This window comes from Phytophthora ramorum (genome assembly GCF_020800215.1).
Source record: "Phytophthora ramorum isolate Pr-102 chromosome Unknown Phyram_PR-102_s0020, whole genome shotgun sequence".
Lineage (NCBI taxonomy): Eukaryota > Oomycota > Peronosporomycetes > Peronosporales > Peronosporaceae > Phytophthora > Phytophthora ramorum.
Genome location: NW_027150666.1, coordinates 306,069 through 370,513, shown reverse-complemented (window position 1 = coordinate 370,513; position 64,445 = coordinate 306,069). Strand labels below are relative to the sequence as shown.

General features: G+C 51.4%; 4 protein-coding genes across 4 annotated transcripts; all 4 read right to left on the bottom strand.

Moving 5' to 3' along the window:
- Positions 1 to 36,016: 36,016 nt before the first annotated feature.
- On the bottom strand, positions 36,017 to 37,156 carry KRP23_14137 (Crinkler effector protein 5; the record flags this gene model as incomplete). The annotated part of the gene is made up of 1 exon (XM_067895809.1): positions 36,017 to 37,156. The coding sequence occupies one exon, from the start codon at positions 37,154 to 37,156 to the stop codon at positions 36,017 to 36,019; it is 1,140 nt and encodes a 379-aa protein (XP_067737691.1).
- A 278-nt stretch (positions 37,157 to 37,434) lies between these two features.
- KRP23_14136 (Crinkler effector protein 63) lies at positions 37,435 to 38,715 on the bottom strand (the record flags this gene model as incomplete). Its single annotated transcript, XM_067895808.1, has 1 exon — positions 37,435 to 38,715. One exon carries the CDS (start codon positions 38,713 to 38,715, stop codon positions 37,435 to 37,437), a length of 1,281 nt encoding a protein of 426 aa, XP_067737690.1.
- A 278-nt stretch (positions 38,716 to 38,993) lies between these two features.
- On the bottom strand, positions 38,994 to 40,274 carry KRP23_14135 (Crinkler effector protein 63; the record flags this gene model as incomplete). The annotated part of the gene is made up of 1 exon (XM_067895807.1): positions 38,994 to 40,274. The coding sequence occupies one exon, from the start codon at positions 40,272 to 40,274 to the stop codon at positions 38,994 to 38,996; it is 1,281 nt and encodes a 426-aa protein (XP_067737689.1).
- Positions 40,275 to 40,552: 278 nt separating this feature from the next.
- Positions 40,553 to 41,833, bottom strand: KRP23_14134 (Crinkler effector protein 63; the record flags this gene model as incomplete). Its single annotated transcript, XM_067895806.1, has 1 exon — positions 40,553 to 41,833. One exon carries the CDS (start codon positions 41,831 to 41,833, stop codon positions 40,553 to 40,555), a length of 1,281 nt encoding a protein of 426 aa, XP_067737688.1.
- Between the last annotated feature and the right edge of the window lie 22,612 nt (positions 41,834 to 64,445).

The window sequence follows — 64,445 nt, the reverse complement described above, 5'->3', positions numbered from 1 at the left end:
GTCGAGCGACAGCAACCAGGCTATGGATGCCCTGCGTCAGCTCCGCCAAGATCACGTGGCCCTCACTCGGCACCACAACGCCGCTAATGCCGCCCTCGGGCACCACGCTGACATCGTCGCAGGCTTGTCGGCTCGCGCTAAAGCTGCCGAGGCTTCAGCGGCAGCTTCCCAGCGGCTGATCCAGAAGGATCGGGAGCGGTTTAAAGCCGGCCTCGTCGCGTACACGGCACAGCTTGCCAAGCTTCGGAGCGACCTCGCCGCGTCTGCTCAAGCTTCTGTGGGTACGGTTCCGGCTCAGCTTCAGGCTCTGCAAGCAGAAAATGCGAGCCTGAAGCGAGCCAACTCCATCTTGCGCCGTCACTCGGCCGCCCACGGCTTGGACGTGGACACTTTGGTCCTTGCTGCTGCTGGTAAGTCTTCGCTCTCCACTTATTCGGTCGTCTCTCATCTTCTAACTCTTCATGCTTCCTCTGTCAGGTATCACTTCAGAGGATATCGACTGGGGGCTGCTCGGGCTGTCGCCTCCGAGCATTTGCTCCAAGCGCAGCAGGAGTTCGTCCTCCGAGAGTTCGGAGGACAGCCCCGATGCTGCCATGGACTCTGGCGGCGAGGCCAAGGCTCCAGCCGAGGTGTCTGCCGGCGCCGGGGATGACAGCGATGAGTCGGATGACTTGCCGCTCATCCCCTCGGTCTCCAAGCGTCGGCGTGACCGGCGCAAGCGTCTCCGACAGCGCAGCTCTTCTCCGAGCTCACTGTCGAAGTCGGCTCTCCCTGCTGGCAAGCGGTTGGGCCGACCGTCGGTCAACCTTCGGGCTCGCGCTCAAGGTGGACCCTCGGACGCTCCTGGGTCGACCCCAGTGTCATCTCCCGTACCTGGGTCGACCCCTACGCCCTCACCGAGTCTATCGGCGGGGCTATCACCTGGTTCTCCGGCGCATAGGCATACGCCTGCCCCGGATTCTTCGGTGCCTCCATCTTCGGCCGAAGTCGTTGACTTGTCGGGGGAGGATGTCGTCACCGAAGCTCCGGTGGCTGCGGTTCCTGCGTCCGGGCCATTTTCGTCGCCGGTGATTACTCCACCGCGGCATGATGGTCGCCCGTCGCGCAGTGCCTCGGTGCTGGCCAATTTGCGTTCGATGAAGGCTCTGGAGACTCTGGAGGCTTCGGACGATTTCATTCTTGGCTCTGGCCAGTCGTCCGAGGCCTCCCAAGCTCCTAAGACCACGGTGGTCTCTACCAGTGGTGGTGTCATTGCCCCGGGTCCGGTTAGTGGAGCTGTGTCGTCGCCTGCCGTTCTGGTGGCCTCGGTCGGCCCACCAGTTTCGGTGCCACTCTCGGTCTCGTCGGTTCCAACACCGACGACTCCGGTTGGGTCGGCTGCGGGTGCCCCAGAGACTTCTGCAGCGTCGGCTAGCCAGCCACGCGCACGTCTGTCGGCGGCTCGGTCTACGACGCGTCGCGCGCACACCGAGGTCACGGCCACGCTGTCGACCGCACCAGGCACGGACCCGAACTCGTTCGCTCCGGCCGTACCGACGGTCCCTGGGAGCGTGGATTCCCAGCGTCTGTCGATGCTGGCGAACCCGTTCTTGACCCCTGGGTTCTCGGCACCAGGCGCACAAACTGCCTGGTGCCAAATCCAGAACCAGAGCGTGACTCCACCCATCGCGAAGGGTGTCGAGTCCCCATGCTCGGTCGCTGGGATCCGGGCTCTGGCTGATTGGACCGACCCGGCCCATCCCTGGCAGCAAGTGCGCCAGAGGATGCCGGAAGTCCCTTGCTTGTTCGGTCTGGATCAAAATCCGCCAGGGTCCAAGATCTCAATTCGCGCCAGCGGCCTTGCACGCACAGTGAAGATGTGGCGCCAGTTCCAAGGTACCTCCACCGATCGGACGGAGAAAGCAGACCTCGGTCTCGCCTTGTGGGAACGGCGCCACTGGGACCAGGTAGCTGCCGTTGAGAATTATCTCCGGGGCGAGGCACAGAGACTTGGGGTGACCGATCCATCGGTCGTTGCTCTTCGTGCCGCCTGGACCGAGTACAACAAGGCTCGAAATCTCCGTGCCGACCGCATCCGCCAACCGATGCTGTACCGCTGTTGGGAGTGGTGCATCGAGCGCACCGGCAAGCCTCGGGAGTCGATCACCGAGTTCTTGCTGGAGCCCACATACCTCCAATACTCGTTCGAGGTAATTGAGTGGGCTCCGGCGTCAGAAGATTGGCTCGGAGAGCTCGCTACCCTGGATGACCGGCAGCCGTGGCGAAATGGTTGGGTTGATGCGCCGGCTAGCCACCCTTTCAACACCACGTTCGCTCCGTGTAACCCCCAAGTGCCTTTGTTCGTGCCGCGGGGAATGACGCAAGCGGAGGTGGTGTCCGGGTTGATCCGTCTTTGTCGTCGGCTGTGGTGACGGCTCCATGGGTTGTCCAAGCTTCTGTCAGTGGTGTCACTGGTTAGCCGAGCGTGGGGGAGGAAGATGATGACGTCTCCGAGTCTTCACCAAGTTCTCCGGCTCCGGCCCCAACCAACGAGCCGGCGGCTTCCCAAGGGTCAGACCTGGATGTTTTGGCCAACCTCGCGTCGACCACTGAGGTCTAGGCTTCGGTCAGGCCCCCTCCAATTTTCACGTTCGTTTCTCAAGCTGCCAGTGTGCCGTCCGAAGCCCGTAGTCCTCCGTAGCGGCAGTTCTTGAGCTCCAAGTAATTCCATTTAATCCAATTCCATTCGAAAATCGTTCACGTCACATGTAAATATGCAAATTCGATGCAGTAGCAGTTTTCGTCTGTCACTGCGGGCTGCATCATCCCCGCAGGCAGTTCATTCGTCAACCGACGTCGCAACCGGGCCTCGTCAGAGGCTCGGTAGCAATCAATAGTCGGTCACTCGCAATTTTGATACAGTAGCAAATTTCATCTGTCGCTACGGGCTGTATCAACCCCGTAGGCAGTTCAACTCTCGGTAGCTCTCCAGATTAGTTCTCGTCAGCGACTTGAACCATCTGGAATCGTCGTTCACTGCGCCGGGTCCGCAGATAATCATACAGTAGCCCGCCACATGATAAATTTGAGGCAGGTTCCCACGTGGGTTCATCATACCCAATCCACTTCACCTTGAACTCTCGGACAGCGCGGCTAGTGCCCGTCGACAGCGGGGATCGGTCATCGAGGATGGCTTCTACCTCATATTCGCCAGCGAGCTGGTCTGGCTCCCAGCTATCTTCAGGCAACAACTCCTCGTCGAAATCCAGTCTCGTATCCTCGGTCACTTCAGGTGCTAACCGACTCTTCGGTCGGTCTCCAAATTCGTCGACGGCCTTGAGTCGGGACACGTGTACCACCGGGTAGAACCTATACCCACTTCGGTCTGGCAATTCCAACTCGTACGCAAACTCTTCGATCTTTCTCTTGATCCTGAATGGTCCATGCCATCGGTGGGCGAGCTTCTTGGTCAACCCTGGCTTGACTCGTTCCATATACAACCACACTCTGCTTCCGGGTTGGAACAGAGACCTCGGTCCTTCGACAGTGGGATCAGATGTTGTCCCCGTCTCCACCTGTGACTCGCCAGAAGTCTCGTTTTCATCGACATTCGGTACTGCAGCTCTCTCACGTCGCTCCAGCGACTCATTGTGTTCTCTCGCCCTCCGAGCTTTCTCGACACTTTGGTACTCCATTGCCATTTTCCACGAGATTTCCTGTTGCCGGTTCACTTCTCGGCGCCATGCCAATGCGTCAGTCTGGCCTCCGAATCCTCGTTTGAGTGACGACGACATCGCTCGCAGCGTGGATTGTGCGTCCCACCCATGGACTAGGTAAAACGGAGTGTCCTTCCGGGTGCCATCTTGAGAGTTGTTGATAGCGAAGATCAATCGCTCCGCGATCTCGTCCCAGTCTTGCTGCAGTGGGTCTTCTGCGTACACCCGCACCGATTGCATGACCGTCTTCACCGACCTTTCTTGCTGTCCGTTCGCCTGCGGCCGATAGCTCAGGGTCGCTCTTGACCGAGACTGCATCATTTCTGCAAAGGCCTGGAACACCTCGCTCATGAAGCGAGGGTCTCGGTCATGTCGGATCAGAGTTGGTGCTCCAAATCTTCGGTACACGCATTCCTCGAAAGCCTGCGCGACCCTCAGAGCGGTAGTGTCTGACATAGCTTTACCCATGACGAATCCTGTGAACGCGCACTGGAACAGTAGTAGGGCTGAGTTGCCCCGACGAGACTTCGGTAACGGTATGACGAAATCCATCGACACCATCTGGAACGGTCGCTCTGCTAAGACATTTCCTGGCGAATAGCCTCGGAACTGTGGTCGGCTTTTGCTCGAACTACAGTCGGGGCAGGACTTGACGTGTCGTTCGGCGTCTGCATATAGTCCAATCCAAAAATAGTCTGATTTTACTCGGTGGTACGTTCGACCGATACCTTGGTGGCCACCTTCCAACGAGTCGTGGCAGCTCCGTAGTACTTCCTGAATCATCGTTGTGGGCACCACTAGACGCATCGTTGTCTCCTCTCGGCGTTCGTTGCCCCACCGACGGTTCGTTCCAAGAAAATACAGTACACCATCCTCGCTAAGCACGAACTTGTCGGCCATCTTCCAAGCGTCTCTGGCTGCTCTGTAGCTGAGGTCTGTTTCCTTGCCTCGGAGGACCGTTTTTAGGTTCGACCATCTCAGCTCTTCATCCTGGGCGGCGGAGATTCGTCTCCGGCGCTCTTCCTGTATAACCACAGGGTCAACATCTTCTGCGTTTGGAGCGCCCGGGTCTACCTCGTTGCTCGATTGCTCGACTCTCAGCTCACTCTGAGCTTCGGTGGTCACACCATTCGCTTCGTCTCGCTCAGCCGTACCATTCGGCTCTATCACCGACGTTTCATCTGCAAACTGGACTCGTTTCTTCCTCGCTTTTGCTTGGTGTCTGGTTGTTGCAGTTAGGTAGTCGGGTTCGTCCCGCACAAAGTCGAAAAAAGATCTGTCGCGGGAGATTCCACGGGCTACTTGGGCTCGGGCGAAGCTGACTGTCGGTTTCTCTTCGGCCGTGGTTTGTACTGAGGGTTCATAGATGACCTCTCCGATCCGGTTCAGCTCGACCAATTCTAATTTTCTAGCCTCGGTCGAAGCTACGCTGGATTCTTTGCTGCTGAGGTCCTCGCCTGCCAACGAATCTGCTGCAGCGTTGAACTCTCGGACCACGTGTAAGTATTTCACCGACCGCAGCTTGGTCGTGAGTTCTCGGTGACGATTCAGTTGAACCATCAGAGACTCCTTCCGACATGCCATCACCCCTAGGGACTACTGGATTGCGAGTCTCGAGTCTCCCACGATGACTAAATCCTCGGCTCCGTGTTCGAGCGCAGCTGATACGCCGTTGTTCATTCCAGCATACTCAGCGAGGTTTACCGTGGTGGTCTCGAGATAAGCACTCGCAGCCGTCACTACAGTCCATTCTGGTAATTTCCACAAAATCCACGAGCAACTGCCGTATCCACCGTTCTTTTCGGTCTTGGCCGAACCATCGAACGACATCACAAATCCGGTATACGACCTCGGTAGGCAGGCATAAAGCAAGTGGGGGTCCATACGAGCAGTAGGTGACCCTTTCGTCGGCGGTGTAACCGGGGCTAACGAGTCTTCCAATTCCACGAAGCTCGTGAGGCCAGCTTGGAGAAGCTGAGCAAACGTGCAATCACGTTCCTTGACTCGGTTGACCACCAGGTGCCACGGGGACAACATAACCGCAAAGTGGGTCGCTCGACCGAACAGTGTCTTAGACTTGTGCACCCATTCGAGCGTCGAAAAACGCGTATAGACGTGGATGGTCCGACCCACCAACTGGGAGTAGCACACTTTCAACACCAACAGTAGCGCTAAGACCTCCTTCTCGGCCGGGTGGTAGTTCATCTCGGCGTCCTTGAGGACTCGGCCACAAAATCGAACCGGGTGTAACTTGTCATCATGGTATTGCATCAAAGTGGAGCTCAATGCCCACTCATTCGCGAACAACGTGACATGCGCCTCCTTGTCTCGGTCAAAGTGTCGGAGGATCGGTGCCTCTGCAACCTTCTGTTGGAGCGCGGCGAAACTTCGTTTGGCTGCCGAGAGGCTGCCACCTGGCGTGAAGTCTCCGTCCTTCAACTGGTACAAAGCTGCTCCATACACTGCGAAATCCTGGATGAATCGACTGTAATAATTCAGCGCACCGAGGAAAGACTGCATCCCTTTTTTCGAAGCAGGGAATGGCAACTCGGTCACTGCTTTCATCTTCTTGGTGTCGGCTCGAATACCTTCTGCAGAGACTTCGTGTGACAGAAAATCTACCTTTGGCTGGACGAAGATACTCTTCGTAAAGCTCACACTAATGCGACATTCGGTGAACCGTTGGAGCAGGCGATCTAACGTCTCCAGGCACGCGTCGAAAGTCTCGGACCCAAAACAGATATCATCGACAAACGACCGTCGGTCGAACACTGGCACCAACGAGGAGTCATCCGGTTCTCCGGTGGAGAACATGTCGGCAACAGGGCTGTTCACTAACCCATTCACTGCGTCAAGCGTGATCGAGGACTCGCGGTCAGCCTCGAATTTGGTCAACCGAGTGGGTGACTCCTCGAGTCGTCGCGATGAAGGGTCGGTCACCCCTGTCCGCGCAACCTCGGCGTGGGCTTCGGCCGTTCGCATAAGCTCCGAGAAGTGGAGCCAGCCGCCTTTGGGTTGGACGAAACCCCACAGAGCATTGTCAATCATTCGCTGGTAAATCATCGGTGCATTCTTCAATCCAAACGGCATACGAAGCCATTCGAAATGTCCGAGTGCACAGACGAATGCCGAGACTTTGCGGGCCCGCATCGTCATCATAATAGTTCCCGCTCGCAATCATGATCTTCTCGTGTCGTTTTAGCACCGCCACGAGACTCTCTTGTTGATGGGCTGTCGCGCTCGGGTTCAGAACATTCGGTCCTGAATAATCCAGTACCGTTTCCGAGGCTTCGGTCAGGTCCGGTAAGAACGCCAACTCGTGTGCATAGTCCGTCAACTCGATCTCATTCGCCAAATGTTCGGACGTATTGGTATCGGTGTTCTCACCACCTGAACCGTCCCCCGTGGTAATATCGTGCAGCATTGCTACGAAGGCAGATTCCAATCGGATCTCCGGGTCATCACCGAGGACTGGGATAGAGTCCCCTTCACTCGTATACGAGGTATCAGCACCATCAGAGGTGTCGGTCACCACCGAGTCGTCGTCTCCGTCGACCCAACTACTTCCAACAGGTTCGTCAGAGGATTGCATCGTAGTCGTCAACGGCATTCGGTCTCGTTCTGTCGGTTCCTCAGTACTCCTATCTGCGAACGTTATCTGGCCCTCGTCTAGGTTTCCCACATCGTCGGATGGTCGAGGTAGGATGCCGCGAGGTGTCGGATAGTCTCGTCGTTCTACAGCGGGTGGTTGATCTGCCAGCCATCGTTCGTAGAGTTGGCGTTCCCGCGCGAACAAAGTCTCGTCCCGACACTCCGCGTACGCTAGGACTTGCCACTCCTCATACTTAGCGGAGTTCAACCGAGTGTATCCATCTCCTTGTGGCAAGTCACCCCTTTTCACCCAAAGCAATACCGATTCGTGTCTCGCGCAGTGAGCAATCTTCGGTGACACGTTCGTTAGTCGCACCATCGTCGGCTGCCCCCGTCGAGACCTCGTTACAGTGGGCACCAGGTTCCCAATCCGGCGGGCCCACACGTCATGAGTAGTCAGAGGCGGCCGTCGTCGTGGTAACCGAAATTCTCGCCACTCACGCCCTGGGACCGACAAATCTTCGGTCGGGCGTCCGGTCACTTGCATGCTGTACGGCTCGGCCTCTGCCGGGTTCTGCGACTTCACCAGGGGCACCATTACCTCGTCCGGTAGTCTCGCAGTACCGTGAAACAGATCCAACCGGATCCCGGCTGGAATCATGAAATCCGTTCCCAAGACCACATCAACTCCTGCACTGTGATCCATAATCCATACTTCAAATTCGTACACGCGTTCCCAGCCCAGCGTGACTTTAACGAGTGCTCGTCTGCGGGTCTCCATCACCCCTGGGTTAATTCCTCGCACTTCCAGGCTCCTACCGTGGTCTGGAACTTCGCGCAACCGCAACCGTTTCGCATATGACGCGGAAATCACACTGACATTCGCACCCGTGTCCAGTAGAATCCTCGTTCGTGAGTCGTTTACAGCCCCATTGACGAGGGCTCGCAATCGCTTCCTCTTGTCGTAGCGCTGGGATGACCACCACCCCATTCTCTCGCCAGATAACAGTTTAATCGTCTGGCCGAGGTCTCGGGATGGATGGTCGATTTTGGCCATGCTGAGGATCGAAGCTTCGGTTAGCTCCACTCCGTCTCCATCCACACGTCGTCCATTCACTTCACTCTCACCGAGGCTTACGCCCCTCTCCTTTACATTTTCCGTCGTTTTCACATATTCCATATTCAAGTCATCAGGCCGTTCGCTCACACCTGCGAATGCGAACATATAGTCCGCATCCAGCGCAGGTTTGGCTAACTGTGGCAGCCCGATTGGGACCAACCCAGTTTCAGTTGGCGGGCTGCCTAGTTTAAATGACTCCCATAGACGAGTTCCTGCAATTCCGGCGAGAGGTCCTTCTTCTCGACCTTAGCTCGGAGGAGATTCGTGAGTTCTTGGAAGGCTTCACACTTCCCTGCATCATGAACCTGTTTGCACATCTTGCACCGCTTAAAGCAGTAGTGAGCTGAATGAGTGAGTCCTCCGCAGGCGGCGCACGGACCATATTGGCGTCGACCATCGCGTCCGGTGGAGTTTCGGCGCTGGTCGTCTCGGTCATACGGGCGTTGGCCATTACTTGCCCTCGGCCGACGGTTGTCGGCGCGAGCGAACGTTCCTTCAGCCGCATTGCGACGTTCAGAGTCGTTTGCAGCAGCCATGTGGCCTCGGTCCTCGGTCGACGCGTATCCGTCGTCCGAGTACCCTTCGGAGTATCGGTCGTCATCGCCAGAGTGATACTCCGGCCCATACTCCTCGGTGTCATCATATCCGTCATTGTACGCTTCCGGGTATCCTCCACGCGTGTCCGCCGACCGCCCCGTATTCAGTGCCGTCACTATGTTGGTCAGTGCGTCAGTAAGCGTGACCCTCGGCCGATACTGTTGGTCATCCCGGCGACGGTTATCGTCTCGGTAACGGTCTTCTCGACGACGGTCGTCCTCTCGGTGACGTCGGTCTCGGCGATAGCCGTCCCGCGGATCCTCGGAGCGTCCACCATCGCGTCGGCGTGCTACCTCTTGTCCTCGAGGGCGGCGGACCGAGGACTCGCGTCCGGATTTTCGCTCCCTGCGACGAAGAATATCATTGATCATATCTTCGAGGTCGTGAATGTTCTTAACTCGGACGTGGCACAGACGCTCTTCTAGACCTCGGTCTTCGCACGAATCCAAGAAGTGCTCGACGTGGTCCTTGGCATCACGACCGCCATGCTCGAACTGCACTCCGGCGTTGCGAGCATAGCCGTTGAGTCGGTTGAGGTAGTCGCAGACATGCTCCTTCTCCTCTCGCTTGGCCGAGTAGTACCGAGCCTTCGCAGACTGGTTGAACCTCGAACAGTAGTACTTGATGAACGCATCGCTCAACAATTTCCACGTGCGCCTCGTTTTGCGGGGCAGCTGTCGGTACCAATGCAGAGCACCATCTTGGAGGCTCAATTCGAACGCCATGCACCATTCGTTGGGCGGCGTGTGCGTCCCTTTCATCTCGTATATGAAAGCTCGGAGCCACTGCATGGACTTCTCGCTCTTATCGCGGAGTCCCAAGTACGGCTTGATGTTTCCGAGTGGGAGGTGCGTAGCGATCTCTAGCCTCGGTGCCGCGCTGTCATTCCCAACAGCGCTCAACTCACGAATCTGGCGTGCCCATTCTCCTGTCAAGTCACCCCCGGTGTCTCCGACGTCGAACGAATCCTCGTCGGATGAGTCGTCGCGGAGGTCGTAACGTCGACTGGGCGTCCGACTTGCGCTCCGTCCAGCAGTCGGAGCGGTTCGATATCCCTCGGCCTCTCTCGCCAGTCGTTCTGTACGACTGACCGACCTTGGCGTCACCATGTGAGAGTCTTGGAAATACGTCGACGTCGCACCTTGGGCTGAAAATATTCCGGCCTCGGTCGACTCTCTGGGGCGTCTCCCAGGGGTCGATGGCAGTGGAATCATGGACGGATCGACCGGATCCGAAGCGTGGCGGACGTTCGGTGGACGGCTAACTCCCACCTCGGCCACCCCGAAGGCCGACCGAAGCTTCTGCTTCCATTTGCGAAGCGCCGTAGCGGCGTCCTCGGGTGCCCATGCTCGGAGGTCTGCTTCCGACGGGAACACTTGGGGTTCGCACCCCATAGCGCGTAGGAGTTGCACCGTGTCCTCGGCCACCTGCCGAGTATTCCACGACTCCACGGGCACAGTTAACTCGCCGCCGAGCTCCATCCAGATGGCTTGGCGAACAACCTCCGGAGCGAAGGATCGCATCCAGTTGCTCTTCACCTTCATGAGTTCTAGGTATCGACCCAGAACTCGGTTGGCGGCCGGGGCGTCTCCGTTAAGAGGAGGTCGGTCGCCATTCGGCCGAGAATTCGCACCCTCGGCCATCGTCGACGATCGGTGATCGTCGGACTCATCTTCGTCGTAACCGTTGGCTGGTTTGGGACCAGCCACTTCGTTCAACTCTTCGGTGAGGTTTCGCGCAAGCGACCTCACCCCTCCGCTGCGTCCTGCAGATACTGCAGCGGCTTCCGAAAGCTCGGGCATAGCTGCCTTCTCTTCCAGGTCATCGTCTTCGTCATCTTCCTTGGCGTCAGAATAGTCCATCGGCTCATCAAAACTGTCCGAACGCTCGTTGATCGACGCCAACGTACTCGGCGTCGCGAACGACGAACCGGAACGCCCTGAACCCTCGTTACGCGTTCCGCTTGACCTCACCGGCGTTGCTGGTACCGCTGACTTCGCTTCTTTCGCCATCTTCTTTCTTCTTCTCTTCTTTCTTCTCTCGAATGCTCGTTAAGGTAAGAACCTATATGCAACCAAGACACACAGAAGGTCACACCAATCCCGGGTCACGGCACCAGTTGTCGTGTAGGAACACGCAGAAAATCTCACTACCGAACGGTATGAGTCCCACCAACAACACACGCTTCCCTCGCGAAAGGTCAGCGAACGTTGGATCAACACCTGAAGACCAGGAACGATCCCTTACACCGGGTTGGTTGTAAGCGCCTCTGTATACCAAGGTTGAGTTCGGTCAACCTTAAAACCTGCACTACTAGCCACGAGCGAGGGCTAGAATGCAATATTGCGCTTTCGCGCGAACCCCCGCAGTCCCTCAGAAGTAAGGGTACCGGCAGTCACGCCTAATACGGGTTTGCCGAGGGTAACCTCGGCGGGTAGTGAAATACACTTGGGAACACTCGGGTTCCACCAATATATAGGGACCGACACTCCTTGTCGCCCCTAACTCTCGGCCACTCCTATCTCTTGGACTGACCAGCAACAAACTCTCGGTTCAATGTACCTCAAGCTCGCTGACAGGCATCCCACGCAGCCGAGCGTATCCAGACCCTAAGACAAGCTAGCTAGACTTACCGAAGACGGACTTGACCCTTGGTGGCTTGTGGGGAAGACTGCTGATTTATTTCTCTTATCCTACAGCTCTGGGAGCCTCTGTAGGTCATCATTTGGCTAGTCCTATATCTCTATACAAATATCAAGTGTAAACAGATCTCTGTGGGAAATCGTATAGCCGGCTCTACACAGCCGAGGGTACGATACGAAATGGGTACAAACGAGGCTTTTAACCTCGGCCGGGGTTTTATTAGACCCAGCCGAGACCTCGGTCACTATTGTTCCTAGGTCACTATAGCGCGGGAAATGAGACCCGCCAATCAAGACGTTCTGTCGCCGTTCACTGAAAGGTGCAACGTCAGCCGGACCGTGACAGTTCGGCATCAAAACCCAACGCCACACTTCCGCAATAGTTGACAGTCCTCGCTGGTTGCGTCTGTGTCTGCGTTGTCGCTGGCGATACTCCAGTGAATCCCGTCGCTTTGCTGGGTCAATGCAATCACCTCTTCCTTTCTGGTGTCTGCCCTGCTCTGATGCCCCTCGATCCTGCCGGCTTTCGCGCTTGTCCATATGTATGCTTCTCTTAGCTTCGGCAGATGCCGAAAGCGCTGCTCCGTTCCTAATTTCAATTCTTCCCCGATCTCTATTCTCGGTGAACTCATCAGGATTGCTATGCCCCACTGCCGGAGCTTGGGCTGCGAGTGGTGCTTCGGCCCCTTGGGTGGGATCTCCATGACATACGTCCTTTCGCCTATTCTTTGGATATGGAGGTCTCCTAGCGGACATGGCCGGATTCTGTTGAACTTCTGCGGGTTGAGTGTTTTGCCTTGTTGGTCCCTGATCCACGGGTTGTCAGCCCATTGGTAGACCGGCCAGAAGGCAGTCTCAACCTTTGTCTGTTGCATGACTCGTTGCGTGAGCCTTCTTGGTAATTCCAGTGTCCATTCGTCGGCCCGCATCCAACTTATGGCTCCTGTCATTAGAATGTCGAATTCCTGATCCTGCTGGCGAGCTGCCTCGGTGTTCGGCATTTCGTTGGGCCCGATCCACGAGCCGATGAGCTGCTGTAGCGTGTTTCCTGGTGTTCGAAGTCTGCGCGCCGGACGCCTTACACTAATCGGGTGCGGTGAGATGCCTTGCTCCCAGTCCTGCGCTGCTTCTCTGAATGCCCATGCCCGCCATGCCGACGAGTACCTGTCCCCTCTTTGGGTTAGCCATTGCAGAGCGTGTTTGGCCCTCTGGACCTTGCACGCTATTGCTATCGATGCAAGCCCCAGGCCACCAGCTTGCTTGGGTAAATATACGATCGCCGGATTGAGCTTGTGACGTGCTGATTCCGCTGACGTTGCATGGTGCCACAGGAATTGCTTCTGCAGGTTCTGGAGTTGCTTTTCCGCCCAGTCCGGAGGTTCGAAGGCTGCTGCTGTGAATAGCACGGCTGGAAGCATGATTACATTTAGGATCAGGACCCTGAGTTCGACGCTGGTGGCCAGATTTGTTGCCGTGGCCAATCGCCTCTGCACATTCCTGATTCGAATCGCCCAATTTGGATCCGTTAGCTCGCCCGTCCCGACCGCGAACCCTAGATACCGAACTGTTTCTCCATGCTGAAGCACCGGGATCTCCTGGTACTTTTTCAGCTTCACTGTTGTGTTCAAGAAGATGAGCTTGCTCTTGGTTGGCTGAATCCGGAGGCCTGAGAGTCGGCCAAAGACGTCGACTATTTCCATGACCCTCGTTAGCATACTGGCCTTTTCCAGGAAAACTGTTGAGTCATCTACAAACGCCGAGAACGTGTGCTCGGCTGCCGGTGTTCCTGGAACTCGGAGGCCTTTGATTTGCCTGTCCTGTTGGATTGCTAACGCTAATATTTCTGCCGCGAGTAGAAACAGAAGTGGTGCGAGTGGACACCCTTGCCTGATACCGGATACGATGTCGAGTGGCTCGGACAGGCTGCCGTTAATCAAAAATCGTGCTGTCGTTCCTTGATGTAACTTCCTGATCATTACTCCGAAGGCGTTCGAGAATCCGAACTTTTCCAGTACTAGGAAGAGGAATTCTCTGGCCACTGTATCGTAGGCCTTCTTAAAATCGAGCATCAGGATCACTCTGCTCTCCAGTGCTGCTAGGTCGGGTTCTTGTTTTGCGGTTGTTAGCATTGCGAGCATCATCATGACCGTTTTCATCATTTGTCTGCCATGCACGAAGCCTTGCTGTGACTCTCCAATTGTACGTCCCATCACCTTTTGAACCCGGGATGCTATGATCTTCGTGTAAACCTTATACCCGGTTTGGAGGAGAGAAATTGGTCTGTAGTCCATCGCGTTGTCCGAGTCTCCTTTCTTCCGCAAGGGAATGATGAGTCCTTCGAGGAAAGATTTTGGTGGTTCTCCTCCTTTTAGGAGTTCATTGCCGATAGCCACCATAGCTGGCACGAGAAGCGCCTGGGCGTCTTTGAACAGATCGTTGTTGAGGCCATCCGGGCCCGCTGCTTTATGCCTGTTCAACGCGTCAAATGCTTCAATGACTTCATCCGTCGTGATCGGCCTCATGAGGAGCTGGTTTCCTTGCTCAGTGACCTTTCGCTCTGCCGGTATAGTGACAAACGCATCAAATTCTGCCTCCATCGCTTCCGACTTGATTTCATTGTGCTCCTTTCCTAATATGGGTTTCCATTCCGATCCGAATCGGTCAGCGATTGTCATATCTCGTGTGAACTCCTTTCCATTGAGTCTACTGATCGTTGAGATGGTCTGATCTCGCTCCCAGTTTGAGACTCGTTTGTAGTTCCAGCGAATTTGTTCCATTGAGCGCTCTAACCGCTGCGCTGTTCGCACCAGGTGCTCCTCCCCTCCGTGACCGCGATGAGTTGTGATCTGGTCATTGGCTGTCCTCTATTTTGAGCGGCTATCTTGTGCACTAGTGTGTTGCGCCGTTGATTGTCTCTGCGCTTCACGTGTTTGATGCATTGTACGCAGGTTCTTGCTTGATCATCCCAGTTGGCCACCGTGGTGTTCCTTCCGACTCCCGCCTCCGTTAATTCAGTGAGCAGCTCCTGTTGGACTCGTTCTGGTTGGGCCGTCCTGATCGGGTAGGTTACCTTTTGCCCTTGCCTCCTCCGTTTGCTGCCTACCGGTGCTGCGCTCCAGTGCAAGCTGACTCGTTGATGGTCGGTTGGCAGCGCTGGTTCCTCGACTGATACCCATTGCACGTCGCTGACCCAAGATTGAGGGACGTAGAAGCGGTCTATTCGGCTGGCCGCTTCTGGGCCCCAGAAGGTGTAGAATTCGGTTGGCTCCGGGTCTTCATCCGTGCCTTCCACTGGATCCACCATTATTCGGGCATCCTCTAGGTGTCTACCTGTCACGAAGTCCCGTAGCGCCGCTGATTCCGGTCTCCCCGACCTCTGGCCCCCTAGTCGATCTAGTGTTGGACTCTGGACGCTGTTGAAGTCCCCTGCAAGTACTACGTCGTTATCCGGCCAAGCCCAGTCATTCAGGCTTCTGAAGAATTCCTCGCGGTCTGCGTTCCCATTTGGCGCGTATACGTTTACCACGAGGGCTTCGTCAATGCGCACCGCGATCACCCGACTTGACCAGTGTTGCTGGAGCGCTGGCCGCGCGGTTTTCGCCGTGGCTGGTGTTAGCAATACCGCTACTCCTCCTGATCTGCTGTCATTTGTGCTCCAATACGACATCCTGGGGCAGTCTCTCGAGTTTTGTTGCCCCCATAGTCTCCTCCAGTCCTCCTCCAGTTTGGCCGCTTCGTCCAGTGATCCCACATGCGTCTCTTGTACTAGCCACGCCAGTGGTCTCTCCCTTACTGGGGTCCTCCTCCACGCCGCCATCCACCTTCTTCTACTTTCCTCTTTGAAACCCCGGTCTAGTCGTCGCTGCCCGACTTCAGACTGCCATTGTCTCCTCTGCGGTTCCGTCCTCCGCATTCCCCTTAAAAATCGTAAACGTCCGTAAACGTCTACTGCCTCGCCCCCTACTATGCCATCCGGAGGCGAGACATTGGCCTGCTCCGCGCAGCCCTTAGTACTGGTGATTTTGAGCTTCCTCTCCTCGTTCTATAGTCGAAGAGAAGAATCGCGCCACTGCATACCAATCTAGGGAGTGTTTAGTCGTTGCATAAGCCGCCTTGTAGCCTTCATGGGTTCGTAGCGCTTCGAGGTGTCTCGTCAATCTCGCGAGCGCCCCATTATCGTCCTCGTCCTCCGAGCCCGTTAGGATTCTGATTTCCTGGTCATAGATCACGGCACATAGGAGGTGCTGCGCGAGGCGTAGTTTGTTGCCGATGTCGCATAGTTTGAGAACTTCATCGTTACCGTATCCACACGCCCGCATCCTGACCCAGTCGTCTCGGTTGTCTATCAGCGGCGGTAGCCGAGATTCCCGCGATGGGAATTTACTTCTCCACGCATCGATCCACCGATGCACCTCCGGGTCGTTCGTACGGTCTCTTAAAGCGCCTAATTGTGCATATAGACACCCCCGTCGCCATCCTGCTGTCCATTCCTCTAGAACTTTCTCGCTGAGGGAGGTTAGGAGCTCCTCTGGATATGGAAAGCGCTGAACCATGTAGAGCAGCTTGGACGGCTCCTTTTGTGCGGCTTGTATCCATTCCTGCGTCGGGCTTCGATCGAGTGGTAGTGACACTTGCGCTGTTTCCGGCCATTGTTGGCCTAACTTCTGCCATAAATCTGGCCATGCATCTCGGGTCATAAGCGTCTCCGTTGCTGGCTGCTCGGCGATGTCCTGCATAGAGACTGCGCTGGCAGTGTGCCGCTTCGTTTCCTCCTGGGTCCGCATGATTTGCCGAATTTGTTCTCCTTCAATCGGAGTGGTTGAGTGATTACGCTTCTGCGTCCTGGCCTCCTTGGTTGCCCTTGTCGCGGGGACTGCGACCGATTGCGTGCTCTGGGAGCTTGTAGCACTGGAGGGGTTGTACGACGAGTCATTGTCCGGCGTGGTTTTGGGTTCAAGGTCTTCGTTCATGTCCTGGCCAGCTTCGTATTCCAAGTGGATCATCCTCTGCCATTGTATTAGGACACTCCTAGGGATTTGATACTGTTGGAGCATCTTCCGCGCGGCAGGGTTGTTAGGGTCCATGGTGTCAAGTTTCAATAGCATCTCCCGGTGTTGTTGTGAAAGCTGACTTGCCTTCTTCACCATGAAGGTGAGAAGCTCGCGATATATCTCTGGTTCGGCCTTGTCAAGGATGCATTTGATTTCGAGCTGGAGCTCATGTGCTATTGTTAGTCCTCCCAATCGATTCCGTAGCTCATCCACGTCTCCATTCCAGTCGGCTGGGTCCCACGGGCCCTGTGACTTACCTTGCTGATTGAAATCCTCCTCTGGTTGGTGTACCTCTGGCGAGGTGTGGACGAAGGCTGAGTAGTGTTCACCCCCGTACCTCAGAATCAGCGGAGTAGATCCCGTGTCCGCCTTTTCTCGCCGTATAGCCGTTACGCATTCATCTACCTGCAACGCGAGCTGTTGACCGGTTTCTATGACTTTCCTGCCTCTGGTCAACGTGCTGGGTTGATACATGCTGCAATACCATTGTTTCTTCTTGTCCGTGTCGAATGCCAGTACGAACACTTTGCGTTGTAAGAAATTGGCTGCCTGTGCCATGAATTCGCTACATCCCCAGCTGTAACGTGGAACGTTAGCCAAGCGCTCTGACGACGTCATGGCATATTCGTCCAGATACCATTTGAATTGCTTAGCCGATTCCTTGGGGTCCATCCCCTCCCAGCCTCGTTGGACGTTGATAAGAGTCGTTGTCCGCACGAAATGGTTGAATTGTTCCGCGAAATTCAGGTGCCCTGACCATCGGACGCCACGTTTGATGCTCGCCGTTACTCTCTCTAAAGCGCGGTCATTGCCGGCAAGGTCCTGATCCGCTAGGGCTTGTGCCAGCGCCATCGCCATACAGTTTCCGGAGGAGGGTGTCGCCACTGGACGAATACCCAGTTCCTTTTGAATGCTGGCGAATGTGCGGTCCTTGCCGTTAACCGTTGGTTCCAGTGATTTCCATACTCCTCGTTGACTTGTAGTTGGCTCCAGCGCCGTTGCCAGCGCCATTCGTTCGCGCTGCTTTAAGGCTACTAGCTGTGGAGTTGGGAGTTCCTTGTTCGGTTTGTCTCGTATCAAATGTAACTTGGCTTTGGCTGAAGCAGAGATCGGCGGAGGCTTATGCTCCTCCTGTTCGGAGCCGGATGAAATCTCCTCCACGTCCGGTTGATCGGTCGGTTGCACCTCGGCATCCTTTTCCTCTTCTTCTTCCTCGAAGACCGCAAATCTCGATGATGTGGGTAGTTCGCGTCTTCTTAACGCGTCTGGATGCGCGTATAGCTTCGTACCATTTGGCCGGTTTTTCGTGACCCAATGCTGCTTGGGCTTCGGCTCTACTGCGGGGTTTCCCTGTCCGGATATACCGTCCTTCATTGTCGTTGGCTCTGTTCTCGAGTCGGTTGCTTGCGTCTCATGGGAGTCTCGCTGCTTTGGTGGCTGAAGCGGTTGTACCGCTTCCTTCGCGTGTTTCTCCTTGGCTATCTGGAGCTGCAAACGTTTCTCTGCCGTCTCCTTCACTTCCTTCATACTCGTGAACGGGCGTCCCAAATCTTCCAGCTCCGCTACGTCGGCTTCAGCAGCGATTCGACTTCCTGCACCTCTTAGCTGTTCATCCGTATAGCTACAACGCGCCATAGGATGACCCATATTACCACATTGAATGCATTGCAGGCGCTGTCCAAACCCCGGATGTGTGAGAATCAGCGTTTGCCCGTACCAAAAAATCCTGACTATGCCTCGCAAGAACTCTGGACAGCCCGGCATTTTCACTGTAAGCTTCCACACCGTTGAGGTTCTGGAGTCCGGCGTGCAGATGTCCATGTCCTCAAAGTCGATGTCCGCTTGGATGTGCTGCGCCAGGTACGCCGTTAGCCGCCCAATGTCCGTGAATCTTGTTACGTTCCGGATCTCGATTTCATACTCTTGTTGATTCTGAGTGCGTACGCCATTGCGATCAAATTGCCGAGCCCACACCGAGCGTGTATCCTTGATGTGCGCGTTGGCTAGCCTGTAGATCGTGCGTTTGAACGGCACCGTCGTCAATTCGTGCTTTCGTGCTGTGGCCCGATCGAAGAAGAAGAAGTGAATGCTTCGACGGACGTAATTATAGCTGATTGTTTTGGTAACATTGAGCATGGTCCTGAGCTCATTCTGGTTGACATGCGCCTGTTCAGCTGCTAGGAGAATGTCTTCCTTGATGGAACTGGTGCTCTGTCGTGTTAGGCGAATTCCAGTCCCGTTCCGCAGCTTCATCACCAGTTCCCCTTCCACTTGAGCTTGAATGGTTTTGTACAGCCTAAGGCGCTCTCTCGAGTCCAGTACACTGCGCAGGAATGGTGGAGTCTTTCTGCTAACGATTGTCCCTTCCGCTAGGCCGCTGATGATGCGCCATTCGTCCTTAGTTCCTTCTCTTAGACGTCTCTGGTTTCCTCCACTCTGCTGCTGTAGACAGAGCTCTGACAGCTTGGCCATGTCGTCCTTGCTGTACACCGCGGGGTTGAACATGTAGTCCAGGTACCCGATATCCTCTGCCTGCGGGCTTGAGTGCTCCGTGTCTGGGGACCGTCCAACTTTCACCTTCGCAGCCCATTGATTTAATGGGGTGATCCGCGCCCATTTCGTGCTGCTGGTCATGTTCTGGAGAATGTGCTTAAACGACCACTTCGTGTTGTACAAATCCTGGGTGATTTTGTGCACCAGTCTATCCCATTGCGCGTAGGAATTCTTGCTGAGAATGCACGCTTCGTTGAAGAAGTCATACAACAGGTCTTGTTCCTCCTGCCGCAACTTTGGATACCGTTGTTTGCTGGCCGGGACTAGCTCTTCGTCGATCTTGACGGAGTCGTGCGCTTTTGCGAACAAAAGAGTGATCGTCTCCGTCCATGCTGCGTGGGGTGGTTCATTTGGGGCTGCCTGTATTGCTGCAACTATCGCATCAAAGAGCTCCTGGGGTTGCGCTTCCGATTCCCGGTGCCTAGCTGCCGCGGCCGGTGCGATGGTGTCCGTCCTCGCCGGCTCCTGAGGAGACGGCTTCCCGCCCAGGTCCTCCGTTGGTGGCAGGCCCGAGTGGCTGGTTGCCTCTCCAGCTGGTCCCTCTGCTTGATCTTCCTCTTGTTCTCTCGTCTCCGTGCTTTGGGACTGTTGAGTCTCCTCCACTATCGAATCTTGGCTGAGGTGCTGATTCCCCGCCTCCGTTCGGTTTTCCGCCTTGGGGGCTTGGTCGTCTGCTGCCTCTGGATCCGGCGGCTTAACGCCGGCGTCCACTTGCATGTCGCCGCTGGCTGCGCCCGAGCTCCTCATGGTGCTCGTCGCTAGGGTTGGGGCTCCTATACCTGAGTCCAGTGTAAAGGAGCCAGTTACTTGTACTCTGATTTCCTCCAATCCGGACCGTTGGTACTAGGCGGTCTGGGCTCTGCTGGGTGCGGCGCTTTATTGGAAGTGACTCTAAAAGAAGATGCAGATCGAGCGGAACCAACTCGGGAGCCGCAGCTGAAACGCACTGAACGTAGCTTTGTAGTGGACGGATGCAGAATAAGAGACGTAAGTAGTAATACTTAGAACATTACGCCGGCAGTTTTTTTCCTTACCGTAATTTATCAACAAGAACAATCCTGGAACGTTCTTTCGAGGCAGCTGCTCTTTCAGCGACACGACCTCTCGACCACCTAAGAGCGAAACCAACGCCCTTTAGTTCTGAGGGTGGTTTCAGATCCGCTCAACTGGTGAGATACAAAGCCAGAAAATTTTCAGAATTAATTTATTTTTTACTCAAAAAATTAAAGGGGTATGTATATAGATACCACCAACTGATAACATGACGTTCGAACTAACTTTTGGGAAATACAAGGGCACACCGATCGAAGAAGTATATGCTTCTGATCCTGGTTATTGTCGATGGATGCACAACCAGCCCAGTCTTAATATTACTGAGGATATCAAGATTTTCCTTCACTCCAAGTTTCTAAGCAATGATAATTCGTATATGATGAGTTGGGGCAAGTACAAAGGGAAAACGCTAAAGCAAATTAGTCGCACCGATTCTAATTATATCGATTGGCTTCGTAAGAACCCATTCGTAATTGAGAAATGCCCTAAGCGTGTCGAGGCTTTAGAGCTTAATTAAAAAAATATCATTTTTTTAAATCCAAAACTAAGCAGTGGTAAAATCAAGTACCTCACCCGTTAGACGATCGTAGGAGAGCTCTTGCTCACTCACAACCAACACAAGCATGTTGGTGCCCTGGCATCCTGCGTTAACACCGCTTACCTGAATAGCCTGGGGTACATCACGTTCCGTCAGGCGGCTAACATCAGCAATGAGAACACGGTTAGTTAGCGGCCACGTTTGATAGTCAAGAAGACCATTCACCAGCTCAGGAGTCAGATCACCGTTAATCGAAGCAATCTTAGCGATTTCGTTAGTGAAGTGGTGGAAGTCATAGTCGTGGCTGATGTCAAACGTCTGCTGAGAACCAATACGAACGTTAAAGTTGCGAATGCTCGAACCGGGGTGAAGAGTCCAAGGAGCCGGATCAAACGGACTCTGGAACTCCTGTACAGCAGCAGAAGCAAAACTACCCGTCTGCTCAGCAAATGGAAGGAGGATAATATACTTAGCATTCTTAACAGATGCCGATAGCTGGAGATCAAATGCGGCATTAAGCTGAGTCGACTGCTTACCAGTACCAGCACGCTGGTAGAACCACTGTGCATAGCAATCATTGTATCGAACCTTCTTAACAGGCTTGGAGATAATTGCCTGAGGGTTCTCAAGATGAACGAACGGTACATACAGACGAGAAGTAGTAAATGGCATGTAAGTACCATCGATGGTCGGTTCAAGTGCATTGACTACAGCACCCCAAGAAATGCTGAATGGAGCAGAAGCAGCAAGAACACCAGCCATAGGATTACCGGTCGAAGAAGCTGAAACCATTACCGGACAGGTGTTGCCACTCGCGAGAGTAGTACTGGTTAGCGACATACCCTTCGACGCATCTACAGCAACAGACGAAGTACCCTGGTTGACACGGAAACGGAGACGGATCTGAGGGTTAGCCATCAAGTCGAGCTCCTTGAAAACCGGATGGAGGTCAGTTAGCTTAACCTTACGCATATAGTTCCACGTTCCCATGATGGCGTTAGCGGTAGCAGCACCAGCTACGAAGGCACCACGAGCAGTCTGATTCGAGATAGTGGTAGACGCGGCAGCTCCACCTACCGACGGCCACGACGTAGAGAAATCAGAACCGGCATTAGGAGGGTTCGACAGAAGTCGGCGAACAAAGCCATCGTTAGGAATGGATGCACCACCCGAGGGACCAGTGGTGGCAAACGCAGATGAGAATGCAGTATTGTTTGAGTATCCGTCTCCGGTAGTCGAGCTGGTACCAGAACTGTACAAAGCGGACTGAGCAGCATCCGGGTACAGGAACGACTCTGCTCCATGCTTCTCAACGTACTGTGTGCTGTAGCTTGTCTGCGCGCGGACATTGTTCCAAAAGAGCTTGTAGTCGGCCATTGATACAATGGTCTTACCATTTAGTTCAAGCGACATGCTATCAATGACGTTCCAGTTGCCACACTTTAGAGTGGCACAGAAACGATTGGCAGCAGCGGTCTGAGAAGCACCACCATTCTTCATCGATACCTTGTATGGGAGCATGATGTAAGCATCGCGAAGGCAAGCAAATCCTTCGGAGCCGTTAAGCTGAGCAGTGGCATCGATAGTAATAACGCCATTCTGATACGAACCCTGGTTAAGGTCGATTACAAAGGGTACTCGCTTGCCAGAAGATACCTTGATCTCCGGGTCGCTCTTGAGCGAGCTCTGGTACAAATATTGGTCGGATAGTTGAGTTTCACTCATCGTTGATTGTATATGTTTTCTAATATAGTTTGCACAAAATTAAATATTATGAGCAGCCTTATCAAGCCGATCACATCCGATCATGATCTGATCGAACTCGCCAAAAAATTTGGAGTACATCTGGATGATATCTATGAATCGAATGAAATAACGAAGCCAATATCTAAGAAAGGTTCATACCTGGTTCTACTACGACCGCCTAATCTTGATGTAGGACACTGGACGGCCGTCCATAACGGTGAATAATTCGACAGTATGGGTGAGGCAGCTCCAACAAAGTATGGAATCGGGAAGTACAATCCCAAGCAGTACCAAGGTACGTATGGAGATTACTGTGGTCCATTCTGTTTGCTTTGGCTATATTCCAAGCAATATAATAAACCGCAAGTATTTTCAAAGATGAAAGATTTAAATTTAACTATTATTTAGTTTGGAAAATATAGATTAATCATGTATCGTGAATTAACGATCTCCAGTGATATTCCAGGCCCCAAGCTGACCAAAGCTTTCAAGACTGGTAAGCTAAGTCTTACAGCTGACCAACTCAAAGGAAGTGGTTCCGTTATCCATCTTCACCCAGCTTCATATGAGAAGGCGCTCAAGGCTCGCAAGGCAGGTCGCGGCGTTCGTCTCGACATCACCAGACACGAAATCAAGAAGGGATACAAGCGAGCACAAGGCGGATCAATCTGGTCCAAGGTATGGGGAGGCATTAAATCCGCCTTCAAGTTTGCTAAGGACTCAGGTCTATTGTCTCGCGCAGCCGATGTTGCTGTCCCCGCTCTTGCAACCGCACTCGGTGCTCCAGAGGGTGCTATCCCAGCAAGAGCTGCAGTCCGTTCTATGACTGGCGTCGGTGTTTATGACTCTGACAGTGATAAGGAAGGAGGCCATCTAACTATGACGGATGTTAAGAAAGGTGCAAAACGAGCGCTTTCGTATGCTAAACGCAAAGGTATTCTGACTGATGTCGTCGATTCCGGTGAGAAGTACCTATTATCTAAGGCGACCAAACCTGAGCATGGAGACCTAATCAAGTCTATTCGTGGTGAAGTCCGCCGTCGCTATGGTGTAGGTGTTGAGCGACCCCACCAGAGTGTTGCCAAGCCAAAGCGTAAGAAATTTGCAAAGGGTTCGCAAGAAGCTAAGGATCACATGGCTAAGATTCGTGCTATGCGAAAGTCTGGTGGTTCCTTCCGTTTGTAAAAAAAGTAGCATTAGCCCACCTATTTTTTTGGTCTCAGCAACAACATGATCGAGACTGAAGTATCGCGAAAGATTACCTTCTTATCATTTTGGTTGTAGATACTGATAGTAATTGTAGAGCGAGAGCCATTGTGGCAGTTCATCCACGCATACTGACTGGGTTTGTACGATATCAGCTTTCCAATCTCCGCATCACCTCTATCGAAGGCACTGACAATATCACCTGATGCGACGTACTCATTTTTGATCAGGTCGCAACGAACGATGTATGAGCTGGTGGGGTGAATCTGAGGGATAACGTTAGAGAGTTGAGCACTGGCAACAATCGCTGAGGCAGCAGGGTACGTACCTGACGTTAGACCAACAACCTTTCCAAATTCGGCATTATCAACAATCAGGCGAGGGACGCGAGTGGTAGTAGGCAATCCAGTACCACCAGATGAGTATAGACCAGTAGCTGGTCTTGTCCAAGTACCTCCGTTAGTAGGTAATGTTGTTGGAGTAGGTGAAAAATCTACTTGGCATGCGTAATAGACACTGTTTTCACTTACTTTCAGATGAAATACGTTGTTTCCAGACGGATCGACCAAATACGCTCCAGCATTGACCAGGGCCGTCTGAATGCTGCGATTGATGTCATCATAGGAATAAATTCCGTCAGGAAGTGTAATACTGATAGTACAGGTGGTAGCCGCAGTCGGGACTTCGACTTTGAATGTTGTGTTTTGGAACTGGAATGAATCAATGTTGTACTCACTGTTATACATCGTAATGGATTGAATGGCACAAACTACATCACGGAAGTCAGCTGCTGAACCGGGGAAAGAATACTTCCATGTTGAATTCGTTCCATCTTGAACGAGATTGGTACTGTCGAGTTTCAGAAAGCTTGCCATATTGGTTATATATGATGATAAGCATTTTTTCTGATGGATAATTCGGAATTACTCTTCCATTGAGATAGGTCTGTCAAAGTTGTATCTGATTTGTCCTTTAACAGAGTCTATGAACAACATCTGTCCTTTCCGTTCAGTGGCTTTATTGTAGTAATAGACAATCGACCGATCATCTACGCCCTTGATATTGAAAACTTTCACAACCATCTGCAAATCACGCTTCGAATTAGCCTTTAGGATCGCGACGTACTCTGAATTCAAGCGAATCATCTTATCAGTTGCAAAGTAGCTGTGGCTCAAGAATATGGTTGATAGCTTGAAGTGCCGGCCCCTTGTGAAGTAGTGTGAGAAGATGTTCTTCTGGAGTAGCTTATCGTTGCTGTAGTCATCGATGATAACAAGCTCAGGTTTGTTGGAGCTCATAGGTGTATGGCGCACTTGATCAACTTTTGGGGGCGTATCTGGATCAGCAAAAGTAATGAAATCCTCCAGTTTATCTCGCAGATACTCATATAGCTCTTGGTGTGGATTACGAGCAATGATCGTCAAATGTGCAAATACGTGAGGGGAATGCTTGAGGATATACAAACAGAGGTTGTTCTTCCCACTGAACGATGGACCAAGGACAACCATTCTAAATAACTTTTTAATGTCAAGGGCAGGGGTATCACCCATACCAGCAGACTTGAAGGTTTTTGGCAACGAAGCGCCATAGTTTGGAATACCGCTCATGATCGTGTCTTTAATCACTCGATCTATATAGCTCGAGACAAAAACAACTATGAGTTCAGGTTTCTCTTATCCCCAACCAATATTTTCGTCGCCTATCTATAACCCTGCATTCTATTTAACATTGGATGCCAGTGGATATCTAACCTATGATTATGCGCATACGCTTTATCTCGATAAGAATGATTACCGTCTAACTTACATAACAGGAATTACTCCAGGAACAGCAACACAAGGAGTAGCACTCGTTCCAGGAACTAACAATGATATTAGTGGGATTGGGGCATTATCATGTACCAGTCTGACTGTGAATGGCTCCAGCGTATCATCTGCCCCCACTTACGTCCTCAGTATCACGCCTGGATCGGCAGCAAACAACAAGGCGCTCGTGCTTGATGGATCAGGATCGATAGGGACGATAACATCACTGACAGCGACTTCGATCACGACGGGCACGATCACAAAATCCGGAACGCTGAGTATGACGCCTACTACATTAAACCTCAATCCAACGACGCTACAGATCCAAGGAACTACATTATCCACGACAGCAGCAGAGCTCAATGCTTTAAGTGGATGCATATCAACAGCAACAGAGCTCAACTACAATCATCTCGCTACCTTGGGCACATTTCAAGTATCAAAAACAATGACATTAGATGCATCGGGGAGGGGAATCATGCCACTTGGCACGGCGGATTCAAATTGTCTTCGATTTTACGGAGGAACCACTAATCGTGAAACCATAAACATTTATAGAGTTTCTGATAGCAATGGATTGGTTATAGCATCACGTACAACCTCTACGTCAAATAACAAGACGTATCATCTCCTCTCTCTAATTTCAACGGACAACCCAGCTACGTTCGTTGCCGGAATATCGGCTACTGCTGCAGATTTGTTGCTAATCAATTGGAACGATAAACCAGCTTGTGGCTTCACATCACAGACGCATCGCATGTGCTTCGATATTGGCTTTACAAGGTCGTACAAATCAGGATATCCGCATACATTTAGCCTGGTATCATCGGCTGATGCTATATGCATTGGACCAAGCGCAACGACCGCGACCCCTTCTGGCAATGGATGTCTCTACCTCGTAAGTGATACGATCAACAAAATGCTTTTCAATACTAATACTTCTTATTCCAGCTCGTACGGAACGGCACCGATCACTTTGAGCGGTGGGAACATGTACATCAAATGTTCCAATGCGCTCAACGATGGTACCACATCGTTCGATATGCCGTTGTACATCGAATCCAGCAATGCTACTGCTCCGATAGGATTCGCTTTTCAAATATCGAATGATCTTAAGACCACGAGTACGAATGGTGCTTACATTGGGACTGTATCCAACAATGATCTTCATTTTATGACCAATAACAGCAAAAAATTGACTATTACGGCAGGCGGACGAGTTGGAATCAATGTAGGCGTCCCAAGATGCGGATTGGAAGTATCTGGTACAGCTACATATACAACAATACCAATCGCAACGAATACATACATCTACAACGTCTCTACCAACGCGTGGAGCAATCTTGGAGGCGGACCAGTTAGCATCACAATCTGCGCTCTGTTCAACGATGATATATATGTAAATAATTCGGTGTATACATCGTCGGACCGGCGCTTGAAGGAGAATATCCAAAAATTGGATGTTGATATCGAGCGATACAAATTGTTGCAGCCGTCGAGCTACAACTACAAGAACCAAGCTGGTCGGACTAAATTAGGACTTATCGCACAAGATGTGATGCAGGTATGCGGTGAGGCTCTTGTCTTCACGGACAACGATAACATGAAAGTTGATGAGGAGGGCGATCTCGAGGGCATTCAGTTAGGTTTGGATTACAATGCTATTAGCGTATTGAATACCGCTATCATCAAGAAGCTGATCGCAATGGTTGATGATCAGCAAGCTCAAATAGATGAGTTGCGAGCAATTATCTCTGAATAAGTATAGCCATGGGTTGCGGACCAAGTAAAGAGCTCAAAACTAATTTAAGGTCTGATGAGCCGAACCAGATTGTTGGATCGACCATGCTCCAAGCTGATAAGATTATTGTTCTTGGTGATAGTGTGTTCCTCCCAACTCAAAATCTCGATGGGGAGTCTGCCATACTTGAAGTTAGTATCAGCGATAAAAAAATCAACATTTATCGAGGATATCGAGATAGACTCGTGCGGAGTGGAATTGCTTAGATTAGTAAGACTAAGAGATCTTGATCGCGTGTCTTACGCCACTTGATCTTCGATCAAATAGCAAATGTCTTCACAGTCTTTTTTTTCTTTGGCTGATAAGCCCACATACGACCACCCTCGGTTTGCGTTGATGCATCCACCTTCCGGATTGACTTATCAAGATCAGTTGCCCACACAGCAGCCTGAGTCTTCTGAGGTCGGTCATGAATGATTAGATTCTTCATGATAGATTTGAGTTCAGCGACATTGTTATCAGCGTTATCGCCATAGCTACCAGCTGAGCTGGAAATAATGCGGGGGTTGAAGAAGAACATGGTGTTTATAGTAGTCGAGTGATAATTTGCTTGAATTCCTTATCGTCAATCAGTCGATTGCTGTACATATCCACCGTGAGAGATTTGAGCTGTTTAATAATGCTTGGATTATCATTTCCTAACTCAATCTCCCCTTTGAGCTTGTCATACTCAGCACGAAGGGTTTCCAATGGATCCGTAAGCTTATCGTGGAAATTGTACTGGAGATGAGTGATCGCAAGGATCTCCTTGAACATTTTTTTATCGTCGACGCTGAGCTAATCATACGTTGGCTGATCAATATGCTGCTTATAAACAAGAGTTCTAATCATGCCTTGAAGACTATCACTGATCTGACACTTAGGACCACATTTGCGACGATTAGGTTGAACGATAACAAGTGTCTTAGCATCAAGGTCAGGAATACGAATATACTTGCTCCCAAGTTGGCGATATATGTAGGCACTTGGCGTAGCTAACCCTTGAATCTCATTAAGATTGTAGGTTCTCCCACGTCTAACAACACCTTCCAGTGGAGCCACACCAGCACCTCTTAGGCCACGTCCCTTCAGTTCCCCATCTGTGTTGACCGCATCGCTATAAGCCAAAGATTTCGCGTTGAATACCGCTTTAGTAGCTCTCATAGCTGATTTTGCTGCCTGTAGTGCCGATCGAGCTGATTTTGAGCTATTTCCTTTGACAGCGTTTTTAGCCTCATAATATCGCTTTTCAGCCTCGCCGTATTCCTGATAAGCCCGTTCAGAGTCATCATGAAGCTTTTGCAAATGTATTTTTATATAAGGCTCTGTACTTTCAGTTCTGATATGATCAGCTGTACCCATGATAGCTTCGTTCAATATTTGTAGATTATCTTCGAGATTTTTGCGTCTTTGTTGATCAGGTTCTCTACTCTCATCAAAAATTGGTGGCGAATCACCATATAGAGCTACGGTATCGTCATTAAGATACGCATTCAACTCCTCAAATCCGTCGAGCAACGATATGAATGTATCCATCCATCTGATATTCTTCATCAACCCCTTCAACGCTTCTCCAGATACTTGCTTGTGTTTTCCATTTCTAATATTTAACGGTTTGGTTTCAGATGGCTCACCAAAATAGTATTTAGGATGCGTTTTAACACTACTCTTAGACTCAACGATTGGTTTGAGTCTAAACGGGATTTTAACACCCTTAGAATTAAGACCGCTGTAGTAATCAGTTAAGATTTTTTTAGCATCGTTGTCAGCATTGGATAGATTTTGATCCATGTCTTCATCAACTCCAGCCATTGTGCCTTGTCGTGCCTCTCCTACACCTTCTGTGAAATCGTTCGCATCAAGTTCTTTATCCGCATCACCAACCATCTCTAAGTCAAGCCCTCTCTCTCTCTGACCATATCTATAAAAGAATCAAGCGTAAGTTGCCAATTGACTTTCGTAGTTATAGAGGGCTTGATTTTATTACTTTCCTTGCCGGAAACGCCAATTGTACTACCATCGATCCATACATAACCATTCGCATCAAAAGGGTTGCTTTGTTGGTTCCTTTAAGGATAGGATTAATTGTCTTCATTAAACCGTTCGATTCAAGTAGTTCCTTATTTTTATCAATGATAAAGTGCATTTTGAATTTGTTGTAAGTCTGATCGGAAGTTGTGGAAGTTGATTTATCAAATACGAGAAATCGTTGTTTACTTTGCTTATATTTGGTAGGTATCTTTACTAAGTTTCTTTTAATACCTCTTAAACGCTCCCATACCTGATATGGTGTTTTTTTATCCTCTTCACCCATCTCGTTTCGCTCACGTTTCTCATTTTGGTAAGCTATGAATCTAACATCGTTTGTGATGATAAATCCTATATGATCGTAAGTCTCTTCCCAATCAATGCTTGGGACTAAAACAATCTTGTTCAATCTAATACTATATGTCTTAGCATCGTTTCCAATATAATACTTCGTTAGCTGACGACCATTTGCAGATAAAGGATGAATACGCATTTGAGCAAGAATTGGATAAAGCTCAAAGATTTCTGCAACCGCTTTCTTAAATTCGGTTTGAGAGATTTGTTCATCATCGCTCGTATTAACTGATGGTTTCGATACATCAATTGGAGAGATACTAATTCCTTCTATTGAAACATCAGATAGTGGTTTCTGTACTGGAGGGATATTAACACCGTCCAGTTTAACATCGGAAAGTAATCTAACGTTAGGTTCTGTATTAGTTCCAGTTGTTGATACCTCATGGTTTGTTTGGGAGTTTTCATCACTCAGTCTTTTTTTTAAGTCAGATTGAGAAATCGCCTGATCAATAATATCATTCAAATTTTGCTTCACTGCATCAGGGACGGCTTCATCAGTGCCAACACTCATATCAGTCTGGGTTGATTCAGTTGATTTCTTTGCTACAGTAGTGATACCATTGCTGATATCAGTTGCCCACGATGCACCTTCATACATATCACGCTTAGCATTAGCTTGTCGAACACGACGTTGAGCTCTTTCAAGAAGCTCCTGTCGCTTTTGCTCTCTCTGAGCGAGGGATGTGAAATTTGGAAACATTGTACCTATATCAGACGAATCATAAAAAAATGAGTAGTCTTAAATTCTTAAATACTATGGTAGGATCGCGAGACCCTGCCTACGTCCGAGTCTCGCTCGATACTCTCACCAATAGCTTGGCATAACCGAGTCTTGTCGAAATTGAGAGTACGAATGACAAATATGATTTCGTTCATTTAGTAGATTGAGATATCGATCTTTGATGCAATGGAATGGAACTCCAAATATTGCCTCTAACTCATCGCGATACTTCGGATTTACAACAGTTTTTCGGAAATTGGATGCAGCATCAAGATTTATTAGTTCGTTCTTGATTCGGCTTACCTCCTGGATGACCCATAACTTTCGTCGTAGCTTAGCAAGCTCACGCTCCTTTTCTAAACAGCTGGAACACATTATTCTCTATATATATTAAGTCATATAATTCCAGTTTGTTCGCAAAAATAGATTGAACAATATACTTGAGTCAAAAGCTTACATAGGATGTCTCTATCTAATTTATTTACAAGCTAATTATGACTCTTTTTTATCACCCCAGTACTCCTTCTCAAGGGTAGATCTTTTATTTTTGTTGATCAATCGGAGATTTGAGAATGGTTCCCATGAATCAGGCTCGTTGCCAAGCCATCGTACCAGATATTTGTACTTCCCAGAGCGTATCTTTTTATGGTCTAAGATCTTCTCCGCCTCAAGAATATCACCTCGGTTAATAGTAGCATCCGTGGTCTCAGATTTAACCATTTTGAGATCCTTTGGTGCCTTGTAGAGGGTATGCCCATTTTTGGAGCGGATTTGGACTCGGTATCCATCCATTCCAACGATTGTATAGATGGCTTTGCTCCATCGAGCAGCTTCTTTATCAAATGTTTGCTTCTTGAGTCGATATAGTACATTTGCTCCGACTTCGAACTCATTCTCAACTCTCTCTGCTTCCCCTTGATTATGTTCCAGCTCTGACCCAATGCCTTTACCTTTGGCCTCGTTTGGTGTCATTTTAATTGAGCGATGGAACGTGCTATTATAGTTTTCGATAACATCGCTGATAAGCTTTTGCGTAATCCTCTTGGGGGACATTTTAGTTAGTCTCTGCTTCAAGGTCCTGTTGAATCGTTCAATTTTACCCATGGTTCCATGATCACCGGGTTCGTTGTTGTAGTGATCAATATTCTTAATTTGGAAGAATTCTTGAGCCTGTGAGTTCATGAACTCGCTTCCATTATCGCTTGTCAGGATATCAACTGTGTGAAGGAGAACAAATGCTTTAAGCGCTGCTAACACAGTTGCTGCCGTTTTGTTTGATAAGAGCTTTGCGTACCCCAACCTTGAGTTGATGTTGATGGCAGTCAAAATTGGTCGTTTCTCCCAAAACGCAAGATCCATTTGCCATGAATTGGGGTTGTGTGAAGCTATTTTAAAGTCATCAAAACGCTTCTTCTGATCCTGAAATCGCTGAATATCGGTCTGGTTCGCATACCACTCCTTTACGATTTTGATAGTAATCTTAGGGTCTAACTCTTTGGCCTTCTGATACAGAGCTTGAGTGCCGATAAAGCCGGTTTTTGGATCATAGTAGAGTTTTTTTAGTAGATCTTGAGAAGACATGATCCTATATTTAGAAGGAAAAAAAAAATAAGCATCACCCTTAGACATCAAGCGGAATTGTAGAAATACCGTCTGACAGTACCTGTCGCTTGTCGTAGTAATAATTGAGGGCAGTTTTGGTTTGAGTATAGGTAATGATCGATTTGGTTTCTTTCGATAGTCTGAAACCCTTGTTAGTACCCCGAAGTGTGATACGGTCCCGTACAACTGTCTCGAAACCATCTGGGTTAAGTACATCAACATTACGACCACGTCCCTGCTGTACACCCTTAGCACTGACTTTGACCTTGTGCTCCTCGTCCGGTAGATAGCAGATGTAGTTCTTAGATGATAATGAGACCATTGCATCACCTCGCAACTCTTCCTTGAATAGACCAGGCCAAAGTAGCTACCTATCAGCTTACGAGCTGGTTTTGCTCGGCTTTGCTTACGTGCCTCGTTGTACTTGTACATGTGATGACCAATGACACTCTCATCAGTACAGTCGATTAGCGTGTTCTTAAAGATGGGGGTCATCTCTGAAAAGTAGTCTTTCAAGTGCTCTGGTGTATGAATATCACACTCAAGAAAGCCGAAAATCTTATCACAAACGATGTCCTCGACAATGCCGTCATAAGCCTCGATCGTAGTCAATCGTCCGCATGGCATCTCATTACCAAGTGCCCATAGGTATAGAGCGTTGGCATCGTATCCGATAATTTTCTTACAGAGCTTACCTCCGCGAATCTTCGTCTCATTGCGCTTGGCGTAGCGATTGAAGATAATAGATGGACCTCCAGCAATGTTGGCCTTCATCTTAGCGTAGATATCTTTTTCCTCCTTATCAATGCTATACACCAGCCTGTCCGAGTTGAACTCAAGCAATTTCTTATAGCGGAATCCCTTGAGCGACATGTCCTTACGGGCAGTGTTGCACTTGATACAGCTAACCAATATGTTGCCATCGATATGCCCAAGCTTGTTGTTGATATGGTCTGCTGAAGCGGTATCGGCGGTCAGCTTACAGTAGCATAAACCGCACAGATACTTTTGCTTTTGCAGCAATGTATCCAAGTGAGCAAGTGTCATACCAAATTCCCGCTTTGCCTTCGCATCCTGACTCTTGTAGCCAGCCATACGATGGGGTGGAAATTGGAATGCGTTAGCAGGTGCCTTATCCGGGTATTGGAGATTGCTGAAGCAGGTCTGATACATAACCTTCTCACTAAGTCCAGGTAGCGACACTCCATCAGCAAACATATCCAGATCGAAACGCATGAATAGCTCGCGCTGGGCTTTGATAGCCTTGATGAATGGGACTACATCGAGATTGTTGTACCAGACCAGTAGATCCTTGATGGACTTCATCTCATAGTACCCCCACACAAACTTTACTCGCTCGTATTCATCATCGCTGATGCTTGCTCCACGGAGCTTGCTGTCAAAAGCTGACTTAGGCGGGATAATAGTCTGGTTGAGTACATTGAACGCCGTGATGTACTCATACGGGAAAAGACCCTTACCAAGACCACAGACACATCTAATTTTGTCATCACATTTGCAGCCACCGAGATATGTCGTAAGATACTTATCATAGCTGGTACCAGCCGGTACATAGTTGCTAATATCGAGCATTTTCATATTCGATGTAGCGATGCACATGTAGCTGGGGTTCTTGATAACAGATTTGATGTTGTCAGTACCAATGATGGCGAATAAGTCGCTCTTAATCAAGTTGATATCGTATCGACCAGAATTAAAGCCAAATACTGGTACCTGATCAATCTGCTGTTTCAGTCGCCCGTAGTCGGACCTCTGCTTACCAAAGCCAAGACTGGTATGAAAGTGGAAGAAGCTATCATACTTTCCTTCCTTAATCCAACTATCCACATCAGCCATCGTGTACTTCTTACCAAGATTGACTCCTGGAACTTCTATACCAGTCAGACCGTGGGCGTTGATTATTTTTTGCAGAAGCGACTTATACTTATCGACATTGTACTGTTGGATCTTCAGCGATACATCACCGATGTATTTGAACATATCCGTCAGCAGCATCTTTGGATCATCATTCACAAAGCAGTGCACCTCCTCGGTTAAGCTATCAGCTACTGATACAGACACTGGAATGTGTTCGTTCGTGAAGACAGTATTCTTCCCGTGTTGAGTCGCGGTAGGCTTAAGGATTGCCTCAAAGTCATAGACAATGAAGTGGTCGATGTACTGGTTAGCATCCTTAATGGAATACTTTGCAAGCAGTGATCGAATCGCGTTAGGAGCTGGTTCGTAGATAGTTGGCTCAGCGGGGAAGCTCTCAATATTCACAAGCTCGCACTGATTTTTCTTGTGGTTTTTGAGTCTTTTACCGCTCACGAATATCATTTCACACTTCGGACACTGATACTTAGACTGAAGCATATCGATGCTCTTGATGTAGAGAGCGTGGTTCTCGTGTGATAGAATATCCATAGCTTCAAACCCCTTGTCCGACCTACGAATGCATTCTACATTCCCAGAAGCCACATCCATGCTATATACGTTAATACCGAGCTGGAAGCGGTCCTCAACCTCATCGAGCTGTAGCAGGTCAATAGGCTTGAAGCTTCTAAATAGACTCAACGTATACTTCACCCCCTTGAAAGAGCAGTAGCGCTTGAATGCCTCCTTCACCTGAGCCTGAATTCTGCGAGGATCCTTCTTAGCGCTCTGGAATGTGTGCCAGGCGATGCAGTGGAAGACACACTTATTGTTGGTCTTAGGGAAGTTGATTACATGCTTGTTTTCGCGGATAATCTTAGGAATAACAGCGTCGCTATCACCAAGAGCATGGTCGCGATGGTAGACAAAAATCTTGAATGCCGTGATCGCCTTAAGCTTATATCCCGAGCTGGGATAGTTCAGCTTGTCAGCCAACTCCATCGACCGAATTTCTGAAATCACCTTCTTTCGAATATCCGCCTTGCTATTGATTGCAACGGGGTTATTGAATACATAAGTGTTAGCGAGATTCGGGTAGAAGTAGCGAGTGTCATCAGGATCAGTCTTGCTCACAAGTTCGTACCCAAGAGCAATATTTACCTTAAAAGCACTTGTCTGAGTCGAAAGAACGTTCTCGAGCTTATCGTAGAAATCAGTAGCCTCGACACCCTCATATAGGTGTGATTCCATGTGATTACCAGTGTAAAACCGGTATTTGGGATCAGACTTATAGTCAGGCGACATATGCTTCTCAAGGGTTTCAACAGAAACATTGTACTGCTTAGCCACCAACTTCTTGTTGGCTGAACGAGAAATGTTGCTAACATATACCATCTTTCCAGTTCTACCTCGAACCTTAACCCGGTAGCTGCTACCCCATTTGACAGCTTGGATATTTAATCTCTTTAATCCTGCGAGTTCGTATGCAAACATATTGCCTATATATCTTCGCCTAAATTAATCTTGTGAGAATCGACTTTATAATTATCGGACCTTGTATCAGGATCGACTTTATATTAGGGCTGACTTTATATTTGAGAAAAAAAATTAATTAATTAGTTAAGTTCGCTTTGCTTAAGGTCGGATTTACTTAAGTAATTCTTCTTCTTACGAGCACGAATTTCCGCGCGATTTTTCTCATCATATTCTCGCTGCTTCGCCAGCCGCGTTTCCCTTGTTTTTAGATAGTACCGCTTTTGAGCGGCTTTGATTCGCTCTTTGTTAAGTTCGTATTGATCGGGTGAGTATGTCATCTTTGTATATTATTAACTTTATATTTATCAGAATGGAAAATAAATAGTTTCACCTTACTCCTAGAGTTGTGTGGCGCGCTTAGTTTCACCGGTAGCTTGACTTTGTGCGGATTACTCTAGATGCTCTTAAGTGCTATGGTTGAGCGGACGATGCCTGATTAAGCAGATGAGTGCATGTAAGAAGATCTCAATTAGAAAATAAGCAAAGGATTGCAACGCTTGGACGATCATATGGAATATATTTATTGCAGCATCGCGTAAATCTTCCCGACGATTTCTTTCAATCCTTCAAACGTCGGTATAGTATCGGTGAGTGGAAGAGTACACTCTTGCTGTCGGACCCTCTCGTCTTCACTGATCAAGAACTTCCACTCAAGAAAATTGGTCACAATGCCATATACCACAGATAGATCTTCTACATCAGCAAGAGCTTCCAGCCCCGTCACATTCTGAACCAGTCCTTGCAGCATATCTTCACGCTTTGCTTGAACAAGTGAAATTCTCTTGGTGCCACGCTGGAGCACAAACTCGAATCGTCCTTTTAGGAGCACGTTCTTCCCATCCACGTCTTCTTCGACTAATATGCGGACGTCCCCGAGTTGACGACTGACTGTCTCGAGGATCGGGGCGATAAAAAACAATCTCTTGGCTTCTTTCCCATCGGACATTTGTCCATAGAGTCTCCGCAAGTCCTTAATACGAGCGAGGAGCAGCTGGATGTCAGCGTCAGGAATATCGCTGGGTTGAAGGTCGTAAGAAACGTCGAAGTTGTAAATAGGTTTGATATCTTGCCAACAAAGACTCGAATAGCCCACAGTCTTGTCGACATCGTGATTTTTCCGCTTTTTGTTTGTTTTCTTCGCGTCTTCATTCGTCGTCTTCTGGTTCGCCTCTTGATTCTTCTGACGAATCATTGCATTGATCGCAGCCCATCGTTTGAGACGTTCGGGGTGACGGTGTATTGTAGTTGGTGGCAAAGAGGGTGCCACGCCGAGAGCCATGGCTGTGGAGCGGTCGTTTTCTTGCTTCGGAACCACCACCAGCACGTGAACAGGGGTCGTTTTAGCCATAACATGTTGCCTCGTGACTTGGAACTTCACGTCCTTCTTCGACAAACCGACAAGGTTAAGTGGTGCTCCTCCAGCGTCCAAGGGTGTCAAGCCATCCGCCTTCTTCACGTCTGCCTCCGTCAGCCACGCGCCGCGGCCCTCGTCTTTCTTCGCCAGGAAGAGCTGCAGCTTGTCTGCGTCGATGTCCTTCAAGTCGTTCGGCTTCTCGCCCTTGATCGCCTTCTTCAAGTCCCCCACCAATTGATCCGCGTCGATCTCCACCTCGAACACGCTTCCCACCACGCCAACGATCGCACAGAATAGCTTCACCATCTTTCCTCGAGGCAGCAGATTCTGGAATGAGGAAGAAGGGAGGGAGAATTTCCGGCGTACTTAACCGGAAAAGAAGGCGTGTCACATACATGTAGGCTTCCAACCAATGGTGAGACGCCACGCGTCGCGCTGCTCTGAACTATTCCTTGCGGAAAAAATATGCCGGCGTAATTTTCTATTGCTTTTATCAATGTCTAGCTTAAATGTTTTATATTTGTCAGGATGAAAAAAAATCATAATAAAAACCAATTTATTAGTGATGCATGCCGAAGGGAGAATCAGCTAAAATAACTCAACGTGGGAATAGATCGAGTGACCTGCCTTGCCACAGCACGCGCCATGTCCATGTCGGGACCTAATATACTGGCGATGTCATAGTATCGTTCGATGCTCTCACGAATCCCGCCACTTTCACTGGCCTCGCTGATGGACGGCAGCACCCGAGATAGCTTCTGACGCTTCATGGGGTCTTGGAGCACTGGGGTCATGAGATCCGTAGTATCAGTAGGCTTCAGTAGCTGCCTGATCAACTCGAAAGCTTCACCTGGATTCGTAATGTTCACTCTGTTGATGCAAGTGGTGTTGTTTTCCTTCCCGGCGACCCAAAAGAACCGCCAATCGCCGTTGAAGTCAGTAAGCAGTGCAACCACTGGGTCGTTGGCAAGCAGATCCAGAGCAATTAGCTCTGACGTCGCCTGGAAGACAGATTGTCTTTCAACCTTTTCCTTCACTTCAATCAGCATCTTCACTTCAGGCAAGTCCAGCGCATAGTCCGCGCTCTCCATGACGATATCACTGAGTATGAGAAGATCGGTGCGACCCCGGAGCTCAATGTTGGAGCCCTTGACAACAACTCGGAGAATATCTGTCACATTTTCCACACCGAACACGCAAAGCTTCTTCTCCTGGAGAACCTCGCCAATGTTGCTGTCAACATACTCGCGATATTCATCTTTCTGCTTCTCCTCGCTGAGTTTCATGTCCCATGTGAACCCCTTGACTTTACCCCACTTTGCAACGGTCTTACGCACAGGTTTCACCGTAATGTTGAAGGCGTCCAGAAGTTCCTCGTACTCGGTTGAGCCCACCTTCGAGTGGGTATATGTCTTGCGTTTGGTCAGCACAGTTTGCGCGTGAATTTCGTGCACCTCTTGGACCACTTGATCCATCTTGGATGCCTCACTCACTGAACCTCCAGCCCCCTCCGGAACCACCACCAGCACGTGAACAGGGGTCGTTTTAGCCATAACATGTTGCCTCGTGACTTGGAACTTCACGTCCTTCTTCGACAAACCGACAAGGTTAAGTGGTGCTCCTCCAGCGTCCAAGGGTGTCAAGCCATCCGCCTTCTTCACGTCTGCCTCCGTCAGCCACGCGCCGCGGCCCTCGTCTTTCTTCGCCAGGAAGAGCTGCAGCTTGTCTGCGTCGATGTCCTTCAAGTCGTTCGGCTTCTCGCCCTTGATCGCCTTCTTCAAGTCCCCCACCAATTGATCCGCGTCGATCTCCACCTCGAACACGCTTCCCACCACGCCAACGATCGCACAGAATAGCTTCACCATCTTTCCTCGAGGCAGCAGATTCTGGAATGAGGAAGAAGGGAGGGAGAATTTCCGGTGTACTTAACCGGAAAAGAAGGCGTGTCACATACATGTAGGCTTCCAACCAATGGTGAGACGCCACGCGTCGCGCTGCTCTGAACTATTCCTTGCGGAAAAAATATGCCGGCGTAATTTTCTATTGCTTTTATCAATGTCTAGCTTAAATGTTTTATATTTGTCAGGATGAAAAAAAATCATAATAAAAACCAATTTATTAGTGATGCATGCCGAAGGGAGAATCAGCTAAAATAACTCAACGTGGGAATAGATCGAGTGACCTGCCTTGCCACAGCACGCGCCATGTCCATGTCGGGACCTAATATACTGGCGATGTCATAGTATCGTTCGATGCTCTCACGAATCCCGCCACTTTCACTGGCCTCGCTGATGGACGGCAGCACCCGAGATAGCTTCTGACGCTTCATGGGGTCTTGGAGCACTGGGGTCATGAGATCCGTAGTATCAGTAGGCTTCAGTAGCTGCCTGATCAACTCGAAAGCTTCACCTGGATTCGTAATGTTCACTCTGTTGATGCAAGTGGTGTTGTTTTCCTTCCCGGCGACCCAAAAGAACCGCCAATCGCCGTTGAAGTCAGTAAGCAGTGCAACCACTGGGTCGTTGGCAAGCAGATCCAGAGCAATTAGCTCTGACGTCGCCTGGAAGACAGATTGTCTTTCAACCTTTTCCTTCACTTCAATCAGCATCTTCACTTCAGGCAAGTCCAGCGCATAGTCCGCGCTCTCCATGACGATATCACTGAGTATGAGAAGATCGGTGCGACCCCGGAGCTCAATGTTGGAGCCCTTGACAACAACTCGGAGAATATCTGTCACATTTTCCACACCGAACACGCAAAGCTTCTTCTCCTGGAGAACCTCGCCAATGTTGCTGTCAACATACTCGCGATATTCATCTTTCTGCTTCTCCTCGCTGAGTTTCATGTCCCATGTGAACCCCTTGACTTTACCCCACTTTGCAACGGTCTTACGCACAGGTTTCACCGTAATGTTGAAGGCGTCCAGAAGTTCCTCGTACTCGGTTGAGCCCACCTTCGAGTGGGTATATGTCTTGCGTTTGGTCAGCACAGTTTGCGCGTGAATTTCGTGCACCTCTTGGACCACTTGATCCATCTTGGATGCCTCACTCACTGAACCTCCAGCCCCCTCCGGAACCACCACCAGCACGTGAACAGGGGTCGTTTTAGCCATAACATGTTGCCTCGTGACTTGGAACTTCACGTCCTTCTTCGACAAACCGACAAGGTTAAGTGGTGCTCCTCCAGCGTCCAAGGGTGTCAAGCCATCCGCCTTCTTCACGTCTGCCTCCGTCAGCCACGCGCCGCGGCCCTCGTCTTTCTTCGCCAGGAAGAGCTGCAGCTTGTCTGCGTCGATGTCCTTCAAGTCGTTCGGCTTCTCGCCCTTGATCGCCTTCTTCAAGTCCCCCACCAATTGATCCGCGTCGATCTCCACCTCGAACACGCTTCCCACCACGCCAACGATCGCACAGAATAGCTTCACCATCTTTCCTCGAGGCAGCAGATTCTGGAATGAGGAAGAAGGGAGGGAGAATTTCCGGCGTACTTAACCGGAAAAGAAGGCGTGTCACATACATGTAGGCTTCCAACCAATGGTGAGACGCCACGCGTCGCGCTGCTCTGAACTATTCCTTGCGGAAAAAATATGCCGGCGTAATTTTCTATTGCTTTTATCAATGTCTAGCTTAAATGTTTTATATTTGTCAGGATGAAAAAAAATCATAATAAAAACCAATTTATTAGTGATGCATGCCGAAGGGAGAATCAGCTAAAATAACTCAACGTGGGAATAGATCGAGTGACCTGCCTTGCCACAGCACGCGCCATGTCCATGTCGGGACCTAATATACTGGCGATGTCATAGTATCGTTCGATGCTCTCACGAATCCCGCCACTTTCACTGGCCTCGCTGATGGACGGCAGCACCCGAGATAGCTTCTGACGCTTCATGGGGTCTTGGAGCACTGGGGTCATGAGATCCGTAGTATCAGTAGGCTTCAGTAGCTGCCTGATCAACTCGAAAGCTTCACCTGGATTCGTAATGTTCACTCTGTTGATGCAAGTGGTGTTGTTTTCCTTCCCGGCGACCCAAAAGAACCGCCAATCGCCGTTGAAGTCAGTAAGCAGTGCAACCACTGGGTCGTTGGCAAGCAGATCCAGAGCAATTAGCTCTGACGTCGCCTGGAAGACAGATTGTCTTTCAACCTTTTCCTTCACTTCAATCAGCATCTTCACTTCAGGCAAGTCCAGCGCATAGTCCGCGCTCTCCATGACGATATCACTGAGTATGAGAAGATCGGTGCGACCCCGGAGCTCAATGTTGGAGCCCTTGACAACAACTCGGAGAATATCTGTCACATTTTCCACACCGAACACGCAAAGCTTCTTCTCCTGGAGAACCTCGCCAATGTTGCTGTCAACATACTCGCGATATTCATCTTTCTGCTTCTCCTCGCTGAGTTTCATGTCCCATGTGAACCCCTTGACTTTACCCCACTTTGCAACGGTCTTACGCACAGGTTTCACCGTAATGTTGAAGGCGTCCAGAAGTTCCTCGTACTCGGTTGAGCCCACCTTCGAGTGGGTATATGTCTTGCGTTTGGTCAGCACAGTTTGCGCGTGAATTTCGTGCACCTCTTGGACCACTTGATCCATCTTGGATGCCTCACTCACTGAACCTCCAGCCCCCTCCGGAACCACCACCAGCACGTGAACAGGGGTCGTTTTAGCCATAACATGTTGCCTCGTGACTTGGAACTTCACGTCCTTCTTCGACAAACCGACAAGGTTAAGTGGTGCTCCTCCAGCGTCCAAGGGTGTCAAGCCATCCGCCTTCTTCACGTCTGCCTCCGTCAGCCACGCGCCGCGGCCCTCGTCTTTCTTCGCCAGGAAGAGCTGCAGGTTCTTGGCATCGACGTCCTTCAAGTCGTTCGGCTTCTCTCCCTTGATCACCTTCTTCAAGTCCCCCACCGTCTGGTCTGCGTCGATGTCAACCGGGAACGAGCTTTCCGCCACGCCATCGATCACACAGAACAGCTTCACCATCTTTCCTCGAGCTGGCAGATTCTGGAATGAGGAGGAAAGGAGGAGAATTTCTGGCGTACTTAAGCGGACATGAAGGTGTGTGACATAGATTTTCAACGAATGATGAGACGCCACGTCGCGCTGGTCCGAGCTAATCGTTGAGGTAAAAATTTGCCGGCGTAATGTTCTATTGCTTTTATCAATATAGTTTGGACGTTGGCGGCCGAAACGCCCTAAGATCCAAAAGACGTGGCTCTCGCTCTAAGGTGGTCGAGAGGTTGCGTCTTTGAAACCAACAGCTGTTAGATCTCAGCGGTTGAGGAGGAAATATAACTTTCACATCTCAGAATCTGACAAACACAGTAGCCCATCTCCACAATACGCACGGACAGGCCAGGCTCCACTGCCCCGCTGCCTGGCTGCGCACAACCGATCAGCGCGATGGGCGTGACGGGATGAGCACGCAGGATGATGGACTTCTGTGCCGGTAGTGGGGTGGTACACACCTAATTGTGTGATGTTCACACCACAATCATCGGTGAAGCAGCGAAGCAGCCGGAGCAGGGCGGCCGCCGAAGAAGCGCTGCACGGGCGTCCAGCACTCAGCCTAAGACCATGCCGGGCCTCAGCGCGTCGGAGATGGCACCGGAGGAGCTCCGTGCAGGGGAAGTAATCGAGTATTACTCGCGTGCGTTCGTGTGTGGCGACCGCCGAGGGTATCGTCGCGCCGTCGTCACCCGTGTCGATGGTGGCGCGGACGTCGACTTCCCGATCACGGTGGACACGGAGGAGGTGATCCCGCCGGACATGATGCTGAAGCGGGTCGCACACCGCTTCAGCATCCCCCTCAAGGCAGGAGGATCCAAGTGGCGCAAGCTGCGGACATTTGATCTGGTGACGGGAACGTTCTCAGCGGAAACACGTGCCAGCGCACTCAATAAAGCGCTTGAAGGAGCAGTGGCAGCTGCATTCGACGCCGTACGTGACGGATATCGCGATGCAAGCGAGGAAATAGTCCCGGAAACGCCGCAGAACAGCGCGTGCAGCTCTCCAGACGCGGAATCCAATCCGGACCACATGCGTTCACCCAGGACCCCGATGCGCAGCGGTAGCCCAACTGCGAGCGCTGCAGAAGACTCTACAAGGTCTAAGGAGTGCTCTCCAAGCGAGGGAATCGGCGCTGAGTCTTCTCTGAGGCAGATTATCGACTTAGTGTCGCCTGGGGAGGAGACCAGAACGCTATCTAATGCTGAATCCGGTCGACCTAGCAAAGAAGAGGTGGCTGCTTACGTCCTCGCCATACCAAACCGCCACGCCCGCGCAAAGATACGGCACCAAGCCAAGAAGAAGAGGGCGCAGTGGCACGTGCCCCGGTCGAGGAAGCGACGGCACCTGGCGAAGTGCGCCATAACCAAGAGCGGCAGCGCGATCTACCACGCCAAAACATTTAAGGCTGCTATATTCAAGAATTTGCAGAGCAGCCCGGAGGTGCAGGAGCACCTGGAGAACTTGCACACTCGACGTACTACCTATCAGTATTCCGCGCAGAAGGCGAGCCGCAACCTGCTCCGTGCAGTCCCGTGGCCTGCGGAAATCCAACGCATTACCAGCTGCAAACGCAATGGCGTCAAGTTTCCGGACATTGGGCACTTCGACCCGTGCCAGTGCATGGGGGACTGCTTCTGGGACTCTTGCTCGAACGTGGCGTCGTTGTCATTCTGCACCCCGAAGTACTGCAACCTCGGAGCGAGGTGCAGCAACGCACCGCGCACGCTGAGCACCTTGCAGTTGTTCGATACTGGCCGTGTCGGCCTTGGAGTGTACACCGCAACTGATCTTGACGTCGGCGACGTATTGGGCGAGTACTGCGGAGAGCTCACAGAGTTCCCCGCAGTAGTTGAGGGTCAGCCGCCTGTTGCTGTGAAGGAGAACAGCGGGTACACGCTCCTGTATAATGCCAAGTCGGTGAACAAGAACTACGTATACGTGGACGCCCTGAGGTGCGGCTCCATTACAAGATTCCTTTCGCACTCCTGCGAGCCCAACGCAGCCTTCGTGGAGCAGCAGACGCGCTCACGAGTGCGTGTACTCGTCAAAATGATCAAGAACGTGAAGGCAGGCGCGCAGGTGACCGTTCACTACGGTAATGAGCGATGGTTTAAATGCGCATGCGATAGGTGCTGGCCGCATCGTGTTGTAGAGGACACCGACAGCGAAGAAGAGTAGTAGTAGGTATTTCCTCGCGTCAAATGGTTTCATCTAGTGCTCACTCGACTTAATGAACTGACAGAGCGACCATTTCATTCCACGTATGAGTGCTGGAGCTGTTCTTAACGAATCGGCACAAATGGTAAGATCCCTCACATGTAGTGCATTATACTCAATACTGCGGGTATGCACGTGAACTAACATTGCCGTAGCTCGCACCAATGCAGCCGCTGGATCACATAAGACTCAAAGCAGACCCAATCGTCCGCGGGCGTCCAATGTCAGGAAGTACAGCGACCTCGCCCCGCTTTCTCTTCCGACGACTAATGAGCACTTCTCTTCCGCTGCTGTCCACGTGCGCAGTGACTCGTAGTGCGAACAGGACGTGCACACACGCCCCAAACGCAAACCAGTAGTCACAAGGACACCACTGACGCTGCACATCCACCGGCCAGCCGTCCGAAGGCTCTCCCTCGACTTCCTTCCGCGCATAATTCGACCCCATCTGCACCGACACGGCGATGTTTGCTTCGCCCCGATTGTTGGGTGCCACTGGAACACGAGCGGCACGCAGCGAAATCACACGGAGGACGCAGCACGACCCAGCGCGCACCATATCAATGTCTTGGCCTTCGGCCACGCCCAATAAGCGTTCCCTTACCATCTCAGAGACCCTCCATGCGAGGGTTGGTGCCGGACACACAGCAAACTCGAACGCTCGGGCGCTGCTGGACTGATCTTGGCAGCATGCGCTCAGCTCGCGCAGCAGCGTGCCCATCTTAAGGCGCCGGCGCAGGGTGTAGTCGCGCTTAAGCAGCGCGTTGAACGTCTCTGCGGGGTTGTTCGTGGAGGCGAACCCGCTTGGTGTTGCAAACACCTGCCACGTACTGAAGTGCCCGGTAAGCCATTGCCCGTGGAAGTACTGGGCAAACGGTATCAGAGTAGGAACAGTCATCCAGCGCCTCAAAAACGCACGCAGCATCTCCAAATAGTGCCCTTGACTCCGCGCGAAGTGCAAATCGTACACATCACTCAGCACTCGAGCTTGTTCATCCGAGGAAAGTAGTCTCACGCGCTCCTGGATGTGCTTCATAACGGGAAAGAAGCACATCAGGAAGCGGAAATGGGGGTTGTCGCCGAAGACCGCGGCCAGAGCATTGCACTGAGCTCTGTCGCCGTCGGCCATTGCGTAGTGCACAGTCAAATGCTTCTCGCTGATCCAGAAATAGAGCCGCCGAAGGGCCAGCAGCGCAGCCTGGAACATTGGTTGTGTCTCTTGAGACATAACAAAGAGAGCCACCAAGTGAACTCTGCGCGAACGGTCGGACACACCCACTACCAGGACGGGGTAGTCCAGCTGGTTCATCTTGTAGGTCCCATCGAGGTGTAAGATGAAGCTTTCTGGGGGCACCATCAGCCGTAGCATCAGCGCCTTCGTGGTGATCCCCACCAGGAACGGCTTCAGGTCCGAGCCATTGCCAACTATTGGCAAGCCGGCGTTATCGAGATCCCACGCGAACGTGAAGGGCTCAGTCATGGTCTCCGAGCCGTCGTACGCGTGCTCGCGTATCCACGCCGTCAGATCCTGGACGCGGTCATGATTCGCCATCTGCGTCCGGCCAAAGTGATTCACGAAGTTTTGAACCGTCTTGAGCGGCGGTAGATCATCAAGGGGTGTGGCAAACTTGCGCGATAGAGCGTGACGGATGCGCATGGGGCGGAGGTGGTTCTGGGCCAGATCCCGGCAGAGCGCCTTCTGCGCCAACGACAACTTCTTGCGCCCTGGGGAGGCGGTGGCCGAGCTGTGCGCTCCAGACTCGAAGATGGACACGTGCTTCGAGGCCAAGCACGTGACCATCTTCCCCCGCCACGCGCACTTCACTGGGCACGCTTCCGCGCAGGTTTTGGAGCTGCACTCGAGCAGCCGGTAGCGCATCTTGTGGTCCGCGCCCGGGCAGATCGAGCACCCCATGGCTTGGCTCTTGTCGATATCGAACGACTTGAGCCTGGCCACCTCCGCCTCGCCTTCGGCGGGTTCGACATCCACGGCGATCTCTCGCCAGCTCACCCGCCTCGGCATGCTCGCTCCGCGGACGTGCTTTCTCGAAATGCTGTGGGTCACACCAGAAAACCGCTGGCGTGACGCAGAGCGACCAGCTTAACCCTATCCTCCCCCCTTTTGCACGCTTCCCGCGCACTGTGCTGGGGAAGTGTGGTGGCACGACACTGTGTTGTGGTGACCAGTTTCTATGGTGCTGACGCAGACTTATTGTGCTATGGCAGCACTGTATGGTGCGCTTAAGGCGTTCTCGCGGTTGAGCGATTCTAAAACTACCCTAATATTGTAAAGGCGCTGCTTTCGCTCTAAGGTGGTCGAGAGGTTGCGTCGTTGAAATCGCTGCTGTCCCGAAAGAAGGTTTCAGGAATGTTCTCGGTGGTAAATTACGGTAAGGAAAAAAATTGCCGGCGTAATGTTCTAAGTATTACTACTGATGTATGAGAAACTTATTACTCTCTTCCAGGACTCAGCGCTGATGACTTTCCCAGACGACGACTGTGAGATGAGCAAGCCAAGATGGCTATGCCATAATTCTCACCCAAGCTGCTGAGTGGAATGAGGAGCTTAGTGTCGAAGAGCAAGATTACCGGCTGGTTGTAAGGGTGGTCTCTTTAGAGATTCTCAACAGCGCTGACCGATCATCGACAAGGAAGCTTAGCCAATTGTCAAAGCTTGTTAGGACCGGAGTTATGTGGTTCAACGGGCCAAGGGTTTTTGTCTATTCTACGATCACTCGCACCTCAGTTACGTTTTACGCTGAAGGTGGAGCTGAAAAAGCATGAGATTTACGCTACACTATTGAACATATCTCAGGCACGAGCAACCTCTAGGCGGACATAGTGTCATGTTGGCATGCGTCTCCCGCCGCCACGGCTGCAGACGCGACGTGATAGACTGCCGTCTGTGTCGATCCTGTCCCAACACGAGAAACCAGACTTTGTTTTCCTCACGCTCGATGACATTCGGGGAACTCAGGAGACTGCTGGACGGCGTCCACGAGAGATTCTGTGAGCGCCCTTTCTACAAGACGACGGTGTAGTGAAGGTAAATGACAAGCCATGGATTCCGACTACAGCGAAGGACTCACTCACACCGCATCATAGCTTTCTGCGCGTAGTTTATCCCGTTGTGGTCGCGGTTCGCGTTGACTTCCTTGACATACTATTTTTGAAGCTTTGTTGACAGACTAATTATGAACCTTGGGAGTTTTCATTGACAGGAATTAGTCTGTCCTAGACTAATTGTGCAAACATACTAATTTTGAACATAGACTGATTGCTGTAATGACTGTACTCTGCTTGCGGCTCAAGATTAAGCCACAATTTTCTCCCATACCAAAATATATCCGACCTCCGACCTTTCTGACCATGTATAGAAAATAGTATGCGATACAAAAGTTGAGTGACCCTGTAAACATATTCGTAAAAATGTAAATACGTGTTTTGAAATTGATGGCACTGAGTTCACGTGCCCTGCACAAATTCTTCGACGCGTGTCAGTGCCCAAGTGACCATCCTGGAGGATGAATTGAGGGAGGTGTGCCGAGCATCGGTGCACTGAAGAGGGTTGTCGCTGCCACGAAGAACTGTGGTTGATTAATGCTCCCTCGGGCACTTCAACGAGTATACCCTGCGCTGAGTTGTACTAACCCCATCTTAGTAGCTCAGCGGTAGAGCCCCCGAAAGGGATGGTCGTTGGGTCCGATTCCCACCTAAGATATTTCTAATGTTCGACAGCATATTGGCCGGTACAAGGCAGCGAGTGCGAGTGTGAGCCTATGTGTGGAAGTATGTGTCGATGTGTGACAGTATATGTGTTGCGTTGTGAAGCAGTGTGTGTGTGCATGTGTGTGAACTAACGTGTATTATGCAATTTAAAGTGCTGGCGTATTTACGCACAAATCTGTTCCAATATGTTCTGCGTGTAACCAGGGGCAGGGTCTGGGATGGCAGGTGTCCGGAGAAGCTGTTCGTGGCACCCAATATTGGTGTTGAGTGTTCCAGCACGATGGAGTATGCGTAGGTGCTTGATGACGGCTCCGGAGCCACGGGAGCTGATGTTGTGCTCACCAAGGAACGCGAGAACAGACTCCTCCGCGCGAGCTCCGAGAGACAGTACCTGATCGCGATAGTTCGGTGCAGTTGGATCAAGCACAAAGCTGTCCTCCAAGAAAAGCTTCATGTACGCAACAAGTTGCTTGGCGTCGGACTTCTGCTGCTTTGAGATCGGTGCCCGCCACATCCGTGGTTCATGAGCGTACCACGCGTACCAGGTTGCGCGAAGGTGAGTCACTGCTGATCTGCGCTGTTTCTTCTTGACGTTACAGATGTCGCTTGTGTCGGTGTCTGGCTTGTGTCGTTTGCGTGTAGCATGGCTAGAATCGTTGTTTAGCTTAGCCTCGAGGGCATCCATGCGAGCATCTTGCCGCTTGACGTGCTGAATAAAATGATTAATGACAGCCGCTTGGTGGTCGATGATCTTCTGTTCTGCGCTTGGCTCCATCAGCTGCTTGGGTACGAGGGTCTGCTGTTGCTGGTGTGTACTTTGTGACTTGGTGTCTTCACAGGTTAGCTCTGGACTTGCAAGACGCGACGACCACGCCAGTAACTCAAAGACCGAGCAGCCGGTGTCAGCTACACAGCCTTCAATGCGCTTGACAGCAGGTGCTTCGGCGTTCAAGTCTTTCGGATAGTGCCAAAACACACTCGACATAAGCACATCCAGAACGGCTTGATTCACGTTGTGTCGTGTGGTTTTGAGATGGTGACAGGTGGTGAACAGACGGCGCTGGAAGCTAGCGGTCATCGCCCTAGTTTGTATGTCGAATGTTGTCACGTTTTGGAGCGACTCCTTTGCCTCAGCGCTATGCCCACTGAGTATCTTGCTAACCTTGTGATTCTCCTTGCTGTTGTTGAAGGTATAGTTGAACCCCTTGTTTGTTGTGCTCATATTCCAGGCACCTCTGTCGAAGGTCCACCGGGCCGTGAGCTCCCCGCTCCCATTGGCATGCTGTGCACCACCGTATCTGAAGGAATGAGACGTCAGCGCAACCTTGGCTACTGCAGCTGCACCAATTCGGTTCAGCACCAGGTTCATGTGGGAGTAGATGGTGGGCGTCGTCTCCGCCCCAGCAATGGACGGTGCATCAAGACCTGTGGTGTCTGTAGGATGATTGAGGATCTCGAGCAGTGGGGCATCTTGGGAAAATGAGATCGCGGCTTGGCCAGGCAGTTCCGGCAGGTTGTCGATGACGTCGGGAGATGATGCGGTCTGCATCATCAGGGCCAATGCTATCGCGAGCATTGGGCACGTTATGTGTAGTGAGCGTGTGAAAAGAAAATGCGGGAGATCACGAACAGAAGAAGGGTGGAACTAGGAGAGTTTATACACACCGGTTTGGAAGGAATAGAGCTGAGATCATTGTACTATGGGACCTGTAAGGAAGGCCAATATAACTGAAGTGCATGGAGTCGCTGGTACGTAGACTGGCATGGTGCAAAGTAGGCGATATATTATACGTTCATTTGGATGGGGTAGGTCATGTGCTTTTCAGGCCAGTACAACAGCAATTGCCAATAGTTACCAATGTGGTGTAGGGAAACTCATATTTTGGGTGACCACCCATTCTGGCTCTATTAGGTACGTCGTACCTAATGAAGTTCGCACCTAAGCGGCGAACTCGGCAAAGCGTCCGGCACCAAGACTCAGCGAGAGGCAGGACTCAGTGAGCGTATACGATTTTGGAGTTATTCCAAGTGAGAGAGGATAAATCAGAGATCGGAGTGAAAGGTAGGTGGAGATACATAACGACCGGACTCGACGAAGATTAACTAGGAAGCTGAGCGAAGAGTCACAGGGAGATCTATAACGACTCCATTTCACTAGGTATTTGTATAGGATCGATAGGATACCAAAAGGGGGAGCCCGAAGGGACTCCCCGAAGACACAGAGATAACAAACAGAGCAGAATCTTCTAAATCCAAGAACAGCGTATACTTTCCGGTAAGTCCCTGCGTGGGCTGGATTATGTCTGCCGTCGTTCCCCGAGAGGCATAGCTTGTAGGGGAATCGACTGGTAGCGCCAAGAGATCAAGGTCGGCCCGGGGTGGGCACTTCTCGCTACCAGCGAAGACAAATCTCGTCGAATCGACGAGTCGGTGGGTCTGCACAACCCAGGACACCGCAATCTTCTAGCTGAGCGTACTCTGCGCTCGGTGACCTGTAAAAGCGCTCGCGCGCCGACGTCCATCCTTTGGTGGAGGTCACAGGGTTTGAGGAACGGAAGCTGCCCCGCTCAGGCGAGCTTCTGGAGTTTGGATTGGTACTCAGCGAGAGCAGGGCCTCAACTGGACCCGGCTGGGCCGAACCGCAAAGGGAACCAACAGAACCCTGCGCAAGCCCAACAACGCCGACCTGACTCGGCGAATTGTTGTGTTGTTGCGTGGAAGCCGCACTAACGAAGGTTTTGTGAATCACAACACCACACCAATTTGGCGGACTTGTTCAAGGAACGGTACTGCAACCTGCTTGTCAATTATCCGGAGATCGTGTATAGACGGAGACGGGTGGATGAATTGATGGTACAATCACATGGAGGATTTTCATCACATCTTTTATATGACACTATGGGAGAAACCAGAAGTGCAGCACACATGGATGTTCAGCACTACGAGAGTACCATAGACACATGGGAAGGAAGACGTGAGCCATACAGTCGAGAGATGGATTGGCGCTTAAGAGTTAAGGCTCTGGGAGGTTCCCCATCCATGGTTAACGCGGATGAGGCCGTTGTGGGTCGGCAAACAACGATAGACGATGACAAGGAAAAATTTAAGAAGTAGTTTGCAAGGAGCGGAATGCGGATATCATAGACCTCTTTTTAAAAAAACAAGATGAAATGTGGCAGAAGCAGCATCGGGACATAACGGCAGCACTGAGTGCATTGCAGTGGGTGAGAGGCTGATCAAACTCGAAGGAGTACTAGCATATCAAGTCCAAAATGTCACGAAAATCAAGTGGGGCAGATTGAGACTTTGGGTCAACAAAGCCCCCGGTTCAATTACAAGGCAGACCAGTGTGCAGGGTTATTGAATCAAGACGCTGAACACCTCATTTGGACACATCCCGAGGCGGAAGGTTTCTGGGATGTGCTGCTACAACTCTGGAACAACGGAGATGATGACGGGAGGACCAATCACCAACGATGGTCGGGTATGCTGCAAGAATTTTTCGAGTTCCGGCGCAACGTGTAATGGGGCCACACCTAAAGAACTTATGAAAGGGTGAGATCCATTGTTCTTCGATGTGGTCCACACTGGGCATATTAATTACGAGTACGTACTCAACACGTGTTGGTGTGTGGCACCCTGCAGTACGTTTAGTACGATTGTGTATACCACACTAGATACGGAGTCGGCCTTACCGTATAACCTGTGAATTGACTTGGGAAAATGTAAGTCGCGCATGGCGACGATTCAAGGGAGCACTCCTATTGGCTAATATTATCTACAAACTGGCAGGAGCTGACAGTACTAGAGTGCTCGTGTTACCTCTTCGGACAAGTGCAGTGATTGTACGTGGACGCTGTTATCCTAGTGTTTATTGTATAGTGAATCTGTGCGTGTATCTGCCTCGTGCAGTCCTTCGAGCGCAAGCTTTCTGGGAAAAGCTTGTCGCGGCTGGTGTCGAGGGTAACTGCGACATGTCGCCGACGTCGTTGGTGGCGGTGCCGCCGCTGCTGCTTCTGCCGTCATTGGTGGCCGATTCATCACTACCGCGGCTTCGGAGGAACAACCAACGATACTACTTCCCGCGGAACCTTGACGCTTTTGCCGCATAAATGGAATCGAGCGCGTGCGAAGGTATATTATAGCTTCGCCTTGGCGAATAAACTTCAGCGCTGTGGTAAGTTTGAGTTGGCTCGTTCTGCGCTTACGTTTACTCGGCTGTAACTGCAGTGTCGCGTATCTGATGTTGAACAGCTCAATAGCGTGAGCTTCACCGCATATTTCAGGTAGCGGCTCCTTTATCGCGCTGCAATATCCACTCAGGGTTACTGCCTTAGTCGTTTTGCGTTTGTAGGCTAAAACTTCCACAACAACAAAATGGCGGACTTCATAGCGAATCAAGCTATGGATACTAGAACCAGCTGGCAGGCACACGAGGAAGACGGCAGCATCAATCACACAAAGTGGCATCGCATGCATACGCTGGCACGTATCGATGTCAATCATTAGACAATGGAGTATGGAATGGCAACTTCTCTTGGAGTTGACGAGACAGCTCTTTAGGGGGCGGTCGGGGCGAGAGCTTAGCTGCATAAAGCCAGCTTGAGTATCAGGTGGAGGCTGATAAATAGGCAGCTTCCAGAACGGATATAGGAAGTCGTTGGTTTTAGAGATAAATGACGTCAATGTACCTCACTGAGAAAGGAAAAACTCCACAAACATCAATGGTGTGAACTCGTTCATATTAAGCTCGTCATCTTCGTAAAAAAAACCTTTGTTGTGTCGCCGTCAACCAGCGTCAGCGCATACACGCCTCTTATCCACTTTTTGATGCCCTTGATGCGGCCAGTGCACTTTTTTCGAGTATCGCTAGAGATGCACGCGTTGCAGATTGCCTTCACTTCCGCTGCAGTGTCCTGCAAACTTCCATCAGCCATGTTAGCACGAAGCGTATTTATTCAAGTGATTTTGGCCAATCGGAGTGGCAGTTTGTCGTCGGCCCCTGCCACTTACGACTTCTCGGGAGGATTCGATTCCTGCCCGTCCCATAGTAAAGTGCAGTGACTGCAGCGGCTGGGAATACGCCGATTCCGGATATCATAAGCAAATTCGCCGACGTTTTGACGGAATACCCCGTATATAACTTACGTAAACAAAATAATATAGAATCCGACACCCTTTTGACTTTAGGGTTCGGGCCCCCTTAAAACTGATAATTCACAATCCCTGTGGAAATTGCTAGAACCCACCGAATTAGCACTCGAGAGTGCCTCGATTAGATTCAGATGGGGGGGGGGTACCCAGAGAACCCTCTCAGCGCGGGGAACGATTCGAACAATGTCCTACACTTGCATTAGCCGCTTACTCCTGGCACTTGCTCTAGGTCTGGTTTTGCACAGCACACTGGACAAGCTGCTCTTCACGGTCTTCTCGATGGTATCGCGGCGTTTCCGCCACAGGTAGGTGTTCTTGCGCTTGGTCTCGAGCGAGGAACCAGTGGCCTCAGGGTAGAACTTGGCGAGTGCTGAGGGCACTCCGTACGAATCAAAATGGTGAATGACATGGAGTCGAAACTCACACGTCGGGTGTAGAGCGCCTGTACTGCCGAGCGCGGCAGCCTCCACTTTCTCTTGCTCATGCGCAGCCCATGGAGAGTTGGGAAACGACTGCGTTTTAGTGGTCTGGTGCCTAACATTTATCGAGCCTTGGCCACCAATTTTTGGAGCTGTCGGAAATGACAATGATCCGGTGGTGATCAAATCGCAGTCATCTGATTGGCTAATATGGCGTGTCGGATATAACATTCTATCTGATACTACACAGATTATACGGTACCGTAGCGGATCAAATGGGGCCAACCATTTGGAAGATCATCAGTTTAGACAGGAGTTCAGGTGGCAGATATTTACAGTAGTTAAAACTAGTGTTAACAGTCGATATTAACCGTTAATACCACTTAATTAAAATGCGAGCATTATTGTAGCGGGGCTACACATTCGGTTCACCTCCTACCTTAGTGCAACATGCACTAAGGGATACATTCAGGTGACCACCACAGGGTGGTCCACATTCATAGCAAAAGGCATATGACTGGTAGAAAGTAACACCTTTCTACCAATGAGAGTCATTCAATAGATAGGGGTTCTGCCAGCCATCCAATGGCAGAACCTCTCATTAGAAATATCAGTTTTAGGAGGAAACCCCATTTACAATCAATACAGTTCTCATTTACCACCAAAGCTTTCGTTTGGTTCATTTATCTAGGTTTAAGTATACTTGTGAATACAAGTATACTGAACTTAAGTAAATTACTCCTGCGCTTCCTCCTACACGTGCGCACACGTGTAAGCTTAAGTAGTGGGTCTAAGCAGACCCATTACACCTGGTAGCACTTTGTAGTCCGTCCAACGACCGACTAACACGTTCGTATGGAATACGAACGCGGGGCTGAGAACCTGCCCTCGGACAGTAACATGTCCGTGGGTAGCCCAAACACGTCTGCAACGCATGTTGCGCGTGCAGACTGCCCCCACCTGTCGGAACCAGAGTGGGAGGCCCTCCACCGACTGTCAACAGTCATTGGGGAAGCGGCGGTAGCAACGATGTTGCGAACGCTATCACCGACGGAGCAACACGGTGTTGCTCTGGGTTTCATCGTGAAGGAACAGCGTGAAACCGCTGCTCGAACTTCGGTGTCGCCATCGGCCACACCGCGCGTGGAGTCATTGAAACTCCACGTAAGCAGCTACGTTGGAAGAGAGAGGGGGGCTCTCCTCCGTTGGCTTGTCGAGGTCGACACTGCCATTGCGGCTCGACGTATCGTCGACCCGTTGTCGAAGGTTGCGTTCGCCATGTCATGTCTTGGCGGACGAGCGAGGAGTTGGGCGTACGGACGCCGACTCACAGATCCTACGTGCTTTAGCACGTACGAAGAGTTCAAGGAGGAGCTCAAACTAGCGTTTGAGCCCCCGCAAAACGAGTTCCGATCGAGGGCGGAGTTCCTCGATCTGCAACAGGGCAAGCATGACGTGCATGCTTACGCTCAAAGAGCACGGTACTTGGTCTCGAACATCGTGACCAACCCGATTGACGAGGCGACAAAGGTCGTCACGTTCATGAAGGGCCTTAGAGATGGGCCTGTGAAGACCTATCTCTTCCGAGAGTATCCAAATACTCTCGAGGCTGCAATTGCGCTCGCAATGCAAGAAGAGTTTAGCCTGCGGCAGGCTAAACTGCATGTGAACGCCCCACGGCTGATGCCACGACCGGTGGCAAGGCCGACGGGAGGTCCTGAACCAATGGACCTCTCGAGTGCGACCGCTGCTGGTTCCCAGCACCGTCGTGGATCAACGAATGTGCATTGTTTCCGCTGCGGAAACGTCGGTCACTACGCCCGCGAGTACACAGCACCTGTGCACGCGACGAATAGCCGTCGTGGCGATACTGGGTATCGTCACAGGCTATTAAAAAACCCAGAGGGACCAGCAGGGCGCCCCGCGCCCTGCTGGTGATGCGGTCGAGCGTGTCGACATCGGACACGCTGCAATGAAAATCGCTGCCCCCAGTGAGAGTCAATCTCACTGCAAGAAGCAAGATGACAAGCCAAACCTTGTCATCCTGAAGGTAAGCTCGAAGAGAGAGAAGCCTCTTCGTGCTCTAGTGGACTGTGGAGCGTCGAACAACTTTGTTCGACTGCAGAGCCTTCCAACGCTTGACTTCGAGGAGGTGGAAACACCTCGAAGTCTATTGGAAGTGAGACTAGCAACGGGTGTCGTTGTTAGAACCGAGAAGCGTATCGTACGCGTACGCTTCTCTTATCAAGAGAAGGAGTTCGTCGACGAGCTTATCGTCCTGGAACTGGACGATAAGTTCGATATGGTGTTGGGCATGCCGTGGCTTGCACGGCATGATCCGGTGATCGACTGGACGAAGCGCACGATCGTGCGCTTCGGGAGCAGCAGCAGCGCGACAGAGAGCGATGGCCCTGTCGGCGCAGCACATGCACCGCGTGGTGCATGCGGCCCTCCACTAGAGACAGCGCGGAATGCGGCTGTCTCCGGTCACCCCAAGCGAACGCCAACGACTGCGAGAGTCGTTGGGAGAAGATGTGAACCGAATCAGCAGGGCCTGGTTCAATCCGATTCGAGAGGGTCTCGAAGCGTCCGGAACAACGCGGTAGTGTCGACAGGTAATGTCGACGCACAATTGGTCGAAAGACACTCCGCCGTTAGGCGTAGAGGTAAAGAAGACGCGTCGGCTCTGGGAGCCGACGCTGCAAGCAGTGCGGACGGTTGCAAACGTCCCGCACCGGAGATGCTTGCGAGCTCGCGTGCAGCCGGGCTGCACGACGAAGCGGTGCGCGATCAAGCCGGGCTTGAACGCGTGCGCCCGCGGGTAAAACCCGCCGGCGAATACAAGGAACAACTGTCCACGGCCGGGCCTGGACAAGAAGAAACTCGCGGAGCCGGGCTCCGCACGAGAAGTGAACGGCGCAAGCGAGAAAAGCTGCGCAAGTCTCGGTCAGGGACCGAGACGCTACAAGCAGTGTCTGCCGGGCAGACACAGGAGTTGGAGACGACCGTCGAGACATTGAGTGTCTTGACGCGTACAAGTATTGGTCTCCAATACAAGAAGATGAGGCTGGATAATCCTCCGACGTTAGCGTCGGAGTTGATGTCGCTCCCAGTCACAAGCTGGAAGCGTTTCGCTCGCGAACTGCACGATGGACGCATCGAGCAGATCTGCATCCTCTCGGACGTCGAGAGGATGACGTGTGAAGCAGAAGAGCTGAATCAGCTCATCTCTGAGGGCGCGGACGCCCTCAGCGCGAAGTCGAAGAAGGAACGCTTCGACGAGCAAGGCTGGGACTCGCTCAAGGCGAGCCCCTTTTACAAGGTCTTGCGTGAGTACAAGGATGTACTCCCGGACGACATTCCTGCGGAGTTACCGCAGGATAAGGGTGTTTAGCACGAGATTGATCTCGTGCCGGGAACGAAGTACTGCGTCACGCGACAGTGGCCACTGCCGCGTGAGCAAGTCAAGGCAATCGACGACTTCTTTGAAAGTCGTCGCAATGCAGGGCAAGTGCGGGAATCGAAGTCCCCGCACAGCGCGCCTACGTTATGACAAGGAACCTCTTGCCATGAAGTATGCACTCGCAAAGTTTCGAGTGTATCTACTTGGGAGTAGACCATTCGTGGTCTACACCGACCACGCATCGTTGCGTACGGCGATCAAGTCGTCGCTCATATCACAAAGAATGGCACGGTGGCTGTCATTCTTTGCTGAATACAACTTCCAGGTTGAGTACAAACCTGGAAGGTTGAATGTCGTGGCCGACGCACTTTCGCGTCGACCAGATTATGCGGTGCACGAGGCCGACGCCAACTGCGTTGGCGTCGTCAGGACGACTACACCCTCGTCGTCCTTGCTGGACGAAGTGAAGGCCGCATACGCGCATGATGCGGATGCGAAGCAATTGGTGGAGTACTTCTCCACACCTTCTGACAAGTCTCGTCAGAAGCTGGCCAAACACCTTCGTGCCCGTGTGCACCGTTATCGTGTACACAATGGTCTGCTGCTTTACAGCGCAGTTGACGACAATGCAGATCGCATTGTCGTGCCGGATGATCATGAGCTGAAGCTCAAGATCACGTACGAGTACCACGATGCCCCGACATCGGGACATCCTGGCCGTGAGAAGACATACGCGAGACTTCTATTGGAGTCACCAGTGCAAATGGGTACGCAAGTACGTTCGTGCTTGCGAGGTATGCCAGCGCATGAAGCCTGCTCCCAACTCGCAGGCTCCGCTTCAATCACTACCGACTCCGTCGGAGTGCTGGCAGTCCATTTCAATGGACTTTGTTTTTGGTCTTCCGCAAGACAACAAGCGGAGGACTGGTATATTGGTCTTTATTGACCGCTTCAGCAAGATGATACATCTTGCTGCAGTACCAGCCGAGGTGACAGCCAAACAGACGGCATGTCTGTTTGTTGACCTGGTGTTTAGACACCATGGTATGCCACTCGACATCGTGTCGGATCGGGATCCGCGCTTTACAGCGCGATTCTGGCAAGAAGTGTTTACACTTCTTGGGACGCAGTTGTCCATGTCGACTGCGGATCACCCGCAGACCGACGGACAAACAGAGCGTGTCAACCGCGTGCTGGTTGACACCATGAAGAGCTACGCGCACTCGTTCCATCAATGGAGCGACTGCTTGCCGATGGCGGAGTTCGCCATCAACAACTCGGTGCATGTCTCGACAGGACACACACCGTTCTACGTGAATGCCATGAGGCACCCACGCATACCGAGCGTACTCGGTGCAGTAGCTCCTTCCTTAAGTGGGGGAGGATATCCGGTTAATTCAAAACAACCGGATAAGCACGCTGATACAAGCAATGTATCAGCTGTGACGACTCGCGCACGTACTGCGCGCAGTCATGGCGACGACAACGCAGTGTCTACGACGGGCGTAGACACTTTAAACCAAAACGGACATCACGCGCAGGCCGAGCCTGCTGCGAACAAGGAGCACGAACTGAACCAGGGGTTCAGCTCGGATGCAATGGACTTTGTCCAGCGTCGACAAGCCGTAATTCGGTTTGTCCAAGATGCAATAGCAGCTTCTGTCGACCGACAGAAGCTGAATGCCGATAACACCGGCAGGGGAAACACAAATGAATTCAAAGTTGGTTCATTAGTTCTGTTAGCTACGCAGAACCTAGCTAAACATGCAGTTTCCGATTTCGGAGCAAGCTTGCTTGCTCCGCGCTTCATTGGGCAATTTACCGTGTTAGCGAAGCATGGCAACGCGTACACACTGGACATACCGTCCAGCATGCGCTTGCACCCAACGTTTTACGTTGGGCGACTGAAGCCATACGTGCAGCACGAGTCACCTACTCGCCAAAGCGCTCTCGAGCGCGGCGACGCGCTTCAAAGCGCCAGAGAGCCTCGTCCCGACCTCGACCTTTACGTTCGAGGTCGTCTGCGCAACCTCCGCGAGCTGAGCCTTTAACAAGCTCAGCTCCAGACGCAGAGCAGCGAACTGCGACGCTTGGAGACGCTCAACAGCCTCCAAGCGAGACTCAAGGTTTGGTTGACCAAACCCGGGGCGTCTTCCCGCCCCCCCCCACCCCCGTTGCGAGACGCACGCGGGGCAACTCGCTGGATCGTCCAGCGAATTGTTGGTCATCGGAACCAGACCCGAGGTCCGGTTCATTTTCGTATTCGTTGGAGAGGATTTCCTCCCCAACACGATACGTGGGAATCACGGAATGTCCTGATGGAGGACATTCCGGAAATGGTGACGGCGTACGAAGGCCGCCACCGACAACTCCGCCGAAGGGCGTAAAACTTGGGCGAGCGCTGTAGTCGCCTACAGCACTCGGATAAGTGCTGCGATTATCCGCAGCACTAGAAGACGCCTGCGCCTGAAAACTGGCGCGCAGGGTCTTGAGGTCGTCAGGTACACACATGGACGTGTACCCGTTGACGTCCCGCTCGGTGATGCGTACTGCTCCGGGGTAGCAGTACTCACAAGCAGTGTCGTAAGGCACTGCGCAAAGAAGTCCGATACCGACTGCACCATGGTGCAGTCGTTCAAGTTTACCACGCTTCGAGAACTTCTCGTAGCGCTCCCGCGCCTGGCTAATCCGGTCGCGATAGCCAGCGGGGTTCTTGTTGAAGTTTTCAACAAAGGCGCTCCAACTCTGACAAAGTGCCTGCCACTCGGGCACTTTGCTTCTGCGAGAAGTCTTCTTGCTCGCAAACCATCGGAGCTCATGGAAGAGCCCGATGTAGTAGTCGCGCCTTTGATTCGTTAACGGATCAAAGTGTACTCGCTTCGCGACGTCATCGTCAACGATGGCGTTGCACGAATACAGCGCGTACAGATTCGGTGGCGCGGTCGCACCGAATCGGCTGCCGATCTCAGACTGAGACGGCATCCACGGCTCGCACACTGGTTCAGTGCGCGAGGCCGCAACAACAGCGGATGGAGCGGAGTCATCTCCATCCCGCGGAGTCGTCAAGGCTCCAGCGGCAGCGAGCGGTGTTCCACTGCCGCTGCGCGAACGCTTCGAGCCCGAAGCGTTCGAGTCGTCCTCGCGTGGACGACGCAGACCCACATTGGGGTCAGTGTGGCCCGGAGACAAGATGTCCTTGTCTCCTTCGAGTTCCCCCTCCTCGACTTCGCTTCCGTAGTCGAGGGGAACTCCCTCTCCACCCGGAGAGTAGATGCCCACTCCGGTTTCGACAGCAATGATCTTGCCTGTCTTGTTTCGGATGGCATGTTTCTCATGCCATCTCGAGTGGTATCCAGCAACAGAGAGGCGACTCTCTGTTGCCGCGCTTGTCGGCATCGCCGTCGAGGCGATGCCAGTAGCGGTCGTGGCTGAGGCAGCGGCCGTCGTCGCCTTGGAGGCGACGACAGCACTTGCTGTTGCCGAAGCGGCCGGCGTCTTGGACGAAGACGTCGTTGGCGTGCTCATTGGGAATGAGCACGTGTTCTCCCGAAGAAAATACGGATTGACGTGTCGAGACCGGCACGTCAAATCCTAACGGGGGGATGGTGTAGCGGGGCTACACATTCGGTTCACCTCCTACCTTAGTGCAACATGCACCAATGGATACATTCAGGTTGACCACTCCACAGGGTGGTCCACATTCATAGCCAAAGCATATGACTGGTAGAAAGTAACACCTTTCTACCAATGAGAGTCATTCAATAGATAGGGGTTCTGCCAGCCATCCAATGGCAGAACCTCTCATTAGAAATATCAGTTTTAGGAGGAAACCTCATTTACAATCAATACAGTTCTCATTTAGCACCAAAGCTTTCGTTTGGTTCATTTATCTAGGTTTAAGTATACTTGTGAATACAAGTATACTGAACTTAAGTAAATTACTCCTGCGCTTCCTCCTACACGTGCGCACACGTGTAAGCTTAAGTAGTGGGTCTAAGCAGACCCATTTCAATTATTATTGGTTAAAAACGTTGAACAACGGATATTAACACTTAAAAACGATTTCCAGTACAATGAGCACGAATGGGTGGTGAGTGCTGTCTCGTGGATCCGACAGTCTGCGACGCGCGCTCACGGCAGAACAAGGCGCGCTTGGATCACGTGCGCGACAGTACACTCCGAAAGGCAGTCATCGACAGGAAGAGCGAAATGCTCAGACCTGAGTTCAGACCGAAGAACGAATCGTACTCGGTGTCAACGAACACGCTGCTCAACAGCAGCACCAGCAAAATGGTCAGGATCATCAACGTCAGGTTGTATATTGGCGTGCGCCAGTACATCTGGAAGAAGCCGATGTGGCTGCGCGCTTGTTGGCGAATACCATTTTGGGGAGGTTGGGCGACGGCACCGTCAAATCTTCCTTGACCATCCCAGCATAAAGCTCCTGGCGATACGAGATCTTGTTGAAGCAGTCCACGAAGTTGGTCTACTGTTGGCAAACACGTACGACTCGACAAAGGAGTGCATTGATCGGTTCGGCCTGCATGACATCGCGGACACGATCATCCACGAAAGCTTACTGGAGCAAATATTGCGTTTTGCGATCGGTATGGAGCTTGCTGGGCAGCCGAGAGTGATTTTCCTAGATAAACTGATGCGTGGCCTTGACGTTCTCTCGACCAAGCCGATCATAGTCGGTGTGCGCAAGGTGGCTGACTCGAATCGTATCATGACCAACCCGCCGTGGTCGAAGGTAATCTACCTGTTCAACAGTCACTCGCTGCTGAAGTGCAGTGGGGGGATGGCGTCCATCTGCTCGCAGCATCCCATGCAACGACAAATGGCCAAGTTGTTGGGCTCGTGGCTGTTCAACACGATCTTGCCATTGATCTTCCACCAGTTTTACGACCAGCAACCTCATCGATGAGAGTCGTTTAGCCAGCAGCCGAAGTGCCCATGAGCGCGGTGATGGAACGAGGACAGTCAAACGTTTGGCATCCTTGAGCAGGTCCAGCGACTTCTTCGTATTGTGCGGGTCTGACACGGAGTACCACAAGTCCCGGAACGCTACCGTCACCGAGCTGAAGTTCTTATCACGAGTATTCATCCCGACCACGTAGTTGCCCACCGTGGTGATGCCGTATTTCTTTTTGGGTGTCTTCTGTAACGGGGTTACACGTACCCGTTAGTGTATCGTACATGAATAGTGTGTTTCACACAAATGGTGTGCACACCCAAGTTGGTGTGTGTACACGAGACTTAGGTTGGTGGCCTCACAACCACCCGTCATGCATATTACTAGGCTCCACTATGGTAGATAGTGAGTGTTATACATTTACCCCACTGGCGGCCTTGCCGCGAATAACAACAATAAAAATCAGTTCACGTTTTGAAGTCTAGTGTCTATTAGCCTTATTTAAGGTATTAATAACTCTAGGAGTCTGTAGATCGCATATCTACAGACTGTACTTGGTTCAGGTATAGAACCTAGGTTTACAACCGAACTAAGACTCTGAGAGTCTACGTCTTCCTCTGATGCAAGCTACGGCAGCCCCGCTGCATCTTCAGCATCGTGTACGACTCGTCCTCGGTCGTCTTCTTCATCACTTATGAATTCCAACACCAGGTACGACAGGAACATGAAAATCACGTCCATGACCGCCATGTAGATGATGCTGTACACGACCCACTCATTCTCTGTATCCATGCCGAGCAGACCTAGATTCTACTCGTTCATCGTGCGGTCGTTGTATTCGGTGCAGTTGTTTACGATGCTGAAGCAACGTGTGGCGGAGTGGGGTCGCAAAAATGGATGATGTGACCCAAGCTCACCAGCGGTACGCCTGGACTGCCGACTATCGGAGGGGGTACTCCGTTGATCAGGCGTGATCAGAAAACCTTGTAGTCACCTTATGTACCCGACGGCGGGGCGGGTTACGCTCTTCCGGTGTTCACTTGAAGGACGTCAAGGGGGTGACCAAGGCAGAACTGTTGGAGCTGGACTGCTCCTTCCGGGGAATGAGGAGATGACGGCCACGCGGGTATCCTTCACGCGGTCGTCGGTTGTTGGTGATCGGGTCTTGGGGTAAGTCGATCACGTGGGGGGTGTCCTTTGGGTGTGCTGTTATAGCCATTTCCGTTGCTTGCCGCCTCCTCTGGCGGGGTCTTGAGTTGAGATGAGACTATACGATCGCCCCCTGGCCAAGCTATCCAGGTTCGCGACGTGTCCTTGGTTGACTGGGTGGGTCCTTCTTCGGGTAGGCCAATGTAGTTCCTTCCCCGGGATGTGTGGACGCCACTTGTGTCTTGCAAGGCAAATCAGGATCTATTTAAGCAAAGGTAAAAGTCCTAAAGATCTCTCTCCCTATCCCCATCCCGCTTGCGTGCCCACCGATTGCACATCACACTTGAACTTCCATCTGTATATCTTGACCTCGTATCGGAATGACAGTAACATTGTACCCAGCATCCATCCGATCCAACTGTACCACTGTGGCGGTACCATGTCGATCTGATCAGGTGAGTCCAGATGATCGCGTATGCCCAGATGATCGCAGATGTCTGGTTGATCGCAAGTGTCCGGATGATCGACTGTACCGAAAGGGTGGTACCAGGAAACTAAAATTACCTGTACCATCGTTGCGGTATCAAGTCAGGTGCTGGGACTATCCGGATATATCCAGCACCAACCCTGACCCTTCTGATCCAATCAGTCCAGACGCGATCTCTTCCCATCATCGGCAATTTGACCCAGGTCGCTTCACCTCAAACGCGTGTGTAACATCGCCGCTGGCATTTCCTCAGAATAGGTAAATTATACGTATTAGCTACTATCATAACGTGCTACTAAAACTATTCTGTTCGACACGTCCATCTCTGTTTTTTTGTGGTAGTGAAGGTGTGTGCGAAGGCATCGCTTCCAGCTTGTGCTGGTGGTGGCGTTGCTACTGTCGACGGAAAGGCAGCCGATGGGAGCGCTGGTGTCAACAAACGGTGCTCACGATCATCGATTGTATCTTCATTGCTGTTGATGGCACTCAAATCGCTGTCATCACTGTCATCGCTGGCATCAGGAAAAAGTTGGTACATGATGTGGTTGTCTTCGCACTTTCAAATAGTGTTTGTCTACACGAAGACATGCAGCTGCTGGTGGAACTCGAGTTCCTGTTAGTATGTCACTAGTCCCAGGTGTATGGCTAGCTCTGCGGCTTCATTGATCATCATCTTGAAATCGTGCCCAGCCATTGATTTTGTCTGATCCAGCCTGTGTGAAATCCCGAGACGTTCCCAACATATTTTCTTCCTTCTCTCCTTGATTGCATAAAGCACCTGTAGTTGCTGCTGCTCATTGCATCCTTCCAAATGCTATGTGTAGCATTCGTGAGAGCACAACCACTCAAATGGATGGTACACTAACGAAATACTGCAATCGTCACCCTCAAATGCAGCAAGACTTGCATTAATTGGTCGGATAAGATTCACTACAGCAGACGCATTTTTCCAGAAGGCTTCCGCTGTGAAAATTTAGAGGCCTCATCAAGCTCAGACCCCTTGCAGCTGTTGAGGAAAGCAGTGCCGGAAAATTTGCGGCAATGACATCACGGTTTTGAACGACATAAGCAATTCATTTTTCGTGAGTATACCATCGTGTTGTCACAGTTAG